The 62,085-nt window shown below is 46.3% G+C and overlaps 3 protein-coding genes across 5 annotated transcripts; all 3 read left to right on the top strand.

Moving 5' to 3' along the window:
- Positions 1-31,531: 31,531 nt before the first annotated feature.
- Positions 31,532-35,373, top strand: vsx1 (visual system homeobox 1 homolog, chx10-like). 2 transcript variants are annotated; one of them, XM_026190605.1, is made up of 5 exons: positions 31,532-32,015; positions 32,241-32,316; positions 33,068-33,191; positions 33,607-33,802; positions 33,996-35,373. In XM_026190605.1, exons 1-5 carry the CDS (start codon positions 31,607-31,609, stop codon positions 34,286-34,288), a joined length of 1,098 nt encoding a protein of 365 aa, XP_026046390.1. In that variant the 5' UTR covers positions 31,532-31,606; the 3' UTR covers positions 34,289-35,373. The 2 variants fall into 2 exon arrangements, with proteins under 2 accessions (XP_026046390.1, XP_026046391.1); XM_026190606.1 differs by having other exon boundaries at positions 33,607-33,787.
- LOC113035213 (zinc finger protein 708-like) lies at positions 35,206-39,964 on the top strand. 2 transcript variants are annotated; one of them, XM_026190603.1, is made up of 6 exons: positions 35,206-35,265; positions 35,891-36,834; positions 37,469-37,613; positions 37,734-37,795; positions 37,871-37,925; positions 38,199-39,964. In XM_026190603.1, the coding sequence occupies exons 2-6, from the start codon at positions 36,706-36,708 to the stop codon at positions 39,443-39,445; spliced, it is 1,638 nt and encodes a 545-aa protein (XP_026046388.1). In that variant the 5' UTR covers positions 35,206-35,265; positions 35,891-36,705; the 3' UTR covers positions 39,446-39,964. The 2 variants fall into 2 exon arrangements, with proteins under 2 accessions (XP_026046388.1, XP_026046389.1); XM_026190604.1 differs by lacking the exons at positions 35,206-35,265; positions 35,891-36,834 and adding an exon at positions 36,865-37,183.
- Positions 39,965-41,229: 1,265 nt separating this feature from the next.
- On the top strand, positions 41,230-60,668 carry acss1 (acyl-CoA synthetase short chain family member 1). Its single transcript, XM_026190555.1, has 14 exons — positions 41,230-41,953; positions 46,684-46,780; positions 48,698-48,897; positions 52,860-53,035; positions 53,112-53,264; positions 54,342-54,489; positions 55,521-55,658; positions 55,812-55,904; positions 57,062-57,174; positions 58,864-58,990; positions 59,069-59,196; positions 59,438-59,501; positions 59,813-59,934; positions 60,218-60,668. Exons 1-14 carry the CDS (start codon positions 41,650-41,652, stop codon positions 60,401-60,403), a joined length of 2,049 nt encoding a protein of 682 aa, XP_026046340.1. The 5' UTR covers positions 41,230-41,649; the 3' UTR covers positions 60,404-60,668.
- The last annotated feature ends 1,417 nt before the right edge of the window (positions 60,669-62,085 follow it).

Consider the following 62,085-nt stretch of genomic DNA (forward strand, 5'->3'; position numbering starts at 1 on the left):
AGAGGTAATAAACGCACTGCAGAGGGTTAAATGTTTAACCTTTGACCTTTTCTTCTTCTGATGACTTCTGAGTTTTTGTGCTGACATCAGGATGAAAACCCGTTTCCATCGTAAGAACACTGAGCTCCTGAGCCGCCTGTGCTCTGGGTCACGTGATCCCATCAGGAGGATTATTGGGAATCATTTGAAGGATTTCTGCGGATATAATTCAGCATGTTAGGATAATAATTGATAGAAGATTCCACTTTCATCTGGTAAGACGCAGCTTCAGCGTGGATTAGACATCTGGACTGAGCTGCCTTATTTTCTGAGCCTTATTAGGCTGAATCTTATTTATCTCTTATCATGTCTGCAGCTCATCAGCTCCGATTATCATCTGCACTCTGCAGCTGCTGCACGGTCACGACCTGCTGCACGCCGCCGCCGTCGAGTCTCCGCGGAGGGAAACGCTTTCTGCACCCCAAACAGGAGTGACAACAGTTATTTAAGGAGTGCTTCTAACGAGCTGCGAAACAAAGAGATCGATTAAAAATAACGTGACCGCTAAACACATCGATCAAAACACGATGAGTCGTCAGAGCATGACGTCAGAGATTGATCACGACGAGACACACCTGAGCACAGGTGCAGCAACTGCAGCAAAGCAGCATGTAGCACAACCACTGGAACTTCCTGCAGCTGGGGGCGAGCTCGCATGGCGAGCTGCTCGTGTTGGTGGAAGACGGATTACTTTAGAGACAGGAAGAAGAAACATGGAGCGGTCGATGGCGAAGGAGCTGACTTTCAGGTGAAAATGTGATTTTGGATCATCGGGAAGTGGAAACAGGGCAAGCACCGCCGCTCGGGCGCCCCTCGGATTAACAGAAAGAACGTTCTGCTCGCGCTCAGTAAATTGGGGTCATGATGACATTTCATAAAACCATCAGAGCTTCTAAAAACCAATAAAGGAGAGTGAACGGCAGCGTCTCGGCCCGTCCAATCCGCCTGCTGCTGCCTCTATTTTTGGAGGAGAAGAGGAATGATGATTAATGTTATTGGATTATTTACATTGCCCTCAACATGATTGAGCCGCAGAAATGAAATTAAAATGTGTGTTGAATGGGATTTTCCAGGAAAGTCCTGTAAAAACCACGACGGTAATAAGGAATGACTAATTCTCCCAAAGTCGATTAAACACCATCTCATCCCGCAGGAAAACACGGCGCAGCCGCACAGCCGGGAAGACGTGGATTAGACGGCCGCAGTCACATTAAGAGGCAGATTAAACTGCTTTTATTATCGATTCTTTTATTATTGTTCAGCCCGCTCTTGTTCTCGGGGCTTAACTCTGCTGCTTAGGCCACAAAACAAGTCATTAGACACAAAACCTGCGTGGCCCAAGGACACGGCGGATTAGGAGGAAACAGGCCCAGGGCCGCCATGTCAGAGGCCCCCGCCGGCCCCCAGAGGGCCGCCAGCAGCAGGAGGAGGAGTTTCTAACACACACAGCACTTTTCATGTTTCGAGACCTTCCCGACTCTCCGTGTGCCCCTTAGAGCCTGTGCATGGATTTTTCTGGGAATTGTCCAGTAAAGTCCAAACGATGTGGCGTTTGTGTCCGAGGTGCCTCAAAGCCCCTCTTAGGTTCTCACAGCCGAGCTCTTCTGTTCGGCTCTTAGAACGACGCATGAGAAGAGCTGCAGGACTTCCTAGGAACTAATGAAGATCCGTTACTGGACTCCAGGTATTCCTTGGTGAATAGTTGTTGCTTTCCAAAGTAACTGCTTCCGTGCTCAAAACTTTGAGCCTTCAGTGCCAGGCTGGGCGCTCCATCGCACTGACGTGGCCTCACACAAGACCTCTGAGGGACAACAAGCTTCATATACTAACCCTTCCTCCTCTCACCCAGTCACAGCAGACGGGCCTGCTTCTAACTGAGGTTTCTTCCTCTAAAAAGGGAGTTCTTCCTTCCCGCTGTCACCAAGTGCTGGCTTGTTTCTCTGTTTTATTCTAGGCTCTTTACCTGACAGTATAAAGTGACTTGGGTCAAATATCTACAAGTAAAAGTCCAGACAAACACGTGAGAGAGGAAGGGAGGAAGCACAGACGGCACACTGAGGAATAATCATCTGATCGAGGTACAAGCGGAACAATGACAAACAGGAGGAAACAGAATTCAATACAAGGCATTCGAAATAAATGTGTCAGGGTCCTGAGTCTGAGCGACCCAGGGTCCCTGAGCAGTTGTGGACTTATATTATTATTTTATCTTTTCTGGACTGTGCTGCTGTCCCGTTCTCCTTGCTTGTTTGTGTGTGTGAGTGCAGCAGTGACACTCTCAGGCCTGGTGGGTGTGGCCCTGCTGGATGGCTGGTCACGCCTAGGACCTCACACACCTGCTGCTGATCGGGCTCGTCGGGGGGAGCAGGGAATGATGGAGCTTCCTCCGGCGCAGGATCATTGCATGAGACTCCACGAAGAGCGTGGAAAGCCAGAGAGCAGCGAGCACGGGGAGTGCAGACACACGGGAGCCGAGAGCACAGGACACGGACTTATTGGGAAGGAAGACACGACACGGGAGTCAGGGGAACGCACAGGGATTGTTTATGTGCAGATTTACTGCACTGTAAATGAATGCACTGTTAAGCACAGAGAGTCCAGCATTTGGGTCCTCCTTTCCCCTCATCCCCACAGTCTGCCACACAGACCGTGACAAAATGACTATCAAAATAAAACAGGAAGAGCCTAAAAGAACATGATGACACGAGGAGCCCAAACTAACAGAGCATAATAAAAAGAACCAATAAAAATAACTCCAGGATACCAGAAACTGTCACTGGGATTATTATGGAAGCACGTGGACAGCATGAATGAAGAATTTCAGTCAGAAAACTAAAATGTTAACAAACTTATGAAGAGTTACAAAGAATAACTCCAGGTACACCGAAGCTCCGCCCCTGAAACACACACACAGACTGGGCGGAGAAAGCGAAAAGGTGGAGAGGCAGGTAGAAAGGTGGGTCTGCCCGGGTGGTCGAGGAGACACTAGGAGCACTGTTACACTGTAGTGTAGTACTTTTACTGCAGTAAGTAATCCGAGTAGTTCGTCCTGTGGAGCGACAGAGTGAGGATGAGGACGTCCTGCAGCTTCTGCATCATAACGGGTCAATCCCATTTTCATGCAGCAGCACGGCTCCTGTGTGGATGAAGGCTGAGGCAGATGAGTTTGTCCCATTATATAATGTTGGAGCCCAATATAATAATCTTAATGGGATAATTTAATGCAATTTTCTTTGATTTGATGCACTCTGACTCTGACGGCTAATCTAAAGGGAGTGTTTAAAATAGATTGAAAAATGAAGGAAGTCTGACCAGCTAATCCCCCCCCCCCCCCCCCCCCCCCCCCCCCGCGGTCTGACCTAATCCAAACATCACCTGTTTCCTCAAATGTCGACTGTTTCAGGCCTGAGACCCAGGGAGCGACCCAAGCTGCACAGTTTGTGAGGTGGTTGCGTCGGAGCGAGGCCTGCTGGGATCTCTCCTGCTTTAGGAACCACTGCCTGATGTTAAAGCTGCGGTTTGACCCCGCTCTCCTGCATCTTTGCATTCATGCTGATGTTCCCGAGTCCACGCACTGAGCTCCACCTCAGAATCAGCTCTGAGGGTCTGAACTCCACCAGCATCCACCAGCAGCAGCTCTGCATCGCTTCCTTTAAGCTGATCTCATCGTACAACACAAACTCAAGTTCATCTGCAGTGATCACATGTGTTAATGCACATGTAGCGTGCATGAGTCCAGATGTCAACAGCTGCAGTTCCTCCTCAATCAGCTCATATAAGAGACAGAAAACAATTCATGTGCAGCACTAAGCCCTCCCTTCACACACACTAATGGATCCTAAAGACACACACTTAATCACACACTCAGCGTTCACATCACGTATGTGTCGACGACCAGAAAACAGGTCGTCTCGCTGCGCTCGCTCATTCACTTTAAACCAGCTCAGCTTCCAGCACGCTCCGAGATGGTCAAAGAAATCCAACCAGAACATGACTGAGTCTGTAAAACACACAGAGACTCAACGATGACGTGCAGAGGCACTAATGGACTACAACAGGACACAAAGCAAAACGAAAAACCTTTAAAAGCAAAAGCAAAGAGATCAAAATGACTAAAAAGGACGACACAAAGACACAAGGGGTGTCCTCCTGAGGCCACATCTGTCGGCCGATTACGTCACAGCGATGCAACAAAGGCTGTCCAAATGCGTAGACTCCTCCGAATGCAGCCGACAAATGCATCCTTCATTTCCCCAGATTTGAAGGATGGGTCGGGTGTGTTCTTCGTGGACCACCATATCCCAGAAATCATAGCGCGGCCCAGCCAATTCCAATTTCCAACAATGGCGGCAGCTGCTAAGTTTTAATATTTCTCTTATTAATTTTTCTGTGATACAAAATAAACTTTTAAGATATTTTCAGGCGAGAATGTAGCTGTGTAAATATCTGCTCAGTTTATCAAGACATCTCATATTGGCAAAAGCGCTCTGACATTTTTGGAGACGTCTGTTATGGTAAATGGCCTGTATTTATATAGCGCTTTACACATCCACACACTGGTGATGGCAGCTACATTGTAGCCACAGCCGCCCTGGGGCGCACTGACAGAGGCGAGGCTGCCGGACACTGGCGCCACCGGGCCCTCTGACCACCACCAGTAGGCAACGGGTGAAGTGTCTTGCCCAAAGACACAACGACTCAGGCTGTCGGAGCCGGGGCTCGAACCGGCAACCTTCCGATTACAAGGCGAACTCCCAACTCTTGAGCCACGATCGCCCCACCAGCTCGATAGCTGACCGAGGGGTCAAGGGTCACCAGAGCCGGGGATAACAGCGAACTCCCAGCACATTTTCAACACAGACCTACAGCTGTAACAAGGATCAAACATGTCGTTATTAATCACGTCAGGCTGAAAACCCTTTTCTCAACAGTAACCCACGAAATTCAGGAAACATGTTTTTATCTGAATTACCTCTGCACTGCATAGCAATGATAATAACAATAATAATAGCAGTAGCCTCTGTGCTGCATACTTTCAGTTATTCTGACTGTTGGATCGAAGGCGTCCTCACAAACTCGTCCGTCCTTCTTTCATGTGTGAGATGTTGGGTGTACGAGCCTCCGCTGACCATCGAACCCATTTCTGCGGCTCAGCTGCAGCAGAACCTGAACTCACGTGTTTATTTCTAGATGAGCCCAAAGGTCGCACTGTGCAGAAAAAGGACAATAAGTGACATATTGTAGAGTAAATAAAGCCTGTGAAGATGAATCCTTAATCATGTCTGCTGTTGGAGGTTGTTAGATTACATATTGTCTCACAGCCTCCTGATCTTTAATATCAGCGCTGTGAAACGCTTAAACCCTGCAGGCAATCTGCTGCTCAGCGATTGGAGTGGCTGCAAAGCTGATCAAACACAAACTGAATCAAATCAAAGCTAAACTTTCACATCATTTTAGATCGCTTAGAGGTCAAAGGTCAGGCCGCACACACTAACACAAAGGATTTCTTACCTTCAGAGCCAGCAGACAACTCAACTGAGTTTGGAGATTTACGGTTTTATCTACAGAAGATCAAATTAAAACATTTTTTCCACGTAACTCTCAAACATTCAGGTCGCGTTTCGGACGGTTCCACGGCAACCGAAGCCTCGAGTTGGTATCTCCAGGAAAGTGGATGGATGAGAAAACCAGTGCTTGCGTCAACCTGGAGTTTGGCGTGCCTCAGGGATCAGCTCTCGGGCCTCTGTTCTTTCCTGTTTTAATCAGCTGACACAGTTATCTGACCGTTTGGATCTCAGAGACAACAGGACCCAAGAACAGATCCCTGAGGGACTCCAAAGGTCTGAGAAGCACAATCACACCAGGTTTGGATTTATGAAAACTTAACTATTTATTAATAAAGATAATGCATTTACCTTTTCACTCAGGTAAACATCTGAAAGCTGCTTTGCACCCCACCTGCATCGCATCGTCCTTGTCAGGCTGTTTCTGGCTTCATTGCAGGCTTTGGTCTGTAATCAGTGTTCTCAGTAACAGTTCGTGCTGAGGTTCCCTGAAAAGCAGAGATGACGACACAGACCAAGCTTGTCTGACCTGATCCATCGACAGCACGAGGTTACTCATTAATGCCGCTGTGTGGTTTGGATTACTCGCTGGGAGAAAGTCCCGATCCTGAGCTTCATGTTCACACTGATTCTTCTCTGAGGAGCTCCGTGAGCCCATCAGCTGTTGGTACGCCCAGAGTTTTTAACAAACTGAGCTCAGAGATGAGCAGAGCTAATAAATAGGCAGAGAATGAGGACCGAAGGTTCAAAGAAACAAGAGACAACGAGTGACAGCACGGAGAAAGACGAGAGGCTTGTCTAACGGAGGACGAGAGCGACGTGGATACGTCAGCAGATAAAAACATATGAAGTTTACATTGCTGTTGCCCAAAACACAAAACGTTTCAAATAACAGCAGAGAACAGGACACATCAAAAACATCATAAAAATCAGTTCAGTCATCTGAGGAGCTTGGACAGAAAAGCGACTGCACTTCTTTAAGAAGCTCCTTCAGCTCTAAGACCAAACGCTGGAGCGTCCTTGTGTCCTTTAAGATCGTCGCTGCAGTGTATTCTGAAGTTGTCGTTCTTTTCCTTTAATGTGTTGGGCCCGCTCAGCCTTCATTAAATCAGCTTCGTCTGTGCAGATCAACTCTCTGAGGTCATCACATACATCTTTAACCTCAGTCTCAGTCTGGAGAGGGTCCCCATTCTGTGGAAGTCCTCCTGCTTGGTGCCGGTCCCAAAGACAACGCACCCTAAGGAGCCAAACCACTTCAGGCCCATTGCCCTGACTTCATACCTGATGAAGACCATGGAGGGGATCATACTACACCACCTTCTCCCACTAGTCTAGAGGTCTAGACCTGCTGCAGTTTGCCTACCAGCTGAACATCGGGGTGGATGATGCTGTTACCTACCTGCTTCTCTCATCTCTCATCAGCACAGTGAGAGTCATGTTTTTTGACTTCTCCAGTGCCTTCAACTGTCCGCTGAAGTCCATCGAGCAGGTTGGGGAGGAGAGGATGTTGTCTAACATCCATCATGGACATCACCTCCCACCCCTGCATGAGACTGTACGAGCACCGAGCCGCTCGTTCAGACTTTTACACCCACAGTGTAGGAAGGAGCGCTACCACAGGTCGTTCTTACAGCAGCTGTCAGACTCTATAATGCAGCTTAACATCCTTTGGTCATCTTACTCACCAGCTTGTTTGTTCTCTGCACATTTTATGCATATCTCCGGGCAATTGTTCTATATGTATTTCTCTACATTGTTACCTGTATATACAAACTTCATTTGCTTATGTTTACAGGACCACTTTGTGTCTTCCTTTTATATTTTATATTCCCCTTACTTCTCATCCTTGTGATAATAAAGTTTTATTCTATTCTATTCGTCTGGTTCTGCTGACCGCCGTGGATCCAAACTCTTGGGAATAAGTCTGTGTGCATCTCAGGTGAAATCATTCCTCTTTATTCGGGGGCCTGTGAAGCTGCTTTTGTGTTGAGCTTATTTCTGATGGAGGATATTATTTGAGTGTTTTTCTTCTTCTCCCTCCATTTAATCTGACTTTAATCCTTATTAATGTGTTTACATTTTCCTCCTATTGTCTTTTGTTTGTTTGAAGCTCGCACAGAGTGAAGTGTGTGTGGTTCTGTCTGATCCTTCTGTTTTTTCATCCAGGTGACTCAAATCCTGTTTGTATCCTCACACAAACTCATCTCCCCCTCTTCTTCCCCTCGCCTCCTTAATTTCCTGATAACCTGTTAATTTTATTGTTTTTCACTCACATTACACGATTACTGCAACGACCCAGCGACTCAAATCACTTAATGCATTATTATTGAGGCCAGGCCCTCGTCGCGTGGGCTCCTTTAGCCAAATGACTGTTGATATTTGCTTTTAATTTAAGCAATCCACTACAAGACTCATTAACATGCTGCTAGATTAACTGCCTCCAAGCTGAGGTTATCCGCCTCTTAATGCCCTTTCCATGGAGATAATCCCTGCTAACTTGGATTGGAGGCAACAATGAGATAAGCAGTGAATATGAAGAGATGAAGGAGGACCCGTCTGATCTCATCCAACAATGATTGTTTTTCTCTTTCGCCTGCAATTTGCTTAATTTGAGGGTTATTGACTGGCAGTGTGTCACAGAGCCTGAAGGCAGCACTGATCCTGATGGATTATTGATCAGCAAATTGTGCAATCACAAATCGCAATATCTTTCAGGAAACAACAGGATTTACAGTTGACAGTAAAACGGTGACATGCTGACTACAATATCTGTATATACATGCAGTAATATTGTGGGCATGATTATTCACAGCTCAACACCTCATCAGCACCTCAGAAATCTTGGACAAAGCAAAGGCTGGGGTCGGGTTCCTCAGGGATCATTTCTGAGTCCTCTTTTTTTCACAACAAAATCACAACAACAGTCGCCTCAAAGTGCTTTATATTATAAGGTCGACCCTACAATAATACATGCAGAGAAAACCCAACAATCATATGACCCCCTGTGAGCAGCACTTTGGCGACAGTGGGAAGGAAAAACTCCCTTTTAACAGGAAGAAACCTCCAGCAGAACCAGGCTCAGGGAGGGGCGGGGCCATCTGCTGTGATTGGTTGGTGTGAGAGAAGGAAGACAGGATAAAGACATGCTGTGGAAGAGAGACAGAGGTTAATAACAAGTGTGAGTCAGTGCAGAGAGGTCTGTTAACACATAGGGCCTGTTTCAATATGTGTACTTGTGCGTATTTGTGTTCTCGTGTACTCGTGATACGCCATCAGTCGGAGACCAAGTACTGTTCCAATTCAAAGTACGCATCAAGCCGAGAACGCAAAAAATTCCCGGATGTGTTCTCGCTCCGCCCGTTTTATCGAGCATGCATCAGTGGTGACTTGTGTGGACTTGGTACAGCTAAATATCCCAGAATGCATTTCTCCAAAACTCAAACGCGGCAATGGCGGATAGGCGCGGCATTTAAGTTATTTTCAAACGAGAATGTAGCTGTGTAAACTTCAAATATCTGCTCGATTTATCAAGACATCACATATTTGCAAAAGTGCTCTGATGTTTTCAGAGACGTCTGTGACCAGCTCGATAGCTGACCGGGAGGTCGAGGATTTCTAGAGAACAGCGGACTCCCGGCACATCGTTTTCAACCCCCCCACGGTCTTTTCGCTACTCAGGTTAAACGTGATATATAAATTTCTGAGGCAACTTCGAAATGTAAATTTTTGGTTTATTTCAGTGTTTTATTTGTTCCTGAGTAAATCGTTCTGGCTGAGATATATTTAAATTCAGGAGGAAACATTTTCACCGGGAACAAAAACAGCATGTTAATACTTGGAGATTCTGAAGGCTGTTTCAAAATGATCAGATTATAATTTAAATATTTGTTCAGTTCTCTTCCAAACCCCAGCAGCTGTCTATTGTAATTTTTGAGTGTCTACTAAAATAAAAATAAAGGCGTTCTAACATCTCACCTGGTTGTTTTTATTAAGACATACAGTGGGGCAAAAAAGTATTTAGTCAGCCACCGATTGTGCAAGTTCCCCCACTTAAAATGATGACAGAGGTCAGTAATTTGCACCAGAGGTACACTTCAACTGTGAGAGACAGAATGTGAAAAAAAAATCCATGAATCCACATGGTAGGATTTGTAAAGAATTTATTGGTAAATCAGGGTGGAAAATAAGTATTTGGTCACCTCAGACAAGGAAAATCTCTGGCTCTCACAGACCTGTAACGTCTTCTGTAAGAAGCTTTTCTGTCCCCCACTCGTTACCTGTATGAATGGCACCTGTTTGAACTCATCATCTGTATAAAAGACACCTGTCCACAGCCTCAAACAGTCAGACTCCAAACTCCGCCATGGCCAAGACCAAAGAGCTTTGGAAGGACACCAGGAAAAGTATTGTAGACCTGCACCAGACTGGGAAGAGTGAATCTACAATAGGCAAGCAGCTTGGTGTGAAAAAATCAACTGTGGGAGCAATCATCAGAAAATGGAAGACATACAAGGCCACTGATAATCTCCCTCGATCTGGGGCTCCACGCAAGATCTCATCCCGTGGGGTCAAAATGATCATGAGAACGTCCAGGCCCGTCTGAAGTTTGCCAGAGAGCACATGGATGATACAGCAGAGGATTGGGAGAATGTCATGTGGTCAGATGAAACCAAAGTAGAACTTTTTGGTATAAACTCAACTCGTCGTGTTTGGAGGAAGAAGAATACTGAGTTGCATCCCAAGAACACCATACCTACTGTGAAGCATGGGGGTGGAAACATCATGCTATGGGGCTGTTTTTGATTTGACAGTTGATTTTTTCACACCAAGCTGCTTGCCTATTGTAGATTCACTCTTCCCAGTCTGGTGCAGGTCTACAATACTTTTCCTGGTGTCCTTCGAAAGCTCTTTGGTCTTGGCCATGGCGGCGTTTGGAGTCTGACTGTCTGAGGCTGTGGACAGGTGTCTTTTATACAGATGATGAGTTCAAACAGGTGCCATTCATACAGGTAACGAGTGGGGGACAGAAAAGCTTCTTACAGAAGACGTTACAGGTCTGTGAGAGCCAGAGATTTTCCTTGTTTGAGGTGACCAAATACTTATTTTCCACCCTGATTTACGAATAAATTCTTTACAAATCCTACCATGTGGATTCATGGATTTTTTTTTCACATTCTGTCTCTCACAGTTGAAGTGTACCTCTGGTGCAAATTACTGACCTCTGTCATCATTTTAAGTGGGGGAACTTGCACAATCGGTGGCTGACTAAATACTTTTTTGCCCCACTGTACATGTACACTATTTTTATTAATAGAGATTTTGCTACTGAGGTTAAACATGATCTATAAGTCTCTTAGATCACTTCTAAATGTCAATGTTTGGTTCATTTCAGTGTTTTATTTGTTCCTGAGTAAATCAGTTTGGCTGAGATCAAAGTTAAGCTTTCTAACATATTAATAAAAACTCCGGACCTGTGACATCATCAAGTACGCTGGTGTTCTGTGCTCGCGTTCTCGGCGAGTCCGGACTCGCCGAGAACGCGAGCACAGACTCGCGTACTTGAAAATTGAGAAAGGGCCATAATGAGTGAAGAAGAAACACCCAGTGCATCATGGGAATCCCCCAGCAGTCTACACCTATTGCAGCATAACTAAGGGAGGATTCAGAGTCACCTGGTCCAGCCCTAACTATATGCAGTGTTGGGAAGGTTACTTTTAAAATGTATTCCACTACAGATTACAGATTACCTGCCCCAAAATGTATTTTGTAACGTTTTCCGTTAAGTTACTCAATGAGAGTAATGTATTCTGAATACGTTGGATTACTTAATATATTGTCATGCTTTTTACAACTACATGAATGTCCTATTGCTGTGTGATTTATTACTATTACTGAAGGTTACTCTCCATACAAAGAGTAGGGATGGGTATCGAAAACCGGTTCTTGTTGAGAACCGGTTCCCACTGTTTCAATTCCTTGGAATCGTTTGCCATTTTTGCAAACGATTCCCTTATCGATTCCAGTCGCCCCGAATGACGTCACCACGTTGCGGAGCGTCATTTACCTGGCAGGAAACACGGCGGCTCAAACGCTCAAAAGTTTGATTATACTTTATGAGAACCGATGACAACAGGGCAACTTGCAAAGTAGATATTTCATTTAAGGGAGGAAACACTACGAATATGCAAAAGCATTTGCTCTCAAAACACGCGATGACACGCGTTTTTAATTCCGCTCCGGACTCGTGACTCTCAACCCAGCAGCAGCGCTAACGTTTGCACGTCCTCTCCCGTTAATGCGGCAGGTAAATAATCAACTAACAGTGCATATTATGTTAGCGCAATCTGCCTTATTACAAGACCTGCCATTACTGTACATGTAGGTGACCATGATGAGAGAGACAGACAGAGTCTGGCTGGCGCTCGCTGGCAGTTCTCGCTGCAGTCTACCGGTAGCGTCTCCTTTCAGACCAGGATAGACTAATGTCACCGAGCAGTGACTCAGTTTGTGGTCAAAGGCTTGCACCCATTTGCCACAGCAGATGCCCCGATTTTTGGTAAGTGAATGTGTTTAATTGTGGGCAGGGACATTACTGGATATTCTTGTGTAATTGCCACAGAACAATTTATGTTATACTTTGTTATTGCTACAGAAGAATGTTGCAGCTTTAAGGCAGGGATGACTCCTGGAGTTGCTTTCTCACTGCATATGCTTTATTTCACAATCAGATCGATTCGATAACAAAAACATACAGCAGCTCCTCTCCTACTCCTAGCCCTTCGCTGCGGTGGAAAAAAGAACGACTTCAATCCCCTTCAAGGAACATACGTACAAAATAGTTTTCCTGATACACCAATGGGGCGTTCAATGCCATCTTGTAAATATGAGTACTCTGGCAGAGTAACAGTTCAAATGAAAAATACACCAGAACAAACAAGCAAACAAAAAAAAGAAGTGTGGGGTACCTTTGAACCAATGAACAAAGTATAACAATTTATACTTTTTAACATAACCCGACCCCGTCAATATGTGATATGTCTCACAAGAATATTTATTTTATTATTTTACATTTACAATTTTTTTTCCTGGGGACCCTGTGACACCCCATTGAAGAGCCGTAGGCTGGATCTCTCAAGATCTCACTGTTGGGTTTGTAAGGCCATGTTACTCCTAAATTTCTATCTTGTTCAAAGAGAAGATATAAAACAAAGCTCTGAGCTAATCGACCTTAGTGTTCTCCTTTTTTAAAAAATAAAAAAAGAATCGATAAGAGAATCGATAAAGAATCGAATCGTTAAACAGAATCGAAAATGGAATCGGAATCGTTAAAATCTTATCAATACCCATCCCTAACAAAGAGTAAAGTAAGGGTAGGTGGACATTAGGTAAGGCTGCACTTTTTGCAGTAATCTCGTATAGAAAACTATTCCGCGCGTATATAAAACAGGTCTGCGGCTCCGAACCGTAAAGGCGTAAAACCGTAAAACCGTAAAGGGACCCTTGGATGGATGCAAGGATGGATGGATGCATGGATGGATGGATGGATGGATGGATGGATGGATGGATGGATGGATGGATGGATGGATGGATGGATGGATGGATGGATGGATGGATGGATGGATGGATGGATGGATGGATGGATGGATGGATGGATGCATGGATGGATGGATGGATGGATGGATGGATGGATGGATGGATGGATGGATGGATGATGGATGCATGGATGGATGGATGGATGGATGGATGGATGGATGCATGGATGGATGGATGGATGGATGGATGCATGGATGGATGGATGGATGGATGATGGATGCATGGATGCAGTGCCCTGAAACCTGCTTTGAAGACCAAGATGGAGGTCTGCACATCACTATTTGTTTGTGGATTATCTCATATTCAGCACTGAACATGAGCCATATCGTTTTGTCTTCACATCAGCAATAAATAAAATCCCCAAACCTGACCTCTGACCCCGCCTCAGTTGTTAAAATACTTTTGATTTGCTTCAGAGTTCGAAGCCAATTAGAAGAAGCAGGAGTTTTTTTCTGCAGTTTACCTGGCGTCCAGCAGAGGCAGCAGTGAGTCCGTTACCATAGACAAGCATGTTTACAGGCTGATGTCCACAGGTGCAGCCTCTGTAGATAATCTCCTGCTTCATAACACCTGTACAGAGGGAGGATTTACTTATAGCTCACCTGTTTGAAGTTTGCATTATTAGGGGCGTGGCCTCTTTGAATGAAAGGTGAATGGTGACACAGCTGGTAGGGTCACCTGAACTGGACCTCTCGACAGTGTTTGTTCTGTTGGAGCCTTTTGGAGCATTTTTAATGACATCACGTGACCAATAATATAGCCGCTGTGAGGTCACTGTACTAACAGACCACCTGAGGAGGCGGAGCTTCAGTTTTAGGCTCTCATTTGCATGTTGCTGATCAATCATTAGCAGGAATCTGTCATGCTACGTCCTCTACTCTGAACATAGTTTGTTCTAGGTCCAAAGCTGAAACACAGAGTCTGTGTGAAGGTGAACATCCTCAACTGTTTATTAATATTTGTCATTTTGAAACCGATTTGATTCTCATTCTGTCCTCCAATCTGTTCTTAGCTTCATTGTGTTAATCCCAGCACACTTTCCTCTTGTTAACAGGCACACACACACACACACACACACACACACACACACACACACACACACACACACACACACACACACACACACTTCCTCAGTCAGCTCATTATAATTCATATGTATATGATTTCACAGTATTAACGTAACTATTTATGTACTATAACTAATTCATAATTCAATATTTCATAAGATCAGAATAAAATATTTTAAAAATGCCTGAAAATATTAAGAAATTGCAACAACCAAACACCGTCAAATATTAATAAATGTTTCAAAAAAAACCTCAGTGCTTTTTCTTACTAACAGGTGTGAAGATGATGGAGAATGGCTGACGAAGGTCTGACTGAGGCCTTCGTCTGTGAGTCCTGGAATTCCCTCCTTCCCAGTTATCCCAGCATGGGTGGAAACTGGAGGAGAAAAAGGATCAGGGAGGGAAAAGGAAGGACAGATGGAGGAGGAGAGTGAGGCATGCAAAGAAAGGGATGGGGAGGGGTGAAGATGGTGGGAAGGGAGGGTGAAACGGAGGGGGCAGCCACATGGTGGAGCAGAGTGTGAGCGACCACACACATCACAATTATGCCCGATAATTAATTAATTAACATCTGACCTGAGAGAAAATTACAATCAGACTTAATCCAGGAGAAGAGATGAACCTGGAGCCTACAGAGCCCACAGACTGAGCTCGTGTTTACAGTACAGCGAGTACTTCAACACATGGAGAATACCTGCATCACATAAACTTTACTCCATTTGTACCTCAGATTATCGATATGAATACTTGCACATGTTTAACTATAGACACGTGTACACTCATATACAATACACAGGTCATAAACCAAAACAACATGTTTACAGAAGCCGAAGACTCTGTGGTTAACACCCACCAAATCTCTCAGCTTTGTGAAAATAATCTTTTTCATATATTTATATATAAGTAATAATTAAACATTGCTTCATATGGAATTATATTTATGTGACCTTAATGAATACTTTAGGCCTGTGTTACTCTGGCGTACATCTATAACATTGAGGACACACAATGAGCTCGATCACTGACAGGCACGTTTCCTATATACATGCAATTGATTGTTTTTATCGTGTGAATTTTTGTATTGATGTACTTCATCTGTACAGCTGTAGCTTAATAAACCATATGAAACTTTATTGAAACATCTCTATGTCACATCTGTTTGAGATGACAGATGGTGTAACCTGGGCACATCACTGTGAAAGAACTCTGCAGCAGAGACATTGAGCTGTTAGCCGTTAGCATGCGTCCGTACTACCTGCCCCGGGAATTCTCGCATGTTATCGCGATAACAGCGTATGTCCCCCCCTCGGCCAACGCGGATGCAGCCTGTGACTCTCTCCACTCTGTGGTCAGCAGACTGCAAACACAATCTCCAAGAGCCCTTCTCATAATATCAGGGGACTTCAATCATGCCTCGCTGGACTCTACACTGCCCACCTTCACCCAGTATGTGACCTGCCCAACCAGAGACAATAGAACACTGGACTTACTGTATGCCAATGCAGAAGAGGCATACAGCTCATCACCTCTCCCTCCACTGGGCAGATCTGATCATAACCTGGTGCACCTTGTCCCTGTGTATGAGCCCTTAGTGCGCAGGGAGCCACCCGCACAGTGCAGAGATGGTCGGAGGAGAGCGAGGAGGCTCTTAAGGACTGTTTTGAGTCGACTGTGTGGGAGGTGATCTGTGACGACCACGGAGAGGACATCGACAGCCTTACTACATGCATTACTGACTATATTAATTTCTGTGTGGATAACACCGTACCTACCAGGACTGTACGGTGTTTCTCCAACAACAAACCTTGGATTACCCCAGAAATGAAAGCCGTCCTCAAGCAGAAGAGGAGGGCCTTCAAATCCAGGGACAAAGTGGAGTTGAAAAGGGTGCAGAGAGAGCTGAGGGGACTGATAAGGAATGGGAAGGAGAGCTACAGGCAGAAGATGGAGAACCAGCTTCAACAAAACAACGTTGGTGAAGTCTGGAGAGGCCTCAGAACCATCTCAGGCCACAAACAGCAGAACTCTCTGCCTGGGAGGGATGTGAGGTGGGCAAATGAACTGAATCATTTCTTTTAACAGATTTGATTCATCCATGAGGCAGTCTGCAACATCGGCTGCAGACTCACCCACCCCCACTGCTGCTGCTCCACCTCTGATACCTCAGACACTTCACACCTCCTCTATTCACCCTGCTCACTCCCCCCCCCCCCCAACAACAGCATCCAATACACACTCAACACAAGGCTCCAGCCTGTCTCTCTCAACCACCCAGGTTAGGAGGGAACTGAGGAGGATTAATGGCAAGAAGGCAGCGGGCCCAGATGGCATCAGCTCGAGGGTCGTCAGGTCCTGCGCGGACCAACTGTGTGGGGTGATGGAGCACCTCTTCAACCTGAGCCTGAGGCTGGCTCAGCTTCGGCGCCTGGTGAGCTCATCACTGGACCCACTTCAGTTTGCCTACCATTGGAATTGGAGTGGATGATGCCGTCATTCACCTCCTACATCGTTCCCTCGCTCACCTGGAGACCGCTGGAAGCACTGTGAGAATCATGTTCTTTGATTTCTCCAGTGCCTTCAACACTATTCTTCCCTCGGTCCTGAAGGACAAGCTGGAGAACTCAGGAGTGGACCATCACCTCACTACATGGATTTTGGACTACCTCACCGACCGACTGCAGTATGTGAGGACTCAGGGCTGTGTGTCGGACAGGGTCGTCTGCAGTACGGGGGCCCCACAGGGGCTCCGTTCCTCTTCACCATCTACACTGCAGACGTCTCCCACAACTCCACCCAGTGCTTCCTGCAGAAGTTCTTGTCACAGGCTGGGTCTCCGACCCAGCACTCTGAGTTTTCTTTGTATTTTTTGATATGTTATTAGTTTTTGTGTTATTTCCTATTTTGCCTTTAGTTTAGGCAGTTATTGATTATTGTTCCTGGGTTTTCTATGTTTTGGGGTTTGGTATTTATTCATCACGTATTAGGTCTGTTAAGTTGTGTTGTCATGTTTAGTTTTAGTATTTCCTGTTTTATTCTGACAATGTCATGTGTTCTCTGTTAATTGTATTTAGCTTTTCTCTCCTGGTCCTGTCATTAGGTTTATGGCTGTCAGCTGTTTCCCCATATGTTTCCACTTCCCCTGATCACCTCATGTCTGTATTTAAGCCTTTTGTTTTCTTCATGCCATTGTCGGGTCGTCTGTTTATTCTGCCCTAGTTCTAGCCTGGTTCTGTTTATTTTGACCTCGGTCTTAGTTATGGTTTTCATCTGTTATTCATCATTAGTCTTAGTCATAGTATTTGCTGGTTATTTTCCATCACAGTCATAGTTTAGGTTTTGGTCTCAGTACCGTTTAGTGTTTTGTTTCTTAGTGTTTTGTCAGTTTACTTTGGTTTCCTGGTTTACTCCTGCCGTCATCTAATAAAGGATCACTTTTCTGCTCAAACTTTCAACTACTCGTCATCATCTGCTTTTGGGTCCTGTTTCCACACACATCGGCGCACCCCACCGTGACAGAATGACCCGACCAGTATGGACCCAGCGGATGCAGCTCTCGTCGAGTGTCTGGAGGAGACGGCTCGTATCCAAGCGATCCTCGACCGCATCTTTACAGCGCCCGATTTGAAGAGCAAGCTGGTGATGGTTAACGTTGCTGAAGCTATTATGGAGAGGGATCCCCGCCTTCTCCAGCTCCCGGACTCACCTGCCATAGTTGCTGCCTTTACCAGGATAAAGGAGATGCTGCAGGCCCAGGAACTGTCGAGTCAGGAAATGGCTTCCAGCACCCACCAGTCACAACAACCCCACAATCAGTCATCTCCATTGCTGCCTCCGGAACCTGAGTGTGTTCGTGTCGGTTCGCTGAGATTCGCCACAGCGTCACCACCTCTCAGCTCACCAGTTTCCACGCCCTCATCACAGTCTCGCCATACTCCTGCCACGGTCCAGCGCGAGGAAGCGCTGGACACCGTTGATTTAGATCACGACGAGCGTCAGTCGATATACTGCGCTCTATTGGAGGAGGAGCTCCGGTGGAAGCCATGGCTCAATCCGGAGCACGAGCCCTCTTTCCGGGATTCTCGACTGGCTCTCGGGGGACCTCGGAGTTACCAGGGACTTCCGCCTATTGCACCGCCGTCTTCCACTTTCAAGAAAAAGCGGCTTGCGCGCCATCGACGCTCCACACCACGAACACAAGTGAGTGACTATATCTTGGCTCCTCATGTTTTTTCTCCGGAGATTATTGGAACGGACACTGCCTTTCCGGGTCATGAGCCCGGCTATGATGAGACTGTTTTCACTGGAAATGCTAGCCATCAGGCTCAGCTAAGTTGCTGTGGGACTGCTATCCAGGCCGGTTTGGAGCCGGAGCCGGAGGTGCAGCTTGTGCAGCCTATTTCAGTGTCAGCTGGAGGGCCCGGGGAGCCCGTCCGGCCTCACGTCTCGTTTGCTGGAGGTTCGGGAGAACCCAGCCAGCTTCATGCTTCGTCTGCTGGAGGTTCGGGAGAACCCAGCCAGCTTCATGCTTCGTCTGCTGGAGGTTCAGGAGAACCCAGCCAGCTTCATGCTTCGTCTGCTGGAGGTTCAGGAGAACCCAGCCAGCTTCATGCTTCGTCTGCTGGAGGTTCAGGAGAACCCAGCCAGCTTCATGCCTCGTCAGCTGGAGGGCCCGAGGGGCCCGTCCGGCCACCTTCTGCTTCATCACTTGCGGCTGCCGTATCGCCACCTGCAGGACCACCACCTGCTGCGCTACTGCCTGCTGCTTTTGCGACTAAGCCTGAGGACGACACCTCGCCTAGTTCTGCTATACCTCAGTCTGAGAACTTGTATAAACTCATTCCACCCACTTTAGACTGTGTGTGGCTTCAATTTACACAACCTCCTACCACGTCAGCTGGGGGGCCCGAGGAGCCCGCCCAGCCACCACCTGTGGTTGCAGCGCCACCATCTGCGGCTCCCGTGCCGCCGCCTGCAGGACCACCACCTGCCGCGCTACCGCTTGCTGCTTCTGCGCCTCAACCTGAGGACGACGCCTCACCTGGTTCTGCCACACCTCAGTCTGAGAACTCATACAAACTCATGTCGCCCACTATAGACTGTGTGTGGCTGCAACTTACACAGCCTTCTGCCTCATCAGCTGGAGGGCCCAAGGAGCCCGTCCAGCCTCCTGCCGCAGCTTCATCATCCTCTCCTGCCGCAGCTTCATCATCCTCTCCTGCCGCAGCCTCATCATCCTCTCCTGCCGCAGCCTCATCATCCTCTCCTGCCGCATCTTCATCATCCTCTCCTGCCGCAGCTTCATCATCCTCTCCTGCCGCAGCTTCATCATCCTCGCCAGCCGCAGCTTCATCATCCTCGCCAGCTTCGGCCTGTGCTTCGCCTGGTCCGGCCTTAGTCTCAGTTGCTGTCTCGCCTGGTCCGGCCCCTGCTGCTGCCTCGCCTGGTCCGGCCCCTGCTGCTGCCTCGCCTGGTCCGGCCTCGGCTTCTGCTTCTGGTTCGTCTGGTCCGGCTTCGGCCTGTGTTTCGCCTGACCCGGCCTCGGCGCCTGTGTCGCTATCGTCAGTTCCAGCCTTGGCTTTTGTTCTTGCTTCGCCTCCGCCTGGTCCAGCTTCGGCCTCAGTTTCTGTGTCAGCCTCGCCTGGTTCTGCGGTTGTGTTGCTATCGCCCAAGCCTCATTTTGCCCCTCGGGATCGCCGGCCGCTTTCCGGGCCGTCTGCTGGACATCATTGCCGTCCGGGTCGGCCCCCTGAACTTTTGATCTCTGGCCTGCTGTGCTCTCGGCCTCCGGGTCGGCCCCCGGAACTCCGGGATTTTGGACTGCTGGACCGTTGGCCTCCTGGTCGGCCCCCTGACCTTTTGATCTCTGACCTGCTGTGCTCTCGACCTTCGGGTCGGCCCCCGGAACTCCGGGATTTTGGACTGCTGGACCGTTGGCCTCCTGGTCGGCCCCCTGACCTTTTGATCTCTGACCTGCTGTGCTCTCGACCTTCGGGTTGGCCCCCGGAACTCCGGGATTTTGGACTGCTGGACCGTTGGCCTCCTGGTCGGCCTCCCGAACTTTTGTCCTCTGTTTTGTTTTGCTGTCGACCTCCGGGGTGGCCGCCTGAACCGCTTCGCCATTCGCTCCTGTTCTGCCGGGTTCATGGTCGCCCTCCTGAAGCTGGGTCTCAGACTCTTGTGTCCTTGTTGTTTTTGGCCGGTGTGCTTCTGGTGCTTTGTTTTTGGTTTTGTTTCCAGCCCTCCTTCCTGGTCCCCCTCCGCCCGCCCTGGGTGGGTTGTTGTGGTTTTGTGTTTGTTTTCTGGGTGTTTTCGGGCGTCTGGAATCCGCCCTTAATGGGGGGGCTCTGTCACAGGCTGGGTCTCCGACCCAGCACTCTGAGTTTTCTTTGTATTTTTTGATATGTTATTAGTTTTTGTGTTATTTCCTATTTTGCCTTTAGTTTAGGCAGTTATTGATTATTGTTCCTGGGTTTTCTATGTTTTGGGGTTTGGTATTTATTCATCACGTATTAGGTCTGTTAAGTTGTGTTGTCATGTTTAGTTTTAGTATTTCCTGTTTTATTCTGACAATGTCATGTGTTCTCTGTTAATTGTATTTAGCTTTTCTCTCCTGGTCCTGTCATTAGGTTTATGGCTGTCAGCTGTTTCCCCATATGTTTCCACTTCCCCTGATCACCTCATGTCTGTATTTAAGCCTTTTGTTTTCTTCATGCCATTGTCGGGTCGTCTGTTTATTCTGCCCTAGTTCTAGCCTGGTTCTGTTTATTTTGACATCGGTCTTAGTTATGGTTTTCATCTGTTATTCATCATTAGTCTTAGTCATAGTATTTGCTGGTTATTTTCCATCACAGTCATAGTTTAGGTTTTGGTCTCAGTACCGTTTAGTGTTTTGTTTCTTAGTGTTTTGTCAGTTTACTTTGGTTTCCTGGTTTACTCCTGCCGTCATCTAATAAAGGATCACTTTTCTGCTCAAACTTTCAACTACTCGTCATCATCTGCTTTTGGGTCCTGTTTCCACACACATCGGCGCACCCCGCCGTGACAGTTCTCTGATGACTCTGCAATAGTCACCTCATCACTGATGGGGACGACAAGGAGTACAGAGGACTGACTCAAGGCTTTGTGGACTGGTGCCAGCTGAACTACCTCCAGATCAACACCAGTAAACTTAAAGTAAGTAAGTAAACTCTATTTATTAAGCGCTTTTCGCAGACAGGCAATCACAAAGCGCTGTACACAAATATTAAAATATTAAAATAAACAATAAAATCAATAGACATTATATACAATGTAAAAGATCAAATGTAAATAATGTAAAAAAATAAAAATAAAATATGTAGATCAACAAAAGGCTTGTTTGAACAGAAGAGTTTTTAACTGTTTTTTAAAAACCTTCAGTAAAACCAAGGAGCTGGTGGTAGACTTCCGCAGGCACAATCATTCTCCACTGCAACCACTGAACATCCAGGGTATGGACATCGAGGCTGTGGACAGCTACAGGTACCTTGGTGTTCATCTGAACAACAGACTGGACTGGACTCATAACTCAGACGCCCTCTACAGGAAAGGGCAGAGCAGGCTGTACCTGCTGCGGAGACTCAGGTCGTTTGGAGTGAAGGGCCCACTCCTGAAGACCTTCTATGACTCTGTGGTGGCCTCAGCCTTCCTTTACTCTGTGGTCTGCTGGGGCGGCAGCATCTCTGCCGGGGACAGGAAGAGACTGAACAGGCTGATCCGCAGGGCCAGCTCTGTTCTGCCCTCTGGACCCAGTGGAGGTGGTGAGTGACAGGAGAACGGCGGCTAAGCTGTCATCCCTGATGGACAACATCTCCCACCCCATGCAGCAGACTGTGACAGCACTGAGCAGCTCCTTCAGTGGGAGACTGCGGCACCCACGGTGTGGGACGGAGAGATTTCGCAGGTCTTTCCTCCCCACTGCTGTCAGACTCCACAACAAAGACTTTAACTGATCAAACACATCCACATGTGCAATAAGATTAAGTGCAAAACCCTCTGACAAAGTTGTATTTTTACTCAGTTGTATTAAGCATTTGTATTCTATTGTTATCCTATTGTATATTTTATTCTATTCATTCTACTGTATGTAGTATTTTATTTTATTCTATTCTGTACAGCTGTGTACTGTATTTATTCTTATTGTATTCTAATTTTTGCCTCATAACTTTTGCACTGTCCACTTCCTGCTGTGACAAAACAAATTTCCCACGTGTGGGACTAATAAAGGTTATCTTATCTTATCTTAATATTCTCAGGACAACATCTTTACCTCAGACCAGTGATGACTTCCTTTAAAGGCAACACGAATAGATGTAAACTACACCCTGACCTTCTGAAGGAGGCGTAGACCCACAACACGGCGAGGGTTGAGGTTAGAAATGAAGGGTCACCAGGACTCAGGGTTAGAGGTTGATCACATCAGTGTCCATCTCCTGTAAATCTGCAGAGGGAATGCCAGCAGCCTCTTTGGCGCTCCTGCAGGTAAACATGAAGGTGCTTTTGTCACTTCCTGTCTCACTGGCCACCAGCTTCCTGGGACAGGCCGAGCAGAACTGGCTAATTGTATTCAGAAAGCAAAGAAAACAAAAGCTCTATGACATTTAATCGCTCATTCAGGTCAAGCTTTTAAATTAGCATAATGCATTTAGCTTACTGAGTGAGACGGCACGCGTTGGCATCAGGTGTCCGAGGTGGCGTGATGCCTGAGGCGGGTGGCTAAAGAAACAGGCCAGACGCAGCGAGTCTCCGCACAGTATTAAATTTTTTAATCATTAGCCATTAAAGCTAATGGCAGCAGACAGACTGGAGCTTTCTCTGGATGCTGCTGTTGGTCTGGCTTGGCCTCATGCACTTTAGGGCCGAGATTACAGAATGCAAATGAGGCTGTGTGTGTGTGTGTGTGTGTGTGTGTGTGTGTGTGTGTGTGTGTGTGTGTGTGTGTGTGTGTGTGTGTGTGTGTGTGTGTCGGGGGTTGCAGGCCTCATATAAGAGAATATGGTTCAGAGCTCCAGACACAGACTCCAGTCTAATTTGAAAACTTTAATCCCGACCCAGGCGCTGTTTACATCACTGAATTAGGTTAATCTATTTGCATAAATGTGCATTTATGAATAATTAGTGGGACACAGAGGGCTGTGGAGGGTGGCGGGGGCGAGGGAGGGGTGCCGACGTGTGGCCAGACTATTGCTGCCGTTGCCGGCAGTAAACAATGGAGCTGCAACAACAATGAACAACAAAAACCGCGGGGAGCTGCAGCCGTCTGCCGCCTGAATTACTGCTATCGCTTACAGGCCGCGGCCGGCCGAGCCCACGCACCAGCAGCCAGCCGCCCTTAATTTCATCACAGCTGCCGCTTTAATTGGTCCCATTAACTCCCCGTGAGACAGCACGGCAGCCGGAAACCTTTGAGCTGCTTCTGGTGATGGTCTGCTTTCATTCCCGGCCTCCTCGGAGTAAAGTGGGTGCAGGTGAACGTTTGCAGTTGTGTTCAGCAGACTCGATTTCAACCAGAGAAAACGGATAAAACGTCTCCTAGTTTTCCCCTCTGAGTCCATCAGACGCAGGCGGCTCCATCCAAATATCGATATCATCAATACCAACACTGGTAACGGTATCTGATCGATGCCGGTACAAGGAGATCAATACTTTGTTTCTATCTTCTAAGTTCAGTGTGTGAACCTGTCTGTGCTGTTTCATTCACACAAGCTGAGACAGAGTTTCAAAATAAAAGCTGAAAGCTGTTTTATTGTATTAACTCATTATTGTGGAAATCACACTGGTCATTAAAATGTGATGAGAATGTGCAAGTTAATGATTTTCTCCCACAAATCAGGACACAGCTCTTTCCCATACGTAAGCTTCCTTTATGGGGTGAAAATATCGGTATCTGTGTACTGGCCCTGAACTCTCAGACTGAGAGCACTATTGTCTCTGTTTCAGTCATTTCCTCTTTACTTTGTGTGCTCGGGCTTGTTTTACTTCCTGCCTGTCTTTTGTCCCCCTGTTGCCGTCAGCCTGTTTTTCCTCGTCTTTTGGATTTGTCGTTTTTCTGGATTTTTATTGACGCTAACCTCCGTTTTGAAGACGAACAACGACGTCACAGTTTAATGAAGACTTTCAGGTGAACAACAGGTGAGTATTGGCAGCAGTTGAAAGGAGTCCTCCACACGACCACGTCCAGCTACGGCTGTGTGGTTGCAGGCTCGGGTGAGTGGCTGTTGGTTCCACAGGTGTTAGCACAGGTGAGTCTTCTTCATGTTTCAGTCTCGTCTCTGTGTTCGTGCACCTTCTGTCAGTCATGTCTCTTTGCCTCCTGTTTTACTTTGACAGTCTCGCGTCCCGTGTCAGTGCATTCAGTTTGGCTTCCTCCCCGTCTCGTTGTGTTTGATCTCTCCCAGCTGTGTTCCCCGCGGGGTTCTCCTTCCTCTGTGTATTTAAGCCCACGTGTCGTCCACGTTCCTAGCTTAGTTTCCCAGTGTCTTAGTTCCTCATTCGTGGTTTCTAGTTTCCTGTTTTTGTGTTTAGCCCGTTACATGACAGTTTCACAAACACGGGTGCAGGTAAGTTTCTCAGCATGCTCTGATTTCTGCAGGTTTGAAGGTGGGTGAGGCCAGTACGTGGCACAGGTGAGCAGGCAGGTAACAAAGCGGCACTTGACTCTTTGAAGCTTCGCGGTCCAGCGAGGAGGAGAGAGGAGGACCGAGATGAAGATGGGAAACAGGTGTGCCGGTGAGGTGATCACGCCCCCTTCTGGGAGGAGTCAGGAACACCTGATAAAGAGGAGGATATTAAAAAGATGGACAGAGGCTGTGTCCCAATCCAGGGTCTGCACGCTTGAAGTACGCGTACTACGTACGGTGCGTACTATAAGTACGAGAAGTGCGGAGGTGAGAGGCTTGTGAAATGGGACGGTCTGGCCTTCGTTGCGCTGTTCAGGTTGCCTAGCAACCATGATAATAACCGCGAGAAACGTTTCATACAGCTTTGTGTGACAGAAACGAAGGAGAAAAATGTTTTGTTGGTCATTCATTTTTGTCATGACATCACTTTGATTAGTTGAGTATCTGAGGCTGAGACCACGGGACTGTAAACATGATTGTTGGGCTTCATTTCTGTGCTGAACAGTCATTTAAGATTAGCTAGTAAATAACAATTAGTTCATGTTGTTCATGAGACTAAAGTCATCTCACTGTGTAATGTAAATATAATATGGACAATGTTATATTTATTGTCAGATTATTATGATATATCACAGCAGTGAGCTTGAACTCTGTGTCAAAGATTCAAAGATTCAAGTTACAGTTATTTATATTTCCTGTCACCTTAAATCTTCACTCAAAGACAAGTATCTGTGACAGTGTGTATACAGATGTGTTATATATAAGAGACAAATATTGTTCTTTTAATATGTTGGCATCACTAAATTTGGCTCAATGCTTACATACATGTGTATAAAGCAAATGTAGGAGCTGTGATAACTGTGTCTGATAGAATGAAGAGTCGACTGATATATGAAATATTCCTGTATTGGGTGAGAAAAATCAGACCATGTCATAACTGCTGTAAGTCACACAGAATAGATATCAGAGCCTTAAACAGGCTGACGTCTGCTAAATGGGTCAAACTGGGCAGAAAGTCTACAAACACATAACATCCTTATAGAATATGATGTAACACTATAGATCAACTTAGCTCAGAATATATAAAGCATATAAACAGTTACAGCAATATGATGCAACAAACACAGCAGCTACTGATCCAAAATACTCAAAGCTTCATAGAACTGAAACCAACATTTATTTTTAGCTCCATTCTGCTGCTGATACAGACTTTAGGTTTCTGAACATTAAACTTGTTGCTGCCTTTCATAGTGTGTAGCTTGAAGGCCCTGAGTACTTTCTCCCACACTGGAAACACTGGGATGATCACATTATTTGAACATTACCTAATAAGACTGATTCAGCACAGACAGTTCTGTTAAACTTTCCTAGAAGTCCTTCACAAACATATATATATGTAAAGGCTTTAAAACCAAGTTAACGCTGAAAGTACAAACGTCACTAATGTTTGTAACTTTGCCGACATGTGGCCAACAGTAATGTTTTAATGTTCTTCGTTATTAAACTTTCGCACATAAATAAGTGACATCATATTCAGTACTTTTGACAGTTCACTCTTCGGCCGCTCCCTTCTGCCGGATTTTGCGGCAAAATTATCCACACTCACCGCCGCGCTATGGATTGTGGGATATTTGGGACCACGAAGCGTGCACCGGACCACGCTTGATATTTGGGGAAATCGACGCCACATTTGAAGTACACTTTGAATTGAGACAGCCGTCGTCGCGTCGCTGTGACGTAATCGCATTGAAATGCGTACTTCAAGCGTGCGACCCTCTGAATTGGGACACAGCCCTGGAGTGCAGAGACGAGCAGCAGAAGGCACGCTGGAGCAGAAACCAATCAGGACACAGTTTACTAAGGTCAGAGGTCATCTCGTTTCCTTACACACTTCTATGCACTCCCTGCTGGATGTTAGCGAGCGTGCAGGCTTTAATCACCTTGCTGTGATTTATTGTTAACATAACTGAGGTTTTACTGACGGCTGTGGAAGCTTTTCTCTGAATTATGAGATAATTTAATCTTTTCCATTTTAGCCTCAATCGCCTCTTCATCTTCTTCTTCCTCTGCTTTCTGTTCCGCTCTTTCTTCTTTGTGTGCAGATTATAAACTGAAGCAGAACATCAGTTTGAGGCTGGATTAAACATCACCGCACAAACTTATGTTCACTCTTCAAACAGCGTGGATTACCAAGATTTGCCGGAGGAAACTGATTGATTACGAGCGCTAAATAATCTTCAGATTAAGGTCTGAATATTTCTCTGAGCTTCTCATCACTTTATCTCCATCCCTCATCATTTTGTTCTTTCTGTAATTAACGCGCAGCTTTGGTCGCGTCACCGCTGATCAGAGGTCAGCTGTGAAGCTCTCGGGCTTACTGACATCACTGCGAGTCCAGGAAGTGTGTTCAGTTACATCAAGAACGTTTCTCAGAGGAGGCGGCGCCGGTGTCAGTGTGCTGGGGCTCCTCCCAGCTCGACATGAAGCTCCTCCCCTTTGCTGCGTTCCTGCCTATAAAGCTGTCTCGGCTCTTTGGTGCAGGTTTCCTCCTCGCAGTGCTTCAGCCTGGCTAACCTCACCGTCCTGCCGCCTCCTGCAGACAGAATTACGGCGTGCTCTCAGCCCCAGCTCTCAGGTGTTTTGTGGTGCGGTCACAGGCCACGCCTCCGCGCGCTGTCTTCAGACGATTAGCTGTTTTTGTTCCTCAGAATGGAGCGCTCTGTTTACAGTTTAGAAAGCGATGTTATCAGATTATTCCACTGTTGGTTTATTTCTTTACGCTGAAACGATAACTGAGACTTCATGAAAGTCACAGACGCTCACGTGTCAGCACGTGTCAGCGCCGCCAACACCACAGAGTAGAAAACGGTCAGCTTTGACCTCTGACCTCTCCATCACACCGGCTGATAAGCATGATGCAAAAGTAAAATCTGATGACTGCTCTGCAGGGCTGTGCCTCTCACAGTCTTATTGTTGCGTTTAGCTGCTGTTGATGCAGAGGTCAGAGGTCAGGCTGGTGTGTGGAGGTTACGGCAGCCTGACAAATGGATGCTCCTGCTGCTCCTTTATGTGGGCGTGTCCACGCTCTCAGGGGAAACCCGCCTCCTCCTTTCACCCAGAGGGGCTTGGCGCCAAAATAATCAACGAACCCGCCCCCCGCCATCACGAGCAGAAGCCATGAAAATTTGGTTTAACGTGGTGAAGCCGGAGAAACCACCTGCTGCACGGATATCCCAGCGCGAGCCACTCTGCTGCGCTTCCTGAAGCTCCTCCCCCTTTGTTTCCTCCTCCGCTGCACGTCATCGATATTGAAAAGCTCTGATAAGAAACGTTTGCAGCGCTGCGCGTCTGTCAGGACAAACTCAGATTTAAGTTCACGTTTCACAGAAGCGCTGTCCGTCTTTTATATACAGTCTGTGTCTGAGCTGGTTCAGGACACACTGATCCACAGAGATCCACTGAGTCAGAGCGGGCGCCGCTGCAGCACGCCGAGGGCCGGCGCATGAATGCTCAGTTGTTTTTGCAGTTTTGTTATCAGTGAGATAACAAAGAGCGCCCTCAGATTAAAGAAGATAACGAGCCGTGTCGCCTCTGCTCGTTGTTGTTATCATCTTGTTTGTGAGCGGCGGGGCGAGATGGGCGTCTCCTGATGAACCCTCCGAGCTCTGTCTTCATCTTCCTGCAAATGTGAGCGGCTGATTAAAGCGGCAGAGAAGAAGAACATCGTGTTTTTGCTCAGCCGTCTCAGATTTCAAAGGTGATGTTTCCACAAATAAAACCATGAAACCTCAAAATAAAATGATGAACAAAACATAAACATTAAAACAGCAACAAAGGTTAAAGGTTAAAACCAGATTTGAACACTAAGACAGAAAAAATAATTACACTGAAGGTAAAACAACCCAATAAAAAGCAAAACACTAAAGGATAAAAAAATTATTAAATATAACTGAACGAATAAAATAAGAAACACAAAAACCCATAAATTGTAATTTGGTGAAGTTTTGTAAAAATCAAACACATGTAAGCTCAAATACAGTGCAGGCAGATAAACTCTCTGATGTCTGTGAACGTTTCGTGGGCTCTGCAGGCCGCCGCGGTGCGTTCAGGGTCTCCCCCTTTCCTCCTGGACACAGATGTGCACAGATGTTTCAGCTCTCGTCAGTAATCAGGTACAGACTCTACAGACTTTCAGCTGAGGTTGAGTAATTCCACCGCTCATCCAATCAGCTTCCTCCTCCTCTTCTTGGCGTGCACGTGAAGGTTCACCTGTGCAGCTCTGTTTCAGTACGTCTCTCGTGTTTCTCTAGTTTCTTATTTGATTTTTTAAAAATGATTTCTGGGCGATAACGGCTGCGTCACACTGACGTCCATCCATTTTCTTCCACTTATCCAGGGCCAGGTCACGGGGGCAGCAGCCCACGCAGAGAAGCCCAGACCTCCCTCTCCTCAGCCACCTCCTCCAGCTTATCCGGGGGAACACCAAGGCGTTCCCAGGCCAACCGAGAGATATAATCTCTCCAGCGTGCCCAGAATTCATAGCGTGACCCAGCCAAACTCCAGTTTCCAACAATGGCAGCCGCTGCTTAATTTTAATATTACTCTTATTATTCTTTCTGGGTCACAAAATAAATGTTTAACATATTTTCAGGCGAGAAAGTAGCTGTGTAAACATCAAATATCTGCTCGGTTTATCAAGATATCGCATATTTGCAAAAGTGCTTCGACGTTTTCGGAGGCGTCTGCTACCCACCAGCTCGACAGCTAGCCGGGAGCTCGAGGGTCACTGAAGCCGCCGAGAACGGCACAACTCCCGGCACATCATTTTCAGATCACCGCGGAGTTTCGCTGCTCGGGTTAAACGTAATATATAAGTCACTTAGACAACCTAAAATGTTATTGTTGGGCTTTTTTCAGTGTTTTGTTTGTTCGTGAGTAAATCGGTTTGGCTGAGATTAAAGTTATTAGATTAGATAAAACTTTATTAATCCATCGGGTGGGTTCCTCCTTGGTTTTCACACAGCTGACTAAACGTCAAACAGAAAACTGATTAAACAGAAGTGTGAGACGGTCGAGAGTTTACGCCAGTGTCTGGTTATATTTTAGATAGCAAGAAGCAGACGGCGAGTTTATTAAACTCCACCGAGACAGCGGCGACGCTAATCTGAAGGCGAGACCGTCCAATTTCACAGCCGTTTACTTCCGGCCTTCCCGACTCCTGAGGACCCGGCCCACGTAGACCGCAAAGGCCGGGTCCTCAGGAGGATGCAGCCCATGAATTTGGACACGACCTCTGACTTTGTTTGGCGCTCGAATGTCGGAGACTCGGGCGTCCCGATGAAGTGAGAGCAATGAGCTTGTTTGCTCTAATTTAACACGAGCACATTAACGAGCGCATGAACGCATCGGATGATTTAATCTGTAATCTGCTCAAACTGTGACGCCCACAATAAAAAAGAGAAGAAGAAGGAGAACAGAGAGGGATTTAAAAACAGCCCAAATTTGCTTTAATTATCTCTGATAAGCAGATTCCTCTAATTGCTTTTAAAACCAGTTGACCATTTTTACCTTCTTACACACACACACACACACACACACACACACACACACACACACACACACACACACACACACACACACACACACTGCAAGCCTGCAGTCAATCCTGAGGGATTAACCGCCAACTTGGCCCTAATTTCCAGCCTGACTTTCATCAGCAGGAGCTTCGTTTTCTGCCCAAAGAGACAAACAGCTGATTTTCTCTGTTTATCCTCATCAGCTCCACCCGCTCCACCCGCAGATCATCATCTTTATTATCTTTATTTTCACTTTTATTCAATTCTTCTAGCATTATTGTCAAAATAATGACAATAAATGAAATATAAAAAATGAACATACTGTGTGTGGAGGTTCAAAACCTCAGAAAGGAAAATAAATAAATCAATGTTTAAAAAAAGAAATAAAATGGCACCAAATCCAGGAAATAAATCCAACGGATAAAGTAGGAACTGTGCATTTGATTCTTTACTCACTTCCTTGATTTAATAGTTTATTTTGCTGAGTTTAGATTTTTCTGTCTGTAAATAAAATTCATCGATCATTAAAACTGACTTTTCAGCACTTTTAAAATCCAGTTTTCTTTATTTTGTACATTTAACAGCAGCTGAAGTCAGATTACAGCAAATCCAAAGCATCAAACACCTGTGAAGAGAGGTCAGAGGTCATTTTTAGGGTCATGAAAAGAGCACAAACAGAAGTGCACGAGGGTCACGTGACCGCAGCCTTCGCAGTGTCAGTCTGCGGCTCCCTTAGACCCATCCTGCTGTCAGCACGGCCCCCGTGGGCCGCGCCCCACAGTTTAAGCGGCCTTGATGGAGCCTAGATTAGGTTTGTGAAATCTGATGGTGCTGATGGCAGCAGCTGATTGGTGGATGCTCTGTGATGTTTGGCCGCATCAAAGATAAACAGTGTTCCTCCTCCTCTTCTTCCTCTGAAATCCTGATCGGATTGGAGGGAAATTGGTGGCAATTAATCCTCTGGGATTGAGGCCCCCCCCCCCCCCACCCCTCCTGCTCTGTGCCCTGATTGGCCGCCGCTGGGATCCCGGGCCTGATAAAGCTGCCCGCCGCCCGTTGCCGCTCTGTTCTCCACCTTCATCACCTCCTCTGCTCCATCACCTCCTCTGCTCCATCACCTCCTCTGCTCCATGATGACCGGGCGGGAGGAGCTCAGCGAGGAGAAGCCGCGGGTGAAGCTGCTGTCCCCGGGTTTCGGCATCGACAAGAGCCGGCTGCACGGCCCCGGGCTCCGCTCCAAAGGCTTCGCCATCACCGACCTGCTGGGCCTGGAGACAGACCTGCAGGCCCGGCAGCAGCCCGGCGGGGCTCCTTTCGCCTCGGGGCCCGGGACGGAGCAGCACGGGGCCGGTCCCGGCCTCGGCGGGTTCTCCTTCCCGGGGGGGTCGCTGCCCCTTGGCCTAGGCTTCCTGTGCAGCCTGGCGGCGCAGCAGCCCGCCGGGGCGCCGTGCTTCCTGCCTGGACACCTGCCGCTGCTGCAGGCCCGGCCCGACAGCCACTACCTGCAGAACCTGGAGGCCCAGCGGGAGGCCTATTCCGGTACGGAGACAGGCTGGAAGAAGGGTCCCTGATGGGAGCCCTTCGCTCCGGCTCGGGTTCTGTGCTGACGCGTCCCTAAAATATTTTTTGGCTTTTAATCTGGTTTTAGTCACGAGGCCTTCAGCGTCATCACCGACCCGAGTTTATTGGCTCCTTTATCTCAACTTTATTTTGTTTCTGATGATTTTTCGTTCAGATTTGATTTTTTTCTCTTTGCTGTCGCAGATGAAGAGTGTCTGTCGGACCGAAACGACCCCAAAACCTCCGGAAACTCTCAGAAGAGGAAGAAGAGGAGACACCGGTGAGGAAAACTGCAGAACTCAACGAACCGAATGTTTTTAAAACGAAGAAATAATTCAGGGTCATTTTTTAAACATTTGGCCTTTTTAAAATTCTAATTCTGTGCTCTTTTCATGTTTTTTCGGTGTTTCCGTTGAATTCGGACAAAAATACAAATAAGAGAAAAAACGCTGAAAAAACCCAAACACACATTCAGATTTTTATTCTGAATTCAGCAACGTGAAGAAATAAAAAAGAAGAAACGAAAAAAAGAGTTTTAAAGACACATTTCAGCTTCACGCAAGGCTTAAATATATTTTAATTAAGTTAAAACTACGAATTAATTCGTTTCTAGCAGAAAAAAGAACTTTGATTCATCGTGATTATTAAAAACATTTATTATTATTTTATTATTGAAAGCTTTGTGTCATAAATATTATAATGTTGATGATGAATCGTGATTGTTCCATTAGTGAAAAGCAGAAAACATTTTCAATCAAATCATAGAAAAAAAATGGAGGAACAAACCAAACCGTGGCTGCTTTACTGAATTCAATAAATAATAATCAATAATCAGGTTCCAGTAATTAAGGAGAGAAGACAGATGATGATAATAAAATAAAAAGATTTCATATTTTAACCTGATTTTTTTTTTAAATTTTCAGTCATGAACAATTCTTAGAAGTGTAAATAAAATAATCAGTGATGTCAGTAATGAAGAAGATCAAACGTGATGAAGAATGAAACATGATCGGGTCTGCTGCTGTGTTCAGGACGGTGTTCACCTCCCACCAGCTGGAGGAGCTGGAGAAGGCCTTCCAGGAGGCTCATTACCCCGACGTGTACGCCCGGGAGATGCTGGCCATGAAGACGGAGCTGCCCGAGGACAGGATACAGGTGAGGGTCCCGATCAGGTGACATCAATCTGACCAATCAGCAGAGTGGAGAACTGATCCGAGGAACATCTGTAATGCGAAAACCCTGAATCATTCAAATCAGAGACAGATTTCCTGTGAGGGGGAAACATCAGCGTAAAAACAAGTTTTCTCAATTAAAAAAAAGAAGTATTTTTTTTTTCAAATTGTTTTTATTATTGATTTAATGAATTTATTTGAAGAGGCTGTTTGGTTTTTAATATTTGGGCTTTAATCTGATCTGAACTTTGTTCTGTTTTGTTGATTTTATTGAGAAATGCTGTGAACATGTGAAATCGTGTTGTTTTTATTTCTCTGTGTAACACATTATTTATTTGTTTACCTGCTCAAGTGTTGGGCACGACCTCTGACCTCTGTACTTCCTGTTTTATTTCCAGGTGTGGTTTCAGAACCGGCGGGCCAAGTGGCGTAAGCGTGAGAAGTGCTGGGGTCGCAGCAGCGTCATGGCGGAGTACGGTCTGTACGGCGCCATGGTGCGACACTCCATCCCGCTGCCCGAGTCCATCCTCAACTCTGCCAAGAACGGCATGATGGGATCGTGCGCCCCCTGGCTGCTCGGTGAGCCGCATGCACGTCAGTGCCACACGTGCACCACAGCAGCATCAATACACACCGATCAGTGATCAATAAGCCTTTAGAGTAAACAATGAAGTGCTGCGTGTAACACGGGCCTGAATGTTTTCATGTTACCATAGCAGTGAACAAACATGTAAACAACACTGCAGTTCGCACTGGACTGAACCTGAATGTGACTCCGCCCCCACAGGGATGCACAAGAAGTCTTTGGAAATGTCCAAAAAGTGTTCCAGCCCTCCGGCGTCCGACTCGGCGCGCTCCGATTCGTTCTGCGATGCCTCGGAACGACGAGGTTCCAGCAAGGCCCAGGAGCCGGAGGAGGACAAGCTGATGGAGGAGGAAGAGGACGAGGGGGAGGAGGAGGTGGCCATTGACCTGTCCAGCTCATCTAAACAGCAGCAGCAAGAGGAGGGCGGAGCCTCGATAAGAACCGCCTCTTCACCACAGCAACAAAGCTGCAGCGAATCAGACGAACATAGCTGAAGATGATCTGACCAAAGAGGAGGAAGGTGTTCTGTTCAGGCAGCGCTGTGATGGGATTGGCTCTTTCAGGAAGCACAGCCAATTGAAACAAACGCAGCCAAAACTTTACTTGTTACTATGCAAAGTTAGTTTGTTCAAACGCTAGCTGCTGGTTTGCTAACAAAGCTAAGAGCTAATATAAATATTGTTTTGGTGTGCTACTACCTGTTAAAATATCAGCAGGATTGATCATGTAAGCATTTTGTAGCTGACTTTATTTTCTCAGTGTTAGCGAGAAAAAAAGTTCTGATTTTAGATGAAAAACAATGATATTAAAAGTTTCAGTTGTCAACAAGTGTTAACAGTGAAACAAATAATGGGAAAATATGAGTCATGATAACATATTTTGATAGAAAATGCTATTACTTAAAGCTATTTTTAGCTAACATGCTAATATATGTAAACCCTGTGTTATACTATAAGGATCAGCTAGCAAACTTTAGCACTTCAAAAAAGCTTTAATCACTACTATTAACTTTTTGTATTAGTATTTGAACATTTCAGATTTACCATGCTAGTGGCATGCTACGGTGGTAATTTCTGAACTGTGCGACAAAGTGTTGTTAGTGTGCTAAAATAGCCTGATACTAACAGAGCACTAGCATTAAGCATGCTAATCATTAAGTATGCTAACTTATGTTCTGAAACAACAAAATAGTGATTGGCTGTGCTCGCCGTGCTCCTGGGAAACTAATGTTCATCGTTAAGATGAACACCGATGCTGTGACGTTCAGATCAGCCTCGAGGGGTTGGAGTCTTTTCTAAAAGACTGTGAAAGACGTGTGTGTGTGTGTGTGTGTGTGTGTGTGTGTGTGTGTGTTTATGTTTTATATCCATGGTTTTTGGGAGTCTGAGAATATCTAATGTTTTCTTCCTGTTGGTTTTTGTGTTTTATAGTTGGACCTGCTTGACTGAAACTCTGTGAATGTAATTTAAATGTAAGATTGCAAACATTTTATCATTATTATTATTATTATTATTAGTATATGCTTATACAGGTGGAGATTCAGCAGGGTGGAAAATAAAGAAGTATTTTTGGAATCAGCTGAGCTTTGTTGTGATTTATTAACACAAACACTGATTAAAACTTAATTTTACACATCAGCTGAAAAAAAAAGAGGCACATATTTACTACTAGTTTTAAAAGACCATCATTCTATAAAGTTTCCAAATTCTATATTCAGTTTTAACAGGAAACTTTGAGTACCATAAATGTTTAATTCAAATTTTTTGTGAATTGTTTCACTTTTGCCACCCACTGACTTCCATACCTACTTAGCGGTACCCCAAATTAACCAGATAGGTGAAAAAATACAAATAAAATTCATAAAAGGCCAAGAGATTCACTAATCTTCATCTTTCTGTTATAAAACAAATGTAATGAAACTGAAGGATGAATTGAAAATATGATTTAATTCCATTTTAGGCATTGCTGCTGGTATTAGAAGAAAAACAGGCACCTTTGAAAATAAAAATGTTTTTATACCATTTAATACTGTTTTTTCTGTGTTATCTGAATTAAATTACACGTGTATCATCAGCCATCATGATGTTGTTTGTTAGAACGGCAACTTATCTACAGCTGAGAGGAAGCAGTTGGACCAGCTCATAAAGGCCAGCTCTGTGCTAGGATGCCCCCTCGACCCAGTGCAGGTGGTAGGAGACAGAAGAATCCTTGGACGGTGTCTCCACCCCACGCATGAAGCTGTGGCAGAACTGGAGAGCTCCTTTGGTCTCACCCTGCTGCATCCACAGTGCACAAAGGAGTGTCGCAGGTCCCTCCTCCCAGCAGCTGTTGGACTTCCGTCACAGCTCCCAACAAACTCAATAAAGTATTTACATCCTGCTGGTATTTGCAGTTTTTCCATTTTTGCTAAATAGTCTGTTGTTGTTGGTTTTTAAGCACAAATATACAGCATTTTGTGCACCAATAATCCTACTCAGCTGCACATTTCTGTGAGTCCTGCTTTTTTAATGTTGGAAATCTGCCTCTACAGTCTCTTAATTGTTGTTTTTTTAAATTTCATATTCTTTACTTTTGTGTGAATCTGCATGCTCCGCCTGTCCCGGTGAGGGACAATAAAGGATATCTCTATTCTATTCCATTAAAGACACATTTACGTTCATATTCCACACTGAAGTAAGCCAAACTCTATTTTAAAATCATGTAATTTAAGGATTTTTCGTAATGTTTATTATCCAATGCGCGACGCCTTCAGTAGATTCAGCAGAAAATCAATAAATGTACTTTTATTCACTTTCCGCTTCCCTTTCCCGACAAGTGCCTGCGGGATAAGCCAATTACGTCACTTCCTCTATCCACATTAGCGGTTTGGTTGCTAAGCTAACTGGCCACTGAGAGTGGGAACTCCTAAAAAATGGCTGATTTAAGCACTTTCAGGAATGAAGTGGCGCTCGTCGTCAACAGCCTGGCCAGGGCGGTGGTGACGGAGATTTTCAGCGCTGTGGAGGGAGCTTATTTAAACAGACAAAGCCTCGAAGCCGAGGTAAGCCAGCCCAGCTAACTCTCGCTAACAGCTAGCTCAACTCCAGCTCTTCCGGTTTCACGTGCTCACGGTGTGCGTGCGAGAGAAGACGAAGAAGAAGCGCGAGGTGTTTAAGTGGTTTACTCACTCCCAAAGTCCCGATGTCATCATCCCGAGCTCCATTTAAAAATCCTCCAATTTTAGTTCGTCAATAATTTATTAACTCAGTGACACAAATCATTACAACCGAGACTACTTAGACCTAGAGCCTGAAAATTGGCTCCTCCTTCTTACCTGTGACTGAAATCTAAGCCGCCTACATTTCGGCATGTTTTAAGTTGGAAAGAGAAAAGTTTCGCTTAACACACAGGTAAAGACATTCACCTGCAGCAGGAGCTGTTTTTCTGCTTTTTCTGTTTTTCTGCTTTTACCTCACAGATTCCAAGTATAGGTTAGCGTTCAGCATTGTTTTTGGGAAATATCCTGAACCAAATATGAACCTTTTTCCCCTCATATGTGTGATCATGTGCAGACAGTTTTGTTGAGTCGGAGTGACAGTGAAGAAAACCTAAAAACAAGAACATTCCCAATGAAGATCCATCACCTATCATCAGAAAACATGAGTCATGAAACGGTGTGTGTGTTTTCCTCACAGGAGAAACTCGGCGCTCTCGTCGAGCATCTCTGTTTTGAAGCTGTGGAGAAAATCCTGAAGCTGGTCAATCTGAGCGTTATGAAGAGCGGCGAGAACGTGGGCCAGATGCATGATGGGAGCGATGATGTTTCAGAGACAGCCGGAGGTCAGTACTCTGACCTCTGATTGGCTGCAGATTGAACAGCTGGGACGGGGTCCCTGAAAGAATGATTACATCACCACCTAAACGCTTCAGGTTGTGTACTTGCTGTTTCCTGTTTTGCAGGCGAAGGCGGCGGTGGCGCTCCCTTCCCCCCCTCAGAGCAGACCTACATCTTGGTTTATGAGGTCAGTGAGTGAGTCCAGCAAACTGCCAGAGAACGAGCGCTAAGCGAGCACTGACACCTGTCCTGTGTCTTTCAGAATGCCGCCGCAGACTCACAGTGTGTGCTGGTGTCACTGGAGAGTCACGCTAACGGTGAGAAGTCGCTCCTTTGATTTGTCACTGATTAAACCTGAAAAAGGTGAGGTTCTTATCCACAGTGTGGGTGTTATGCAGTAGGCCACACCCCCAGACAGGCACCTGTTTGGTGAAGGTGTTGTCTGTAGCGTGAAATCAAAGCATCATGATTGGCCGTGACATCATATTTTCTCAGGTTACTTGATAGTTTTTTAAGATGTGCGAGCGCTGTCCGACTGTCCCGTCTACGAGTAACGTCCCGCTCACAGACTTCCTGTTGCTCTGTTGCAGGTGGAAATGAAAGCACGTGTGATGTAACAGGTCAGGGGACAGAGCTCTCCCCCTCCTCGTCTGCGCCTCAGGCCGATGACCACGAGTACGCTCGCTCGACGTCGCCTCCATCCAGCAGTGCCTCAGCGGCAGTGGGTGGGGTCAGGAAGAGGCCTCGCGGCCGCAGGAAGAGAGCTCGAATCGTGGTGTCTGGTGAGGCAACAGAGACTCACCTACAGTGCTCGCACTGCGCCATGTTGTTTCCAAACAGCGAGCGGCTCGCCGACCACGAGAAGAAGGCTCACCCGGCGTGCTCGGTGTGTGGCCTGCGGTTCACTGGTGTCCTGAAACTGCGTGAACACGAGCTGAAAAAACACGGGCTGCTGCCGTACATCTGCGACTTCTGCCCGAAGAGGTTTAACCACAAGGCGCATCGCGACCTGCACGTGAAGGCGCGGCACACCGGCGAGAAGAGCTGCCACTGCGACATCTGCGGAAAGGGCTACGCCTGCGTGAGCGTGCTGAAGACGCACCGCATCACGCACTTCGACAAGTCGTTCATCTGTGACGTCTGCGGGAAGGGCTTCTACCACGCCTGCCACCTGACACGCCACAAGCTGGTGCACCAGGAAGTGCGGCCGTTCCGCTGCCCCACCTGCGGGAAGGGCTTCACGCAGGCCGCCAACCTGCGCAGCCACCAGGCGACGCACACTGGCGAGCGGCAGCTCTGCTCTATCTGCGGCAAGAGCTTCCGCTGCCTGAAAAACCACGTCATCAGCAAACATTCGCACGAGCTGCCCGCCGACGAGCTGCCCGCTGTCGACGCCATCGTTAGCTGCGAGGTCTGCGGCAAGAAGTTCCCGAACCCATCGCAGTACCGCGCACATCAGCGGAGCCACACCGGGGAGAAACCTTTCCACTGCGACATCTGTGGGAAAAGCTACCGTCTGAAGGAGCTGCTGCGCGACCACCGCTACACACACACCGGGGAGAAACCGTACCGCTGCTCGCTGTGCCCCAAGACCTTCAACCTCGCCACAAGCTTCATGAGGCACCGCAGCATCCACAGCGGCGAGATGCCGTACAGCTGCCGCGACTGCGGTAAACACTTCCGCCTGTTCACCTTTCTCAAGGCTCACCTGCAGACCAAAGCTCACGTGAAGCAGACAGGAGCGCAGGGAAACGCCCCCCCGCCAATCAGCAGCATCGAACAGGAGGTGGTCCCGGACGGATCCATAATTGCTGCCCAGCTGGTGTCGAGTCTTTAAAGCAAAACGATGAAACCGTAAACACAAACGGCAAGTGGGAGAACTCGCCGTTTGTGTTTACAGTGTTTAAGAACTGCAAGAACTCAGCGGCCACAGTCGCACTCTGCACCGGAGCTGTGAGGCGTGGCGCCGCGTGGTCGTTAAACTCGTATCTGTTTGGTAATAACTTATGTGTCATGTGACGTCTGTTTATTTTGAAAACAAACTCAGATCAGAAATGATCGCCATGCCGAATTTCAATATAAATGAAGAATGACGTTTGCATTATTTGGGGCGTGGCCTCTTTGACAGGTGAATGACTGTTCTTTATATACAGTCTGATTCCAGCCCACATACACACAGACTTCCTCTGCACTTTCAGAATAGAGCGCCTGGAGTTTTCCCGTCTGACCAGTTGTCCTGCTTTGTGACCTTTGACCTCTGTTGTGTCGGCCGTGCCCCTCTGTGATAGCTGCTCATGTAATCCAGCTGTTTTCCAGCTGAACAGAGGTGAGATTAAAGGATCCAATCAGCAGATAATCCTGACCCTTTGTGTTTGAACAGTTTAATCACCGTGGCGACCGCTGATTGCTACTGTTGTCTCTGTTTACCTGTTAAAGACCGCCATGTTTTCCATGTCAGCGTGTCAGAGCTGCAGCTGTTAATCCCAGTTTCGATGCGGGCTAATAATTGTGACAGCTTATTGGCTGACAGGCATGCGAGGAGCCGCAGATTTAACGTGGACGTCGGCGAGCTGGTCAGGTGCTCAGACGCTCACAGGGTTAAAGCTGAAGTGTCGCTGACAGCGGGAATCAGCTGTTTACGTCAGATTAATCGTGTCTTTTGTCATGTTTTACTGTTGTTATCCACACAGGAAACACTCGGCGGTAACTTCCTGTCTCTAATCTTTGAAAGCCTCGTGTTTCAGCTCGTCTCTTTATAAACATAAAGACATAAAGAAAATTCTGAGAATAAAAAAAGTGGAAATGTGCAGATTACAGTAGATGTTTGCGCAGCTGACCAGCCATCCTGTGATACAGCATCCGTGCTCCTTATTGGTCGAGGCTGTAACCATGGATATCTGTCCACTGCAGACATTTCATTTTGTACAAATCCAGCAGCTTCTCTTCAGCGTCCTCGTGCTCATCGCCGGCTGAAAGACAAATCACCTCCTTCCTTTAGCTAAAACTGAGTCTGAAGTACGACCTCACGCACTCGATGACAAACGGCCTTCCTGTTTGACGCGTTTGGTCTTGTGTGCGATCTTCAGACCTCGCTCTGACATTTTAATAAAACACGCAGAAAGGAAGTTGTGTTTTGCACGCTCTGCTTGTTTCTGTGCCGCAGGTTTTTCCACATCTGTGGACACTCGGCTCACAGAGCCTCCTTTAGAAATGCAAAACACCCAAACTGCTCGCACAGTGCGTGCCTTTACAGGCGTGCCATCACTTTTAAATATCTGCAGGTTTTAATGTGAGCGGGCGGCTTCATGAGGACGCTCAGCCGGGGACACCTTAGTTCAAATTTAAATGGTTTCTTTATGTTCACAAAGGAAGTGATGTAACCGTTAACAATAAGAAGACAAGACAGGAAATTGTTTGTAGTTTAATAAATAAATGTGACAATAAAAAGTGAACACGAGCAGATTAAAGTTGACAAAGGAGCTTGCAAAGAAAAGCGTCTGGACTTCTTTAAGTTACTTGAAGACGTTTCACCTCTCATCCGAGAAGCTTCTCGGATGAGAGGTGAAACGTCTTCAAGTAACTTAAAGAAGTCCAGACGCTTTTCTTTGCAAGCTCCTTTGACTACGATGACCTGGATGACTGAGAACCTTCACAGAAAGATTAAAGTTGACGTTCTGACTTTAATTTAAATGTAATATAAAAAACATCATTACGGGATTAAAAATGCAAACATATTTTTATTACATGTTTCTGAATAAATATGAGACAAACTCTCTAAAATAATAAGTAATAATGAGTGAATTCATTTTTTATTTAATTTTTTTTACAAAAATAAGTTCAGAATTTCATTTTAACTCTTCAATCCAAAACTCAGACTTCAGGTATAATTATGTTCATAACGGATGCTGGAGCACCGAAACTCGGCACTACTGTTCCTCCATACCTGCTGCACCTGGACACACCTGAGGGGTGGGAGGGCCGAGGGGCCGGCTCTGAGGAGCGGAGGTGTTCCGGTCTCACAGCTGACCGCTCAGGATCGCCATGGCCGCGCGCAGCAGGGGGTCCGGGCTCTTCTGGGCCGCGCTGAGCCGCCGCAGGGCTCCGGGACCCAGCAGGTGTCTGTCCTACCAGCCTCACGCTCCTGCCCCCGGGACCTGGAGCACCGAGCTGTCCCGGCTCTCCCACGGGGACCTGTACCGCCTCTCCGTCACGGACCCGGATCGGTTCTGGGGGGCCGCCGCCGCCGACAGGCTCCGCTGGGTGGAACCGTTCCACCGGGTCCGGGATTGCGACCTGAGCAGCGGGAGGATCGGCTGGTTCCTGGGAGGAAAGCTCAACGTGTCCGGTGAGTTTCCCGTCGATCAATAACCTGATCGATCCCGATATTTAATCCGAGTTCCTCCGTCGTGCTCAGTCAAACTTCCCGCTGTCGGAGAGTCGGTCACGTTTCCTGCGCGTGCCAGTCAATAACACGCTGATAACTGTTATTAATCAGTGATCGATACTGAGCGCAGGAGCCCTGAACTCCTCTGTGCGGGGAGCCAGTGTCTGCACCAGACTTCATTCAAAATGTGCCTGATTTTACTCGCCTGTGTGTGCGGCTGTTTGTGCGCTTCAGTCAAAGTTTGTAATGAAGAAAAAGCCGAACGGAGCCAAACTTCAGTCAGATTTTCACCTTTTTTAACTTCCGCTGTTTCCACACTAATCTCCCATCAATCAGTAACAACGGTGCTGCTGCAGCTAGCAGCCCTTCTGTTTTTACTCCTTGGCTTATGACACAGTCTGACCCTGATTTTATTGTTTTAAATGTAATGCTCATCGTCATTTTCTATGCTATTTTATTATTGTTTTTGCTATTTGTGCTAATTTTATTATTTTAAATGACATTTTAATAATCATTTTATTTTCCATTTTAATACATATATTAATATTATTATTATTATTTTTTCTTATTCTTTAACATGTTCAATGTATCACTTTTGGCATGTCAAGTGTTCAGCACTTTGTGTTCAGCTGGGGGCTGATCTGAAAGTGCTATATAAATAAATTGCTTGCTTGCTTTAATTACATTTACTGATGTGTTTAAATGTTTTATCTGATTAAGTATAAGTCAGTAGTTTTGTACCTTGATTTTCTCTGGACTGTGTTTGATGCTTTAGTGGAAAAATAAAGCCTGCAGGAAATGTAAAGGACTCTGTGGGTCTGCAGCTCTGATGAAGAGGCTAAATGAAGGTTTTGTTGTCACGCAGTTTGATCATTGAGGGCTGAGCTCAGTTTGAAACCTCACAGTCTCACAGTCGGAGCTGCTGGTGTAATGATGGTGGGGGTGTGATGGGGGTGTTCTTTTGTTGCTGATCAGTCACAGTTTAAAGCTCTGGCCCGTCTGAGTGTTTGTACGGCGGCTCCTAATGAGGCCAGAAAAAACTCACCAGACGTCATTCAGAAATGTGTCCGTTTGTTCTGTGGCTCGGACCGAAACACATTTAAAGGTTAATAATGGCTCTGCTTTCAGACCAAGCTTTATTCATGCAGACAGTCATGTGTTTTTGCACATGAATGAATCCTTTTAAACAAACGCATGTTAGCGATCATGTGGGCGTGTCTGTTTCTGTGTTAATGCATGTGAGTACATATAATGATCATAAAATGAAGGCAAAGTTCAGTCCTGTGCCGCAGGCTTCTCATCATGTATTCACCTTTTTATGAATACGCACATCTCCTCATGTGGTCGTTTGTTTCCGTTTTTTTACCACACCCATTACTTCCATGTCGCTGGGCGGAGCCACTGCTGCTGACTGAGCTGATAATGAGCTGTTGGCACAAGGAGGAGGCGTGGTCTGGAGGAATGTGCATGGCTGATAACACAGCGAGAGCTCTCAGTTCGGCCTCTGATTCTGCACACACTCACCTGGACTTCATCCAAACCGGATCATACCCTCAAGTGGTGCCGTTTTATATTCAACAGGTCAAAGGTCACCTTTACTGTCACCTGATTATGTTTCAGACCATAACTGCAGAAACTGGTGACCCCTGAAGCTCAGCTCAAGCCCACATGTCAGTAATACACCTGTCAATAAGACACCTGATGAATGCTGTTCATAGACTTCAGCACAATCATTCCTCAGCACCTGATTGTTAAACTGAGCCTGCTGGGCCTGAACACCTCTCTCTGCACCTGGATCCTGACGCAGAGGCCTCAGACAATCTGGATCAACAGCATCTCCAACACCACCACACTGAGCGACTGTGGTGGATCTCATCAGCAAGAACGAGTCAGCATACAGAGAGGAGGCGCAACAGCTGACGGACTGGTGTCGAGTCAACAACCTGTCTCTGAATGTGGACAAAACAAAAGAGATGATTGTTGACTTCAGGAAAGCACGGAGAGATCACTGTCCACTGAACATTGATGGATCCTCTGCGGAGGTCGTCAAGAGCACCAGATTTCTTGGTGTCCACCTGGTAGAGAACCTCTCCTGGTCCCTCAACACCAGCTCCATAACTAAGAAGCCCCAGCAGCGTCTCTACTTCCTGAGGAAGCTGAGGGAAGCCCATCTCCCTCCTGCCATTCTCACCACCTTCTGCAGAGCGACTATCGAGAGCGTCCTGAGCAGCTGCATCACTGTCTGAATGGTAACTGCACCGTATCGGATCACAATGCTCTACAACGGATAGTGAGCGCAGCTGAGAAGATCATTGGAGCCTCTCTTCCCTCCATCACAGACACCTATCACACCTGCTCCATCTGCAAAACCACCAGCATCATGGAGGACGCCACACACCCCTCACCGAGGAACAGCTTCTTCCCCCAAATCGTCAGACTCCTGAACACTCCGTGACTGGACTGACACAGTTACATTCTGCTCAGTCTTTTGCACATTTCTATTGCACGCTTGTGTCTAATGTTGCACTGTTGTTGTGTTTTTGCACATTTGCACTTCATGCAGTCCCGTGCTGATTGTCTGCACCAGGGTGTTGGAGGAACTCTGTCTCAGTTCACTGTGTACTGAACCACTGCACACGGTCAAAATTACAATAAAGCCACTTCACCTGATCAGTAACACACCTGCAGGGGCAGGGGGAGGAGCTGGCTGTTTCTGATGTTCAGATGTTTCTGCTTCAGTGTTTGCAGCAGAGGTTATTGTTGCTGTCACTGCTGTGCTTGTTGATCTTTATTGATACGATTTGATAGAAATCAAGATTTAGTCAGTGGACTGTTTGTTTATTGGGTTAAATAAGAGTCAGCGATCAGACTGGAAGTTTCATATGTTATCTTACTGTGTGCATGTTAGTGTGTAAACACATGACAGTAAGTAACTGAGACAGTGCTGTGAGTAATTACAATACTAATGGTTTACTGAGTATCTGCCTCTCTGCAGGGTGTGACCTGACTGCGTTTCTCTCTTTATCCTCCTCTGTTGTTTTTCTCTCTCTCATGATAATCCAATAATAATCCAATAATAATCCAATAATATTCCAATAATGCCGGCTGGAGGATTTCTCTCCAATCTGATTGGATGCTTTTCTTTTCTGTTCCAGCTCTTTGTTACATAAATGACTTTGTAAAGCTGCTGCGTGACAGGATCTGCAGGTTTAAGCCCATTTTCAGATTAATGTTCAATCAGAACATAAATGAAGACGCTCTGCATCACACGATGTGTTTGCAGCACTTTGCATCAGATACAGAATTAATCATTAGAGGATCTGAGAGATGCTGACGCCACAAAACACGAGGGATAGAGGACACAGGTGCAGCTGCAGGATTTGAAGGTTTCACGATAAACTGAAACCTGATGAGATAAAACGAGTAAATATAGGAGTGTGATGATGTTTGGCACACTGGCTTGAATCCTGTCTTCTTAAAGATTATTAAACAATGAAGAGAAACATTTGTTTCCTCAGCTTCAAACGTTTGCTTAGTAGAATTAATCGTATTTTATTCAGTCAGTTTCTGTATGAAATCCACCTCCGTGGCTTAAAATCCAGAAGCAAAGTGAGCAAAGTGAAATATTGGCGGTGTGATTTTCACCACAAACACCATCTCTGAGACTCTGGGAGCACTCAGAGTCAGACCGGTCTGTAAATCTATCAGTGCGTAACCTTCAGACCTCCATCAGACGTTCCTGTAGCTGCTGACGGGACTAAGCAGCCGTGAGGAGGAATTCTGGATTCTGAATTCTGGAGCTGCATTGAGCCATCCAGGGCTGAAAAAGAAAGCCTTAAACCTGCAGTTTTTCTAGTGTCCAGCAGAGGCAGCGGTGAGTCAACATATTCACAGCCTGATACACAAACATTTCTGGTTTCTGTAGATAATTTACCCCCATAACACCTCTACAGGTGTAGCATGTAGGACTGACTATTAGGGGTGTGGCCTCTTTGACTAACAGGTGCCTCAGGTCGTAGAGCGTTAGAGAGTTCTGAGGTTGTGAACTTGCGTTCTGCTCTGGTTTTAGTTGAGTTTGATTTCCACATTCGTCACTGCTCTTTAGCTCCGCGTATTTCCAGGGTTTATTCCCTGTAGTTCGCAGCCTTCCCTTGTGGGGGTTTTGGGTCTCTGTGGTCAGTGCCGTCCTGTTTTGTGTTGGTTCTGGGTTTTCTTTGGGTCTCTTGTATAAATAGGCTCAGTCTCCCCGTGCCGTTGTCTCTGTTTGCCGTCCTCATTTGTGTCCAGCCTCGAGTTTTTGCAGCTGCCTTGTCTGTGACACGTTTGTATTTTTGGCTTTAAAAGGTTCACTTTGTGCTGTTTCTGCTCACGTTTGGAGTCACCAGTCTGCTAAATGATAACAAGGGACCTGGAAATGATCGGAGATACTGGGACAGTGCATGAAATGTTTAAAGCTTATTCTCCTGGTGCTGAACAAAAACTCAACACTTTTATTTTTGCTCCCATTTATCATGAGCTGAACTCAAAGATCTGAAACATTTTCTACAAAAACAAAGACCCATGACTCTCAGATGTTGTTCACAGATCTGTGTAAATCTGTGTGAGCACTGTGTGATCTGAATCCGATTTTTATGTTTGATAAAAAGTTTAGTTTGTTGAAGCTTCAGTTTGAGTCGCTGTCTGTCTGTCAGTGAACTGCCTGGATGTCCACGTGGAAAAACATCCGGACCGAGTGGCTCTGATCTGGGAACAAGATGAACCCGGCACTGAGGTGAAGGTCACCTACAGGTAAGAACACCTGTTATCATTTAATCAGCTGTACTGATAGAAATCAAGCCATGACCTCCCTCTATGCAGATGACACCGCTCTTTATCTTATCAGCACGCAGCAAAGCCACAGAGGTGTTGGAGCAACGTAAAGGTGGAGCAGGTGTTTCTGCTGTGCATCTTCACCTGGCTCCAGAAACCTCAGCTGTCAGCAGCTTCACTTTGCAGGGTTTCAGTTACAGCTGTGATGGTCTGATTGATATATTCAGCTTAGAGTCTCTCCGCCAACAGCATGGGAGCTAACCAAAGGAGATAACCAAATCCAAACACAGCAAAGTCCAACTGGAATAACATCATCTCGAAGTGAACAAAGATTACACAGCAAGAAACACCAGGCAGGATGTAAAACTAGAAGGATGCACAACAGAAGATTAACCTTCAAAGTAAAACAGGAAGTAACCACAATGACTCTAGAGCTGTGTCCCAAAACGTCCTGCGACTAGTGATGTGTTGGTCGCGAACGAAACAGCTCTGAGAGCCGACTCGTTCACTCTTTGAAGTGAATGATGCGAGCAGTGGGGGTTTTTTTTTCTCTCACCCTCTCTCTCGCACTTTCTTTCCCGCCTCACTCCGGACGCAGGAGGTGGCTGGGGAAAGGGAGGTCTGGGCTTCTCTGCTTGGGCTGCTGCCCCCGCGACCCGGCCCCGGAGAAGCAGAAGAAAATGGATCGATGGATGGATAGAAGTTAGCAGGACGTTAGCTCGCTAGTTTCCACCTAAACATGATATAGCATGTTCTTTATGAAAAGTTAAAACGTACAGCTCTGCTGTCACTTTCAACATAAAGGAAGACAGAAAACTAAACAGCAGTGACGTTTGTAGGGTTACTGAAGTTGGGCTAGCTGGTAGATAATGATGTGCTACGTGACCGCTAGCTACACAGCTATGTTAGCATAAACACAGTGAAGCTGGAGGATGAACGCTAACAATTTTCCACTTGATAAAAGTTAACGTGAAGGTTCCTGATGGTTAGGGACAAATGCAATCGCATGGCAGGATGCTGTAAACGGACCAAACTTCAGTCAGGAGAACAACTGAGATAATCCATCCACAATACGAGGTTAGTCATTCAAATACTGCTGCATGGGCTGGGCTGTAGTTACATCATAAGGGTTTAAAACTGAGCTTTAAAATGAACAGTGGTGATAAAAACAGAGGCCGACAGTGATCACTGACTGTTTTTAGTGGCTTGTTCAGATTAAACAGAACAAGATACAAAACATGAAAACATGTTAAAAACACAACAGCCTTAATAAACAGAGCAGTTTGGACCCAGGGTTCATACGTCATCACTTAAAGACCGGATATTTTTAGGGTGCTGCACTCGAATTTACAGGTTCAGCTTTCAGAACGGTCACGGTGGGAGTCATACTCCTTCGTTATGTCGTAGCCACACCTGAACCTGCACCACCCTAACCTACACCTGTCTGCAAATGTAATAGCCTGTGGTGACTGATTGGCCTTTGGTTAGGTGCCTCCAAGTTAGTTATCTCCCGTTTCCAGCCTCTCCTTCTGATATCCTTTCTGAAGACAGGAACTCCACTGCCAACTAGTGTTTTGGAGGTGACATTGACACAGCCACACCAAGCACAGGTATGCACGGAGTGGCGCCATTGAACATGACACAGGTTCAGCTCTCATCAGGTGATGGTTCTCACCAGCTGTTAATTGTTTCCTCCCATGTCCTGCTGTCTGATTAGTCCTGTTTCATGTAAGGGGAGGAGCTAAAGCAGCTGGTTTTAGACGGATGATGAACTCAGACAAAGAAGGATTATTTCAAACTACGAGTCATGCAAAGCCACTCTTCCCTTTGAGAATAAATACACAAAGCTGGAAATAATCAGCCACCTTCATCATCCTCACTCTGTCTGACCTGCAGGGAGCTGCTGGAGACAACTTGCCGCCTTGCCAACGCCCTGAAGAGTCACGGGATCAACAAAGGTGACCGAGTGGCCATTTATATGCCCGTGTCTCCGCTGGCGGTGGCAGCCATGTTGGCGTGTGCCCGTATCGGCGCGGTGCACACCGTGGTGTTTGCCGGATTCAGCTCTGATGCTCTAGCAGGAAGGATCCAAGATGGTGAGTACACCTCTTTCATCATCATCATCAGCCCTCTGATGTCAGCCCCTCAGAAAATTCATTCCTGCCAAAGAGACGAAAAAACACACAGAAGTCATTGTTGTTATTGATATTTTCATTATGATGAATTCTTTGGGTCTCTAAGGAAAGATGAGCTTTGAGGAGGTGAGGTGAAAATGGATGTTAAAGTTGTTTCAGCAGGTGCAGATCACCAACAAACAGACATGTAAAGGTGCTTCATTCATTCATGTTAGGAACGCTGACACACTGAGGGAGTAATGATTTGATCCACAACATGAACCAAGAACGCACTGCACGATTCCTCTGAGCAAACTTACAGATTCAGCAGTCCTTACCTGTTCCACAGACCAGAGGAAACCTGATAGATGTCACCAAGGCTGGACTGGGACAAAAAATCGGCCCGGGCATTTTGACTAGAGACCGGCCCACCAGGATAAAGATTGAAAATGTGACGTCATTCAGGGGTAAAACCGCAAAGGATTCTGGGAACTTGTGGCAAGAGGTACTAGCGCACGCAGGCTTTCAATTGAACTCAGTTACACAGCGATAAAAAGAAACAAAAAATGGCAAGAAGCTGTTGTATTATTAACTGCAACAGCCGGTCGCATGACAGCCACGGGAAGCCGATCGGTTTTTTTTAAATCGGATTACGTCGTTGAAGAGAAATGTTTTAAGCCATGTTTCCGAAGTAAGAGGCGACGGATGGTCTGGATATACCAAATATAACGTCTCAGAACACTCCAGCTCACAGGTTAGTCTGCTCCAGGCATTTCCACAGAGGTCAGAGTTTTGTAGTAGTTAATACGTCATTTTTCTTATAGGTTATAGGTTACAAGCAAGTCTGGCGCTGAACAGAAATTGTCGCGCTATGCTCCTTTATTTATTGTGCATAAATAGTGAATTGTCCTGACACAATATTGCGTTTCGCTTCTGTTATTATGGTACATTGACAAAAACATATACTTTTATTCACAGGATAAAACAGTTTTTTTGTATCACTAATTGTCCAGTACGATTACAGCATACAATATTATTGTCACTGCTACATTTCTGTAATGCTACCAGAAATTATTTCCACTGCTAATTAATTACCGTTGAGCTCAAAGGTCCTATTAATAAACGGTTAACGAACGTGTATTTATGACGACGATTTGTGAGACTGGTAAACTTACCTTTGTTCGTACGATGGTCTTTCGTTCTACACGGTGCATTTCAAGGTCCTGCACCCATCCGTCGGTAAACTGTACCTGGGCTTGTTGCAGTGACCTGAAGTTACTAAACTTCATGAGTGTATGCACTCACTCCAAGAACCGTATGATTATAAATCTGAGCGTGGTGAAAGTTGGGCAGCACGCTAACGTCTTTTGTCCACTCTGTGTGCTCGTAAGGGTCTGACCCTTTCACACCTTTGATTTTTTCCTCGTATCTTTTCTTTGTCTTTTCGTCGAGTCTGTCTTTGTACGGACCGGCATTGTTCTCCTTTTGTTTTGTACATTCCTTTTTTGTGCGGCAAAGAAAAAACAAGAAGGTATTGGAACCGGAGAATGAACGTTTTGCGGTGCTGCAAATGCTTGCATTTGATGCGGTACTTGGATTGTTTTGCCACGAGTTCCCGGCATGCAATGCGCGAAAATCACGTGATTGCTAAACAAGGGGGCGGGTGCATCCGGCCTCCTCGGCTGTAATTGGTCCAGCCCAGAGTCGCTCATGACCAATTGGCCAATCCAACACCTTTCATTATATATACCCTTCATAAAAAAAATTAAAAAAAATCCATCGGCCCATAAAAACAAAAAATCGCCAGCAGCCCACCAGGCAAATGCCCGGTGGGCTGCTGGCCAGTCCAGCTATGGATGTCACTAACCTGCACGCATGTGGAGCACAGCTTGAAAGGCCGGATCGCGACCTTTCCTCAGCCACTCGAGGAAAATCTCAAACACCTCATTATTAGAAACGTCGGTGTAAGCACGCCTGCAGTGCATGAAGTCATCATGTGACCTCTGCTGTGGGCAGAGGTCATCATCTTCATCACCACAGAGATGGTTCCTGATGATGCGTCGTTTGCTCCACATTCAGTCACTGAACAAAGAAGAAACCAGAGAAGAAGTTCGCAGCAGGAACATGGAACGCACCTGAAACAAAGCAGGTGATGAGTCGCGTCGGGCTGTGTGTGAGACCAACAGAGCTTCATGAACTAGAACATGTTCCCGTTCAGATCGCGTCTCTTCAGCCTCACGGTTCCTTTGTGGTCACATATTTGTCGATGATGCCAAATAGGTAAAAGTTCCCTGTCAGGAGGCGGGGTATGGCTAGGGTTAGAGACTAAACCCTGAGCTTCCCTCGATCCTTCCATCAGAGCGAGCGGTACGAGTGTCGGTCTCCTAACGTCTATATTGTTGTCGACTCCTGCACCGCTCACCGGTGACCATGGGATGATCACGGGTAATAAACCGTATGAGACCCTAATTCAAAGCTCCCGAGGGCATCCTAGATCCGCTGCTGTATTTCACACATGGAGTCATGTTAAACCTTTACCCTGTGGGCTGCTGCTGAACCTCACCTGGCTGAACAGGTGACCTGTATGCTGCCAGACCATTTCCTGCATGTCAGTCCCCCATGCTCTCTGTGCGATCTAATCTCTCACAAAGACTGAACATTTAAAGCTCTGACTGTTCGATTCCCGCAGAATCACACAGAGTCATTTTTAGCTTGTGGTGCGTCTGGTCTGACAGCAGGCGGAGGGTTCAGGGACGTGGAGGTCAGCCTCACCGTCCAGGGATGTGTTTTGGAAACAAATCAGTGAAGCGTGGCGTTTCAGGAGTAGCAATAAAACCCAACGGTCGTTTGAACCGACAGCAGCAGGAAATGAGGAAACCAGCGATTCTTCTGTCCTCTGAATCTTTTTAGGGTTTCTCTGAGTTTCTGCAGTTATTTCTCAGTTTTTTTCTTGGTGCAGATTTAAGAAGCAAATCCTCGTCAGACTCATGCTGCTGGTAAATTTACCAAAGCATATTTTTTCAGCCAATCCCTGCCTCCTTCCAGCGTCCTCTGTGGCTGATGGCTGAATAAGCGCAAACAGGGCAGTGCAACTTTCTGTTATTGCATATTTGATGCTCCTTTGCATTAAATCTGGGATTATCTGCAGATTGTGAGCTGAGAGCGGAAGTTTGTCTGGACTTCAACAGTTTCTTCACATGAACCAAAACCAGCAGCAGAACACACTCGCTTTAGTCAGAGCCAACCTGCCCTCCGACCTCTGGCACAGACGCAGCAACGTTTTATCACCAGACTCTTATATTTTTATGCAGTTCAAAGGTTGACTCTGGATCGTTTTCAGCCACAGTTTGACTTCCTGTTGACAGATTTTCACTGTCGGACACAAAAACACATTTAAATGTAAACATTCAGAGAATTATGATATTAGTAATCGTGACAATAATGAACATTTTAAAGCTGACAGGATCAAACTTTCTCTACAACCAACATCTGTGAAGCAGCTCAGGGCTCGGATTCAACTGTAAAACTTTCAAATGAGATGAAATTCCACAAAAACAAAATGAGGCAGCTCACAACGTCAGACACACAAACAGTGTCTGTGACACACACACTCACAGTCCATTCATAAAGCAGATTAACTGTAATACCCCTCAGAGGAACGTCTGTTAATGAATAACAACATTTGACGAGTGAAAAGTGAGTTTCTAAAGTCATACAAGAGAAGAAGAAGTGCTCAGTGTGTGCTCCTCAGGTAACAGATCAGGTGACGTCACATGTCAAACACCTGGGAGTGATCTCTGACTTTACTGATTCTCCTGAGTGTGACCGCGGGGAAACTTTTAAAAGAAGCAATAAAGTGAAATGAAAGAGGACCTGGGGTTGAGCCCTGAGGAACTCCACTTCATCATTAAATCATGACAAACTGTCCCTCTGCTGCTCTCCAGCTGGCTGTAAAGCTGTGATCACCTTTAATGAAGGTGTGAGAGGAGGCCGGGTCATCCAGCTCAAAGCCACCGTGGACGCCGCGGTAAAGACCTGTCCCTCCGTCCAGCACGTCTTCGTCTGTCAGAGGACTGAGACGCCGGTGGTGATGGGAGAGAGGGACGTCCAGCTGGAGGAGGTGAGATCGATACTTTATCGATACAATCTGAATATTGAATTGTTGATCAGCGTTTGAGCTCCGTGTCGTGTTGCAGGCGATGTCCTCTCAGCCGGCCGTCTGTGCCCCCGAGGCTCTCGACAGCGAGGACCTCCTCTTCCTGCTCTACACGTCGGGCAGCACGGGCAAACCGAAGGGCGTCGTCCACACACAGGCGGGATACCTGCTGTACGCATCCCTGACACTCCAGGTACTCGTCCTCTTCCTAAAATGTTCTGTATGGAGGTTCTGAGGAACGTCAGCAGGAGAACGATATTTCATATTTCCAGGGCAAAAATCTTTAGGGCAGAGTTCAGGTGCAGAGGTCAGTGCAGGTTCTCCTCTCTGGCGTCAGGTGCCAACTTTTGATTGGCTGCAGGCATGATTTCTATGTCAGCGATTTGAAACCTGTTCTAACGATGTTTGCAGAGTTGAGAATAACTGAGACGTTGTTCTCAGTGGGGGGGGCAGGGGGGGTTCTCCTCCCTCCCTCACCCTCCTCTGGCAGGACGTTTGATAAAGTTTCGTGTTTTTGAATGGGCTGTTTGTGTCCTTGAAGACAAAGCAGAGCAATTACATAACAGGCCTCACCGGCGAGGAGGAAGAAGAGGGTGATGATGAAGAGCGAGCCTGCCTCTGAAAAGCTTTAAATTAGCCTTTATTGAGACATCCGCTTCCTCTGCATGTGTCACATGATGACCTGATGTTGTTGTTCATGATTGAATATAAACATAACACCCCCCCCCCCCACACACACACACACACACACACACACACAGACACAGACACAGACACACACACACACACACACACACACACACACACACACACACACACACCTCCATGTCTGCCAAATATTTATCAGTGCTAATTTCTAAAGCTGCTTAGCGGCTCAGAGTTTTTGGCTCGCTGGTTGTTTGGATGTGAAACAGAGCAAAAGCTGATTTATGTGAAAAAGGAGCGACGAGCACTAATGTGTGTGTGTGTGTGTATCGGGGAGGGGGGGGTGTTTGTGGTTGAAACGCTTCAGATCAGCTGCTTCAGCCGCTCAGCTACAAACACTTTTCATTTAATGTGTCACACTCAGTTTATATGTGGAGCACCAAAAGTGCCAAATTTACTCATAAATGACAGAACAAATGTGTCTATTATCCTTTATTCTTTATTCTCCAAAAGTTGATTCTGTTCATCTGGACGTAGCGTTTTGTGGGAGAAACGTTTCGTCACTCATCCAGGTGACTTCTTCAGTCTCAGCTGACTGCAGGTTTCCCCGACCTTATTGTTACAGCACGTGTTTGATTACCGGGACGGCGACGTGTTCGGCTGCATGGCAGACGTCGGCTGGATTACGGGACACAGCTACGTGGTGTATGGCCCGCTGTGCAACGGCGCCACCACCGTCCTGTTTGAGAGCACACCTGTTTATCCAAATCCAGGTAAGAGTAACACGTGAAGCTCATGAAGCTCCGCCCTCTCCTCACAGGTGACCTCAAGGAAGTACAACCAGGTGTTCTAGGCTTTAGTGACTCATTAAAGGTGTTTTATTACCTGCACAGGCAGCTTATCGCACCTCCATTGTTTTATCACCGTACTTCCTCTGTTTTCTCAAACATCTGTGACCTCAAAGAGGCGCCACAAGGTGAATGTGATTTTATAGTCATGTTGTGGTCTTGTTTGATAGGTGCAGAAGTAAGTGTAAGTGTTAGTAAGTACTCCAGACATTTAATCCCCAGCTGTGGTTTATATTCCTCTTAATTATTTTAAATACATTTTATTTAATTTATATAGCATAAAATCACAATACTCACCTGAAGGGTGTTGTAAGGTAAAGACCCTGAGGTGCTCCAGTATCCAGGTGCGATACATAATCTTTCAGGGTATTTCTGCAGTTTTAATTCCTGTTGGGGATGCCCATTGGAAATCAGCGAGGAGGCGTCCTGGTCAGATGATGAACGGGGAGAGCCTTGGAGTAGAACAACGGCTCCTCTGTACTGGTCTCTTTGGTTGTCGGCTGCGGTGGTTCACACATCAGGGGTTCAGGCATCTCATCTGGCCTGGGAACACAGCAGGATCTCTGAGGAGGAGCTTCTGGGGAGAAGGACATTTGGAATATGGATGGATGGATGGATGGCGTGCAGATGGATGATGGGCGGATGGATGGATGGATGATGGGTGGATGGGTGGATGGTTGGATGGATGGATGGATGATGGGTGGATGGATGGATGGCGGGCAGATGGATGGATGGATGGATGGATGTTAATGGAGTGATGAATGTTAGACTACTGTGGATTTTTTACCCCTGGGTTTTGACTGCAGGTGTTTGGTGTCTCTGTTTCAAACAAAGTTTTAATACTCGGCATGTTTTCAGCTCAGTCATGTGACTGAAACGTCATGTGACTGAGCTGAAAGCATGTCGTGTATTCTGTATTTCATATTTCCACATGTTCGTTTCTGTGGTTCCTTCAGGCAGGTACTGGGAAACCGTCGAGCGTCTGAGGATCAGCCAGTTTTACGGCGCTCCGACAGCTTTGCGACTGCTTCTGAAGTACGGCGAGAGCTGGGTGAAGAAGTACGACCGCTCGTCTCTGAGGACGCTCGGATCAGGTTGGACGGTTTTATCAGATTTCAGCCAAAATATCAGATCTGAGTGTTCTGGGGAGAAATATCTACGCACTACATGTCAACAAAGTTAGTTTTATAACCTGAGTTTCATTATTAAACTTAGAAGTACTAACGTGTGTGTGTGTGCGTTTACAGTGGGAGAGCCCATTAACCACGAGGCCTGGCACTGGTTTCACAGTGTTGTGGGAGAGGGGCGGTGCCCTTTAGTGGACACCTGGTGGCAGACAGGTGAGACTCAGCCACACACTGTTATCAGCGAGTGCTCACCTGACTTTTGCATGATTTCTAATCGTCGATGAACGATAGCGCCAGGGTTTCCAGGCCTTTGGTTGGTTCATAAAAATGATCAGTAGCAAAAATAAAGCCTTCAGTCTTACTTAAGCTCAGCTGTGAGAAGCAGCAGAACGATGGGGCTCAGGTGTGTCTCTGCTGCTCGACGGCCCAGAGGCAGGGCTGGTCTGGCCAGGTCGCACACACAGGTGTGCCGAGTGGGCGTTCCCTGTCACAGCCGAGGCGTTCGCTGCACAAGGGTTTAGAGGGAAACGGCACGTTGTTTATTTACAGTTTGAATCGACGATTTGAAGGTGTGAGCAGCGTCTGCGGGTCCTGAAATTATGACAACAAACACTGGAAATATTCTTGATCGCATCGTTGCTCACACATTTAGAAAACATGCGCTAGCTTTATTATTAAGTTTCATTTCCAAGAACTCAGAAAGTCATTCGTAGAGCGTCTGAACTGATTCCTTCAGCTCGGTTTACGAGGACGAAATTCGCTGACTGTTTCACTGACGGCTCCACAACCGTTGATTTCACGGAAACGTTACCAAATTCAATTAAAAACAGCGTGCCTGGGTGTTTGCTGTGGAGTCGGCGGTCGGGTTTAATTCCTGGAAGTTTTCTGGTCTCTTTGTTTGTGGCGCTGATCCGACTCTAAGTCCGTCTGATTCTCTCTTTAGTGAAGCCTTTACCCTAATTTGAACGATTAGCAGCGGAACATCTGCAGCTCTGCAGAAAATGAATTAAGATCAAATCCTGCACACTTTATGCCCCGACCCCCCCTGCAGCCTCACAGAAACCCCCCCCCGGGATGAGACGGTGCAGGATCACCGACAGCAGGGCGCGTGTGACCTAATTCCTCGACAATCACGACACCGAGTGTCCGAGAGTGTGTTTTTAAATCGGACTTTAAACTCTCTGCCAGCTGCTTCTGACTCTTAAAAGGAGGAAAATCCCAATAAATTAAGAAATTAAAGGAAATTAAAGCTGCAGTCAGAGGCGACCTCTGAGGCCATCTGGTGGTGGCGGGGGGTAGAAAGCATGGAACGCATCAGCAGTGTCCTCTGTGATAACCTCACAGCGGCGTGATGTTTCTGTCCCCCCCAGAGACCGGCGGAGTCTGCATCGCCCCACGCCCGGCTGACGAAGGAGCGCCCATCGTTCCAGCGATGGCCATGAGGCCGTTTTTTGGTATCCAGCCCGTCCTGATGGGAGAGAAGGTGAGCTGCTGTCTCTGCTCTTTATATTGTACCTGTGTTGACTTAACACTGCCATGCATCCGGCAGGCAAAGAGGCCACGCCCCCAGTCATGCTAACGTTCAGCCTAATACAATTCAAACAGGCGATTATCATGAAACTCTCACTTATAATGAAACGATCAGACGAGCACGCGTGACGAGCTGAAGGGTCACGCGGCAGATAAATAAAATACAGACTTCAGTGTTCCAGCCTGGGAGGAGCTGTTAGGGTCGTATGGGTCCAGGTGTGAGTCGGGGCTCAGTCACCTGGGAGGGGGTCTCGGGACCACCTCTGAGGTGACAACACTACAGGTTGCATACCTGGAGGTATCTGGCATGAGAGGGGAAGCGTCTTTAAGAACCCAAACAAAGAGGTTAAGGTGGGCTCATCGTGAGCCCCATGAACCTGTGACCTGTGACCCCGGTTGACCTTCAGAACTCGAAGCATCATACAAAGAACAGAATCGATTCAGATGAAGCGTGACGATAAAACTGTTTGCAATGAGCAGCAGGGGGCAGCTCCGCAGGTCTGATCATCTGTGAGCATCCTGTGAGTGACCTCTGACCTCAGCGAACGTTTTAATGATGAAACAGGAAGTCCATGTTGGAGCCAATGGTCCCGTCAGAGTCAGAGAGGAGCAGGAAGCATCATTACGTACTGAATGAAGCAGCTGTTCAGAGACGGACCTGCTGATGAAGCTGTTTGCAGCCTCACATCAATCCTGCGTCTCATTAACCGCGCTCAGACCTTCAGATGGACGAGCCTTCCAGTGACACCCTCTCTTTAATCTCTCCATTAAGACGGCGCCGCAGCATCTGTTTGCTTTGATTAACAGACTTTCGGACTCCGATCGCCACGTCTCCAAATTAATTATCCACTCGTTAAAGAGGCGTAATCTGCGGATGTTGAGGGTTTTTCATCAGAGAGGACTCAATTAGATTAGACCTCCTTCAGCTCCTCATCCTCGAGGTCACTTTCACTCCAATCCTCTCAGAGTTTAGCCGCTGGTTGTCCGGGATTTAACCGGACCACTTACAGTGGCGTCGCTGTCAGGGTGGAGACGTGAGACGTTAGAGAGCAGAATGAACTGGAGGGGACCCGTTCCCTATTTTCTGAGTGTCTGAGTTGTTTACTGGAAATTGTTCAATAACATTAAAAAGTCTCCAGCAGCACAGACACGCTCCACGGGTCCAGTTCAGGGTGGAGCTAGCATCCACCTGTTAGTCAGAGAGGCCACGCCCCTAATAATGCAAACTTTAGTCCTTCATACAGTAAAAAACCGTTTCCTGTATCAGGCTGTAACCATGGGAGTCTGTGGGGATCACTCCTGCCTCTGCTGGAGGTTAGAGAAACTGCAGGTTTACGAGGTTGAGAAATGGAAATAATTCAAATAAAAATAACTTGAGTGGTCTTCGGTCTGTTAACCTTCTTTGAACGATGTCAAGAGCTTGTAGACTGACCAAACTGCTTGTTGTGATGTTTGTTGTTTTTAGTTTTTTTAAAGTGTGGCTCTTTTCAGTTTTGAGGGTGAGCCGAGATTTGACTTCCTTCTTCTTTGGCTGTGAGAAATAAAACTGCATAGACTGCAAAGAAGCACATGTTATCAGCTGCTTTTAAACTGGCCTCTGTCATCAGTTTGTGTGTCCTGCTGTTGTGTTGTTGTTGACCAGGGCGAGCAGCTGTCAGGTAACGACATCACCGGAGCGCTGTGCATCAGTCAGCCATGGCCGGGGATTGCTCGGAGCATCTACGGCGACCACCAGAGATTCGTCGACACGTATTTCAAACCGTATCCTGGTCAGTGCTACAGCGTAAACCCTGGCCGTCTGTAGTTTTGTAGAGTCACCGTCTGAGAGCTGCGTTTTTTTATTTCAGGGTTTTACTTCAGCGGCGATGGAGCCTACCGCTCAGAGGACGGTTTCTACCAGATAACGGGCCGCATGGATGATGTCATCAATGTGAGCGGTCACCGCCTCGGCACGGCTGAGATCGAGGACGCTCTGGTGAGACGCACACAGGCCTCAGAAACGTGCCGAGTATTACTCTCTTTAAACCTTTGAGCACATTTGAAGGATTTTGAAGGATCTGACCCCGAGGTCAAGGTCACAGGTCAAGTTTTCTGAAAATCACGTGGAAGCCATCAGTCGAGAACGAGGCGACGTAGGAGATTGATATGGATACCACAGGTGCATCTTCAATATTTGTGATTTCGAGCAGCTGACACGCATGTGCTCTTCCCTGCAGGACGAACATCCAGCTGTTCCAGAAACAGCTGTCATAGGAATCCCACATGACATCAAGGGAGAAGGTAAGGACACGAGGAAGGAGGGAAGGAAGGGGAGAGATGAAAAAGCCTGATTGGTTTTATTAATGATGATGACATCAAGCGCATGAGACTCTGCTGCCCCCTGCTGGGCCGTCACTGAGTCTGCAGGCAGAGTCAGAAACGTAGAGAAACAAGTCAGAGTGCTGAGGGGCAGTGCAACTGTCCAGTCAGAAGATTTAGGTCTGATTCCAGATGTTTGTCGAAGTTTACACTGAGTGTGTGTGTGTGTGTGTGTGTGTGTGTGTGTGTGTGTGTGCGTGTGTGCGTGTGTGTGTGTGTGTGTGTGCCCTCAGTGCCTTTTGCCTTCGTGGTTTTAAAGGAGGACCTCAGTGATGACGCTCCCGCCGTGCTGCAGCAGCTCAGAGACCTCGTCGCCACCAAGATCGCCAAATACGCCGTCCCCGAGCACTTCCTGGTCAGTGTGTGTCTGAACTCGCCTCCACACCCCTCAGCAGGAAACAGGAAGTACCAGAAACAACAACAAACAGGAAGATTTACATAAATATTTAGCTGTGATCTGGAATATTTACATTCATATATTCTGATTGTTTCCTGCTTCGGTCCGTTTTACAAAACCAAAACGTTTTTCTTCTTCTTCATTTGTAATTTGTCGGTTGATTATATTATTGATCACATTATTTGCTGGCGTTCAGCTATGTCGTCCAATCAGAGCTCAGTTTGCCACTCTTGTCTGTCAGGTGGTGACGCGGCTGCCGAAGACCCGCTCAGGTAAGATCATGAGGCGGATCCTGAGGAAGGTTGCCATGGAAACAACTGAGGATCTCGGCGACGTGTCGACTTTGGACGACCCGTCCATTGTCAAGGAGATCATAGAGGCCCACGAAGCGTACAGAAAGCAGAGACAGGAGGAGAAGAAGAAGTAGAAGAATTAGGAGGGAGGTGGGCGGGGTGTCACGTACAGGTGAAGGCTCTGCTCCAATCAGGAGCAGTGCGGCAGTCAGTGCCGCTGCTGATTGGAGGAAGAAAGACGCCGAGACACTGAGGGCGGTTTTCTCTCGTTACCAATGGATCCAACTTTTAAATGATTTTATTTTATTTCTTCATGTCATCTTAAATTCAGCATATTTATAGTCTGAAATCTCAAACTGTGCAATTAAGCAATGATGATGTAAATACACAGAAATAAACAGTAAACGTTCACATCGGTCTGTGTGCTTTTATTTATTTAAGGTTGGAACAACATCAAATTAGTTTTAACCATAAAACAGTAAAGATCTTAAATCTGTTTTAGATTCTGTAAATTTGACTTTGTAAATAAAAAATATCTATACAGACAAAACATATGATCAAAAATAAGAATTCTCAGCTTTCTGGGTGTAAGGGGAAGACTTTTCTTGTTTTATTATTATTAGTTACAAGATTTTAGATATATATCTTTGCATTTCAAAATGAAATATAATGCAACAAGATTGTAACAGCAGTAGGAAAGAGCAGTAACAAGAGTAGGACAGCTAAGCTAATTATGGCTAAACATTTGGAATTTAATGAAAGCAAAAATGGACCTTGCAAAGATGGATAGGTTTATTTAGAAAGTCAGCTATTTACATTTAGTGTTCGTCCCAAGTAGGAGATTTTGAATTGAGTCTAAATTGACCGCAAATTTACTTAACTTGTTAAAATCAACCAGGCTGTTACTGAAGCAGTCGAGGAATTACCTTTGAGGTCTCAGTCATAGGTAGTAATGCAAAATCTAACATTACACTAACCTTATATTTTTGTAAAAGGCAAAATGGACTTTTTTCCAGGGTGGGGGAGTGTTTCATGTCTGTAAGTTAAAATTGTTATTTTTGTTGTTTCCTGATTTCTAAGAATTGGGAGAACAATTACATGCTAACAAAATGATGCATTTTGGTTGCCCATGTTTGGTGTTGCTTTGGGCTTAGGGTGATCACTGACGATGACTTACACCTAAAAGAGCTCAAAATCAGAAAACGTTGCTCTAAAACATGTTGACATGGTAAATGAAAATGAACAATAATCCAAATTGATCATGCAAACTGAAAGACTACTTACTATGTTTCTCTTGTTACTTCATTAGCCTCAGTGTTCTCAGATCATTCTTTACATAAAAGCACCCAGTTGTCTTGCAAAGAATGTGTAGGATTAGTGCAATCACACACATTCGAAGATACTGGTAGTTATTGTTTCAAATGCCTATTTCATGACAACCAGGCTAAATTCATCTAAGGGAGTATGAAAGAGATTATCTGGATGCTGAAATGATTGGTAAAATACATTAGGCCAATAATAGTAGCGCACAAGGGTTTTTACTCATTTAAAATCATTGAGATCCGATGTTGTATATCTGCAGGAAACACACCTCCGATCAAGTGAACAAATTAAACTAAAAAAAACATGGGTAAGCCAAATATTTAGCTCAAAATTTGAGGATAGATCACGGGGTGTGGCTATTCTAATTAGGAAGGGGATTCCATTTATTCCACTATCAACTGTGGCGGATACCAGAGGGAGATATATTATTATACAGGGCAGGTTGTATGGGAAACAAGTAATTCTTGCTAATGTATATGGACCAAACTGGGAC

Source organism: Astatotilapia calliptera, chromosome 13 (genome assembly GCF_900246225.1).
Source record: "Astatotilapia calliptera chromosome 13, fAstCal1.2, whole genome shotgun sequence".
NCBI lineage: Eukaryota > Metazoa > Chordata > Actinopteri > Cichliformes > Cichlidae > Astatotilapia > Astatotilapia calliptera.

Coding starts and splice junctions, on each gene's coding strand:
- vsx1 (XM_026190605.1), top strand. CDS start 31,607: ATGATGACCGGGCGGGAGGAGCTCAGCGAGGAGAAGCCGCGGGTGAAG. Junction 32,317..33,067: donor AGGAAGAAGAGGAGACACCG/GTGAGGAAAACT, acceptor TGCTGTGTTCAG/GACGGTGTTCACCTCCCACC. Junction 33,192..33,606: donor TGCCCGAGGACAGGATACAG/GTGAGGGTCCCG, acceptor TTTTATTTCCAG/GTGTGGTTTCAGAACCGGCG.
- LOC113035213 (XM_026190603.1), top strand. CDS start 36,706: ATGGCTGATTTAAGCACTTTCAGGAATGAAGTGGCGCTCGTCGTCAAC. Junction 37,614..37,733: donor TGTTTCAGAGACAGCCGGAG/GTCAGTACTCTG, acceptor CCTGTTTTGCAG/GCGAAGGCGGCGGTGGCGCT. Junction 37,796..37,870: donor CCTACATCTTGGTTTATGAG/GTCAGTGAGTGA, acceptor TGTGTCTTTCAG/AATGCCGCCGCAGACTCACA.
- acss1 (XM_026190555.1), top strand. CDS start 41,650: ATGGCCGCGCGCAGCAGGGGGTCCGGGCTCTTCTGGGCCGCGCTGAGC. Junction 54,490..55,520: donor ACCTGTTTATCCAAATCCAG/GTAAGAGTAACA, acceptor TGGTTCCTTCAG/GCAGGTACTGGGAAACCGTC. Junction 59,935..60,217: donor CCGTCCCCGAGCACTTCCTG/GTCAGTGTGTGT, acceptor CTTGTCTGTCAG/GTGGTGACGCGGCTGCCGAA.